The 72089-nt window shown below is 34.0% G+C and overlaps 4 protein-coding genes across 7 annotated transcripts; 2 read left to right on the top strand and 2 right to left on the bottom strand.

Annotated features, from left to right (window-relative positions):
- Positions 1-32568: 32568 nt before the first annotated feature.
- Positions 32569-35019, top strand: LOC108485499 (protein POLAR LOCALIZATION DURING ASYMMETRIC DIVISION AND REDISTRIBUTION-like). 2 transcript variants are annotated; one of them, XM_017789351.2, is made up of 3 exons: positions 32569-32938; positions 33464-33864; positions 34517-35019. In XM_017789351.2, exons 1-3 carry the CDS (start codon positions 32764-32766, stop codon positions 34826-34828), a joined length of 888 nt encoding a protein of 295 aa, XP_017644840.1. In that variant the 5' UTR covers positions 32569-32763; the 3' UTR covers positions 34829-35019. The 2 variants fall into 2 exon arrangements, with proteins under 2 accessions (XP_017644840.1, XP_017644839.1); XM_017789350.2 differs by having other exon boundaries at positions 34514-35019.
- A 1132-nt stretch (positions 35020-36151) lies between these two features.
- LOC108484301 (chorismate mutase 2-like) lies at positions 36152-38714 on the top strand. 3 transcript variants are annotated; one of them, XM_017788038.2, is made up of 6 exons: positions 36152-36441; positions 36528-36756; positions 37742-37828; positions 37923-38066; positions 38146-38238; positions 38375-38714. In XM_017788038.2, the coding sequence occupies exons 2-6, from the start codon at positions 36547-36549 to the stop codon at positions 38603-38605; spliced, it is 765 nt and encodes a 254-aa protein (XP_017643527.1). In that variant the 5' UTR covers positions 36152-36441; positions 36528-36546; the 3' UTR covers positions 38606-38714. The 3 variants fall into 3 exon arrangements, with proteins under 3 accessions (XP_017643527.1, XP_017643526.1, XP_017643525.1); XM_017788037.2 differs by having other exon boundaries at positions 36153-36441; positions 36533-36756; XM_017788036.2 differs by lacking the exon at positions 36152-36441 and having other exon boundaries at positions 36454-36756.
- On the bottom strand, positions 38670-41132 carry LOC108484788 (uncharacterized). Its single transcript, XM_017788690.2, has 7 exons — positions 40914-41132; positions 40623-40827; positions 40259-40461; positions 39759-39924; positions 39503-39683; positions 39268-39432; positions 38670-39205 (listed from the first exon to the last, which is right to left on the bottom strand). Exons 1-7 carry the CDS (start codon positions 41077-41079, stop codon positions 38747-38749), a joined length of 1545 nt encoding a protein of 514 aa, XP_017644179.1. The 5' UTR covers positions 41080-41132; the 3' UTR covers positions 38670-38746.
- A 381-nt stretch (positions 41133-41513) lies between these two features.
- On the bottom strand, positions 41514-46790 carry LOC108486659 (BTB/POZ domain-containing protein NPY1-like). The gene is made up of 4 exons (XM_017790826.2): positions 45796-46790; positions 44202-44271; positions 42673-43839; positions 41514-42367 (listed from the first exon to the last, which is right to left on the bottom strand). The coding sequence occupies exons 1-4, from the start codon at positions 45855-45857 to the stop codon at positions 41840-41842; spliced, it is 1827 nt and encodes a 608-aa protein (XP_017646315.1). The 5' UTR covers positions 45858-46790; the 3' UTR covers positions 41514-41839.
- Positions 46791-72089: the final 25299 nt, after the last annotated feature.

The raw sequence follows: 72089 nt of genomic DNA, 5'->3' as shown, positions 1-72089 counted from the left end.
TATTAAACATTTGAAAACCAACTTTCGATTTTATTAACAAAGGGAGTCGCCACCGATCCTTTTTTATAGGTGTGATCGGACACCTAATAAAATTATTTTAAAATAAAAAGAAGGCCAAATTTAGGTCTACGTGAAAGTCGAGAGAAAATTGGGGTTCGAGTCGATTCTGTGAGGAAGGTATTAGCACCTCACGACGCCCAAAATTGGTATCTCATAAACATCTGTTGACTTGATTTTCAAAATACGAGTTCAATATAATATTTAATCGTGATCCGATTGAAAAATGAGAATTTTAGTTTTCGATTTCTTTTAGAAAGGGTGTCCGTTTTTTAACACAAGCCGATGAATTTCACCCAACATAGCGATGAAATCGATGGCTTAATATTAAATCGGTACATTGCCTTATTTTTGAAATTAATTAAAACATGAGAAAAATATTCCTAAAGTGAGAAATTAAAAATAGATAAAGGACGAAAAAAATGATATCATTAATGAAAAATATTAACATGGAATACTAGAATATTAGAATAACAATAATAATGATATTTACAAAATAAAACAAATCATGTACTAATAATAAAATAGGAAAAATGATATATTTGGTAATAATAATATAAAATAATAATATGTACATAAAAATACATATATATATATGCATATAATAAAAGTATGTAATAATAATAATAATAATATCTACAATAAAAGAAAATATTAAGAAACGTACCTAAAAATATATACATAAAAATTTACAACAATAATATAAAATAATGATATGTGCAAAATATATATATATATATACATATGTACATAAAATATACACTAATATAATAATAGTTATAATAATACTAGCAATAGTAATAATTTGTAATAATAATATATACACAATATGGTATTTAAAATATATATATATGTATATAATAGTATTTAAGAATATATACATAAGAAATATATAACTAATGGCATTAAAAATATATACATAATATATATAAAATACCTAAAAAAGAAGGGGAAAGAAGAGAGGGAGGGGAAAGGAAATCCGCCAAGGGGGCGGTCATTGGTTGATCGTCGGTCACCGCGTCGTCGTCAATCACATGCCACCACCCACAGTGGCGGAAAAGTTAAATTTTTTTTAACAATATATGTATATATAAAGAAAGAAAAAAAACAATACAAAAAAAAAAGAAAAAAAAATTCGAAAGAAGAGGAAAAAAGAAAAAGATGCAACCTTTTTATTGATGTTTCTTTTGTGTTCAAAATTTGAAGGGATTTTTATGTTTTTTTTTCAATCTTTGTAAAATCCCCCCTCCTCTTTTTTTTTACATGATTTTTGAATGGCTTTTTATAGCCATCTTTTACATGATTTTCTTTTTTTTTTTTCTATTTTGTAGGTGGTGGTGGTAGACAATGGGAGGAAAAATGGGGCAAGTGGGAAAGTGGTTAGGTGGCTAGGTTTTTTTATCTTTTTTGTTAGGTTTTCTTTTTCTTCTTTTTTTTTTTTTTGGGTTAGGTTTTTTTTTGGTAGGTTTTCTTTTTCTTTTTTTTTTTTTTTTTTTTTTTTGGGTTAGGTTTTTTTGGTAGGTTTTCTTTTCTTTTTTTTTCTTTGTTTTTTTTTGGGTTAGGTTTTTTTTGGGGGCTTAATGGGCTTTTGAATTGGGTTTGGGTAGATGTAAATGGGTCATGGGTTAAGGGTTTTAGTGGGTTTAGAGGTTTGGTTGGGTTTTCATATAATTGGGCCGGGCAATTTGGGCTTCTACATTGCCCTCTTTGCTCATTGTCGTTACGATAATAGAGCAAAGACTTTCAAGAAGACCAAACTTGCGGTCTTGCTAGGTCTTGACTTGCTTTGGAACTCTTCTTGTTTAGTTAGTCTCTTTTCATCCACCGCATCTTGTAGCTTTGGTTCAATCCACTGCAAATTCGGAGATATGCCTTGTAGCTTCAATCTGCTCCAAAGTAACTTCAAGGATATGAGATTTGTGGCTTCGATCCGCTTCACCGTAACTCGGAAAGATAAGATCTACAATTTCAATATGCTCTTTTATCGCTTCGGTGAGATAAGGTTTTGGTCTTCTCTCTGCGACTCCGAAAGGCAAGATCGATGCCCTCGATCAACTCCACTACAACTTTAAGGAGACAAAATCGGCGTCTTCAATCGACTTCAATCTTTATTCTCTACTCAAGCATGTGATCCCGAGCTCAACTCATTTTTCGCAATATGAATTGACTTTCTAAAAATGTACATTAAAAACAGAATTGAAAATAGCTCAAATAGCGTGAGCCAAGGCTCAACTCACCTCTCGCAATATGAGTTGATTTTTGAAACTTAACTTGAAAAGCGATTTTGAAAATACCTCGATATGTAATCGGAGGTTCAACTCACCTCTCGCAATATGAGTTGATTTTTGAAAAACAGAAATTAAAAGACTCAACTCAACTCTCGTAGAAATTAAAAAGCTCAACTCACATCTCGCAATATGAGTTGAATTTTTTTGAAAAAAAAACAAGAATTGAAAATAGCTCAGTACGTGAGCCAAGGCTCAACTCACTTCTCGCAATATGAGTTGATTTTTGAAAACAAAATTTGAAAAACAGATTTTGAAAATACCTCGACATGTGACCCGAGGCTCAACTCACATCTCGCAATGTGAGTTGATTTTTTTGAAAAATATAAATTGAAAAAATGCCTCAGTGTGTGATCTGAAGCTCAACTCACCTCTCGCAATATGAGTTGATTTTTTCTGAAAGATAGAAATTGAAAATAGCTCAGTGCGTGAACCAAGGCTCAACTTACCTCTCGCAATATGAGTTGATTTTTTTGAAAGGCAGAAATTGAAAAACGAAAATTGAAAATACCTCAGCGTGTGACCTGAGGCTCAACTCGCCTCTCACAATACGAGTTGATTTTTTTGACAACAGAAATTGAAATTACCTCAACAGGTGTCTCGAGGCTCAACTCACCTCTCGCAATATGAGTTGATTTTTTGAAAAACAAAATTGAAAATACCTCAAGATGTCTTGAGGCTCAACTAATTTCTCGCAATATGAGTTGAATTTTGAAAGCGAAATTGAAATTACCTCGGCGTGTCTTGAGGCTCAACTCATTTTGAATGAAATTAAAATTACCTCAACGTGTCTTGAGGCTCAACTCATTTCTCGCAATATGAGTTGAATTTTGAAAATAGAAATTGAAACTACCTCAACGTGTCTTGATGCTCAACTTATTTCTAAATATGAGTTGAATTTTTTTGAAAGATAGAAATTGAAAATACCTCAAAGATGTGAACCGAGGCTCAACTCACTTCTCATAATATGAGCTGATTTTGAAAAAGTAGAAATTAAAAGGTTCAACCCACCTCTCGCAATATGAGTTGATTCTTGAACAACGTAAATTGAAAAGCAAAATTGAAAATACCTCAACGTGACTCGAGGCTCAACTCACCTCTCGCAATATGAGTGATTTTGAAAAAGTAGAAATTAAAAGGTTCAACCCACTTTTCGCAATATGAGTTGATTCTTGAACAACGTAAATTGAAAAGAAATTGAAAATACCTCGGCGTGACTGAGGCTCAACTCACCTCTCGCAATATGAGCTGATTTTGAAAAAGTAGAAATTAAAAGGTTCAACCCACTTCTCGCAATATGAGTTGATTCTTGAACAACGTAAATTGAAAACAGAAATTGAAAATACCCCAGTGTGACTTGAGGCTCAACTCACCTCTCGCAATATGAGCTGAAATTAAAACACAAAAATTGAAAATACCTCAACAGTGCCTCGGCTCAACTCACCTCTAGCAATATGAGTTGATTTTGAAAAACAAAAATTAAAAGGCTTAACTCACCTCTCGCAATATGAGTCAATTTAAAACATAAACTAAAAATACCTCAGCGTGCCCCGAGGCTCAACTCACTTCTCGCAATATGAGTTGATTTAAAACTAAAAATACCTCAGCGTGTCCCGAGGCTCAACTCACTTCTCGCAATATGAGTTGATTTTGAAAACAACAATTAAAAATACCTCAACGTGTCTTGAGGCTCAACTCATCTCTCGCAATATGAGTTGAGTTTTTTTGAAAAACAGAAGTTGAAAACACCTCAGCGTGTGACCCGAGGCTCAACTCACCTCTCACAATATGAGTTGATTTTTGAAAACAGAAATTGAAATTACCTCAGCGTGTCCCGAGGCTCAACTTACCTCTCGCAATATGAGTTGATTTTTTTGAAAAACAGAAATTAAAAGGCTTAACTCACCTCTCGCAACATGAGTCAATTTAAAACTAAAAGTACCTCAACTTGCCCCGAGGCTCAACTCACTTCTCGCAATATGAGTTGATTTTGAAAACAGAATTGAAATTACCTCGGCGTGTCACGAGGCTCAACTCACCTCTCGCAATATGAGTTGATTTTGAAAAAGTAGAAATTAAAAGGTTCTCCCACCTCTCGCAATGTGAGTTGATTCTTGACAAGCGAAATTGAAATTACCTCATCGTGTCACGAGGCTCAACTCACCTCTTGCAATATGAGTTGATTTTTTGAAAGATGAAGTTGAAAACACCTCGGTGTGACCCGAGGCTCAACTCACCTCTCGTAATATGAGTTGATTTTGAAAGCAGAATTGAAATTACCTCAACGTGTCCCGAGGCTCAACTCACCTCTCGCAATATGAGTTGATTTTTTGAATAATGAAATTAAAAGGCTTAACTCACCTCTCGCAACATGAGTTAATTTAAAACTAAAAGTACCTCAACTTGCCCTCGAGGCTCAACTCACTTCTCGCAATATGAGTTGATTTTGAAAGCAGAATTGAAATTACCTCAACGTGTCACGAGGCTCAACTCACCTCTCACAATATGAGCTGATTTTGAAAAAGTAGAAATTAAAAGGTTCAACCCACCTCTCGCAATGTGAGTTGATTCTTGACAAATGAAATTGAAAAGCAGAATTGAAAATACCTCAGTAGCGTGGTGAGGCTCAACTCACCTCTCGCAATATGAGTTGATTTTTTTATGAACAGAATTGAAATTACCTCGTGTCACGAGGCTCAACTCACCTCTCGCAATATGAGTTGATTTTGACGAACAGAAATTGAAAAACAGAAATTGAAAATACCTCTGCGCGTGAGCTGAGGCCCAACTCACCTCTCGCAATATGAGTTGATTTTTTTTTATGAACAGAAATTGAAATTACCTCAGCGTGTCCTGAGGCTCAACTCATCTCTCAAAATATGAGTTTATTTTCCTTGAAAAGCATGAATTAAAAACATCAAAATACCAAAACCGGTCCTTTGGTAGAATTCGGGTGTCTTTTCCTTTGATTCAGTGCGACTCTCATTTAAGATTTCTTGCTCTGTTGGAGTACCTGTATATGCCATGTTTATCATGATATGCACATGTTTGTCTTAAATGCTTTTATGCCTACATGATTATGCAGTGCTCCTTAAGCATGTTTGTCGTATGTCCATTTAGCCACGATTGTTGAGGATCTGTGTTCATTGCTTTGATTCTCGACTTTCTCTTCAGGCCTTATACCTGTCTTCAAGCTTCACAAGTAATCGACGTTTCTCAGATATCACTCTTCTGCCCCCGGTTGAACTTTGTTCTTACTTTGAGACTCTTGTGCTTATCAAATTTTCATCCAGGTAATGCTTAACATTTCTTTTGCTTAGAGTGTGTCATTTCACCATTTATCATGTAAATAAACACATAATGAGATGCATGAAAAAGGTCAGATAGGGACAAAAATGATATTTCATATTCATCTATTTCAAATGTGGCAAACAAAGCAAGTTAAACAATGAGAGTAAAAAATGTCAAAAAGAAAGAAAGGATCGTATTCAACGGATACAAATGCTCTAGATATTCAACACATGAACTCTTCCTCGTTCCTCAATCAAAATTTTTCGAGCGGCTTCTTGTGTAGAAGATTTGAGCTTTCGAAATGCTTCAAATCTTGTAGTCTCACCGTTTGACCCATTGTTAAAACGCCACGCTCTTTAAGCTAGGTTTACCTCATTAGGGCGCCTCTCGGTTTTCATCCTAATCTTTTGTGCTAATCAAGACGCCTTTGCGGGTTTTCGCCTTGATCCTTTTTTTTTTGATGCCCTTTTCGGTTTTCATCTCAAGCATAATATTTCTTCACAAAGATCTCGAGTTCACTTGGATTCAGAGCTCCTTGCCATCCATCTCGGTAAGGATCAAAGGTCCTCCGAAAATGCCTTCTTTACGACGTATGGTCCTTCCCAATTTGGTGCCCATTTTCCTCGCAGTCCTTTTGTATTGGGAGAATCTTCCTCAAGACGAGTTCTCCTTCGTGGAATTCTCTTGGCCATACTTTCTTGTCATGGGCGCGATCATTCTCTTCTGGTACATCCGCCGTGACAAATTACTCTTAGACGTTTTCTTCGATGAGGTTCAACTAATCATATCGAGCTCGAACCCATTCTACTTCTTCTAACTTTAATTCCATTAAGACTCGCAGGAGGGATCTCAACCTCAATAGGTAGCATGACTTCCATTACGTAAGCCGAGAGAAAGGAGTTGCTCCGTAGATGTTCGCACAGATGTGCGATATGCAAACAAAGCAAATGGAAGCTTCTCGTGCCAATCTTTATATGTCTCGCTTATTTTCCCAATGATCCTCTTAATATTTTTATTGGTCGCTTCATGACTCCGTTCATCTTTGGGCGATAGGGCGAGGAGTTATGATGCTTTATTTGGAATCGCTCACACACTTCTTTCATCATCTTATTGTTCGATTCGTGGCACTATCTGAAATGATTCTTTCGAGCAAACCATACCGCAAATGATTTCTTTTTCAAAAACACAAAACTGCAATCCTCGTCACATTGGCAAACGAAGCGGCATCTATCCATTTTGTGAAGTAATCAATGACCACAAAACGAATCGATGTCCATTTGATGCTTTTGGAGAAATTGGCCTATGACATCCATGCCCCACATAGAAAAAGGCCACGGAGAAGTCATGACATGAAGGGGTGAAGGGCTACATGAATTTTATCGCCATAGATTTGACATTTGTGGCATTTTCGCAAAATTGATTCATCATTTTCCATTGTCACCAATAATAACCGAGTCTCATGATCTTTCGGCCATATTGAAACCATTGACATGCGTTTTGCAAATTCCTCATGGACCTCTTCAAGTATTTTTCCGCTTCAACATCATCCACACATCTCAAAAGCATCGATCCTTTCCTCTTTTATACAGATATCCCCATTAAGAACAAATCCATTGCCATTCTTCTAATTGTTCTTTTATCGTTCTCATTCGCTTGTTCGGGATACCTTTGATTCTTAATATATTCTAAGATATCATAGAACCAAGGCCGTCCGTCTACTTCTTTCTCAATGCTACAACAATGTGCGGGACCTCGTATATGCTCATTTTGAGGGCATTATTTCGCTTCTCTACTTGCTTTGAACATTGAAGCCAAAGTGGCGGGGCATCGACCAGTTGGTTCTCTTCTCGTGGAAGTAATGAAAAGCTATTTCTTTGAATTCCTTGATCAATCCACCACTAAATCGCATTGTACTTAATCAATTTTGAGTCCCTCACTTCCCACTCTCCACGGATTTGGTAAATCACTAGGTGAGTCCCCGTACACCTCCAAGATCTTGATGTTTCGTTCGATAGTGCACGAAGCCCCATGATCTGAGCCTCATATTCTCGCGATATTATTGGTACGAAGAAGTTCGGTCTTGCGTTGAACGGATAATGATTCCGTTTGGTGATACCAAGATTGCTCCAATTCCATGCCCTAAAGTATTTGACGACCATCAAAGCACATATTCCATGACTTCTCTTTGATGACTCGATTCCATTTCGTGATGCACATTAAGTCTTCGTCTGGGAAATCAAATTTCAAGGGCTCATATCCTCCGTCGTTCGAGTCGCTAAGAAATCGCCTATTGCGCCCCTTTTATTGACTTCGACTTACATAGGCAATGTCATATTCGATAGGAGGATCGCCATCGTGCCATTCTTCCCGAGAGTGCGGTGATTCCATCATGTATTTTATTGGGTCTAGCTTTGAAATTAGCCATGTCGTATGATACAACATATATTGTCTGTGTCTCCGAGCTACCCAAACCAGAGCGTAATGAAGATTTTTCAATGGATTTAATACTTTACCTCATATTCATGAACTTTTCTTGAGGTAGTAGATCGCATTTTCTTTCTTTCCTGACTCGTCGTGTTACCCTAGTACGCAACCCATTGAATTTTCGAACACGGTCAAATACAATATCAATGGTCTCCCCGGAGTTACCAGTACTAGCACTGGAGGACTAGACAAATATTGCTTTATCTTATCAAAGGCCACCTGACATTCCTCATTCCAATCTCCCGGGTTATGTTTTTGAAGAAGCCGAAAGATTGGGTCGCATTGGTTGGTAAGTTGAGCAATGAATCGGGAGATGTAGTTTAATCTCCCTAAAAATCCTCTAACTTCCTTTTGCGTGCGCGGAGATGGTAACTCTTGAATGGCTTTTATTTTATCTGGATCAACTTGATACCTCTTTCATCGACAATGAAGCTTAGCAACTTCCCGAGGTAGCCCCAAACGTACATTTGGTGGATTGAGCTTTAATGGAACTTTCTCACTGTCGAACAACTTCTTGAGATTCACTACATGCTCTTCTTCTCCTCGGGATTCAAAGAATCATATCGTCGACGTAGACCTCTATTTTTTATGCATCATGTCATGGAATAACGTCACCATAGCCTTCGATATGTTGCCCACATTCTTTAACCCAAATGGCATCACCTTGTAGCGAATGTTCCCCACATTGCTACGAAGGTAGTTTCTCCATATCCTCGGGGCCATCTTGATCCGATTATACCCCGAGAATCCGTCCATGAAAGAAAACAATGAATATTTTGCTTGTGTTATCTACCAACGTATCAATGTGTGGTAAGGAAAATTATCTTTAGGACTTGCTCGATTCAGTCACGATAATCCACGCACATTCGTATTTTTTGTCTTTCTTTGGCACCGGGACTATGTTAGCCACCCATTCGGATATTCGGAGGCTTGTAGGAAACCAAAGATCAAATTGCTTCTTGACTTCCTCTTTATCTTCAACAACATCTCGGGCCTCATTCGTCTTAGCTTTTGTTGAATGGGCTTGCATTCGGCTTTAATGGGAGCTTATAGACCGCTACATCTTCATCCAATCTGGCATGTCCCGATATGACTATGCGAATACATCTTTGTACTCGAGGAGCAAAGCAATCAAATTATGCCGGTGCCCCTCAAATAGAAGTGCCAATCTTCACTTCTTGTTTCCTTTCTTCGAGTTCAGATTTATTGTTTCAACGGATTCTTGATGAGGCAAAATCTGTTTATCCTCTTGTTCCACCATTCTTAGCAAGTCGAGAGACAAGACATAGTCTTGACATTTTCTTCTGACTTCAAATTCTCCTAAACAAACATTTCTCAAAATCGATTTCAGGACTCAGAACGGGTTTGTTCATCTTTGTTGACATCCGAGCACCTGAAAGTTGAATGAAAAAAGAGACTATAGAGGGCATCCAAGTATTGGAACCAACAAACGAAATGTTATGGCATGGCATGAGGCAAATGTAAGGACAAAGCTGAAATGAGAAAATGATTATGAAATTAGTGATAATGCGAAAGATCATGACAAAATGCATCTTCATTGATATTCATTTGAATGATAAAGAGCGAATGCAAGTTTACAAAGGAATTCTATTATATCTAAGGACACAATAGAATGTTAATGTTTGAGCATTACTCAGAATACTTATAAACTACAAGAAGGTTCTCGGCAGTCCAATTATTCAACATGAAACCAGGGGGACAAAGGCGTATCCTTGAGACATCTTTACTTGTGTCAGCTCCTTTGTCAATGAAATTTATACTGATGTTCTGAAAACCCTTTTCGATCATTAACATTGTGCCTTGTGCATTGTCCTGCCTCGGGTATATCATTCCCGCAGACGTAAATGTTCTTGACAAAGGAGGGAATTCCATAGGCTCCCATTCTGGTTTTCGGCCTTTTTCAATCTTTCAGTTTTCTCATTGAATTCAGCCTCCATTACTCTAGCTTGTCGGCGAGTTTTATACGAATGACGTGGTTCCAGTCTTGTGGTATTACAACTGCGAATTATATATTTTATCTTCAGCGACCGAGTATGGGATATGCAATGTATGAATGAATGTATGAATGAATGCATGAATGTCAAATGAATGTCAGTCATGAATGAATATGCAAAAATTTGGTGTTAATTTCAAGATAGCCCCTGTTTAGGCATTTCCTTAATCAAAAGAGTATTACACAATGTTTCGGTCACTCGTATAATTGACTCCTCCATTAGAAACCCGTTTTTGGCAACCAATCTTTAATCAACACCTTCCTAATATGATGCCTATAATGCATGATGAAAAACAATAAAGCAAAGACAAACAAACTTGATTAGTAATCTAATACAGGTAGAAAAACATAGAGAACTTCAACAAATCGAAATACCCGACCTAGTTTATTAAACAGACCCGATCCTCTTATATAGAAAGTGAAAATGCAAAAGGCAAGAGGCATTCCTCCGTGCACTTATTTTGGGGACTACTAAGCGGACAGAGGTTCGGCATGGCTCTAGTTAGGTGGCTCGTATGGTTCATTATATGCGGTTTTGGTTCTAGATAGGTACTCGAATTGCTGCACTATCATCTGCTAAGATTAGCACGAGCCTCGGTCATAGTCTATCACAGCTCACGAGTTCAATTCGAGGATTACATTTACTTATGCCTATGCGGAGGGACAAGTTAACTCACGAAAGCATAAGTCATATGTAACCCAAAGTATTCACTAGCTTTGTATGGAGGGACGAGTTAACTCACGAAGGCGAAGGCGTTTACTTTCACTTAAACGGACGGAGCCCGAGTAGAGAGCTCATGTTATGCAACAAAATGCACGTGCACTGTGTGGGGAGAAACTTGCAAACCTTTACGTTTTATTTAAAAACTAAACCAAACTAAAATCACAAAAATTTAAAGTGAAAAACAACCGGATAAAACAAGTTAGAATATATACAACACGATGCAAATGCATGATTTTTTTGAAAACAAAAATTTGAAGATCACGACTAAATGTTAATTTGAACAAGGAACTTTGAAAATTTTGACAACGCGAGTTTAATTCGACTCGACTCTCAAAAAGGGTCCCAATGAGTCGCCAAATTGTAGCGACGTAAAAAAATTAGTTTCGCTTGGTCGCTAATTGTGGCGATTTATTAAACATTTGAAAACCAACTTTCGATTTTATTAACAAAGGAGTCGCCATCGATCCTTTTTATAGGTGTGATCGGACACCTAATAAAATTATTTTAAAATAAAAAGAAGGCCAAATTTAGGTCTACGTGAAAGTCCAGAGAAAAATTGGGGTTCGAGTCGATTCTGCTGAGGAAGGTATTAGCACCCTCTCGACGCCCAAAATTGGTATCTCATAAACATTTGTTGACTTGATTTTCAAAATACGAGTTCAATATAATATTTAATCGTGATCCGATTGAAAAATGAGAATTTTAGTTTTCGATTTCTTTTTAGAAAGGGTGTCCTGTTTTTTAACACAAGCCGACGAATTTCACCCAACATAGCGATGAAATCGATGGCTTAATATTAAATCGGTACATTGCCTTATTTTTGAAATTAATTAAAACATGAGAAAAATATTCCTAAAGTGAGAAATTAAAAATAGATAAAGGACTAAAAAAAAATGATATCATTAATGAAAAATATTAACATGGAATACTAGAATATTAGAATAACAATAATAATGATATTTACAAAATAAAACAAATCATGTACTAATAATAAAATAGGAAAAATAATATATTTGGTAATAATAATATAAAATAATAATATGTACATAAAAATACATATATATATATGCATATAATAAAAGTATGTAATAATAATAATAATAATATCTACAATAAAAGAAAATATTAGGAACGCATTACTAAAAAATATATACATAAAAATTTACAACAATAATATAAAATAATGATATGTGCAAAAATATATATATATATACATATGTACATAAAATATACACTAATATAATAATAGTTATAATAATACTAGCAATAGTAATAATTTGTAATAATAATATATACACAATATGGTATTTAAAATATATATATATATGTATATAATAGTATTTAAGAATATATACATAAGAAATATATAACTAATGGCATTAAAAATATATACATAATATATATAAAATACCTAAAAAAAGAAGGGGAAAGAAGAGAGAAGGGAGGGAAAAGGAAATCCGCCAAGGGGGCGGTCACGGTTGATCGTCGGTCATGCCGTCGTCGTCAAGATCACGCACCACCGTGGTGTGGTAGGAAAAGTTAAATTTTTTAACAATATATGTATATATAAAGAAAGAAAAAACAATACAAAAAAAAAAAAAAATTCGAAGAAGAGGAAAAAGAAAAGATGCAACCTTTTATTGATGTTTCTTTTGTGTTCAAAATTTGAAGGATTTTATGTTTTTTTTTCAATCTTTGTAAAATCCCCTCCTCTTTTTTTTTACATGATTTTGAATGGCTTTTATAGCCATCTTTACATGATTTTCTTTTTTTTTTTCTATTTTGTAGGTGGTGGTGGTAGACAATGGGAGGAAAAATGGGGCAAGTGGGAAAGTGGTTAGGTGGCTAGGTTTTTTTATCTTTTTTTGTTAGGTTTTTCTTTTTTCTTCTTTTTTTTTTTTTGGGTTAGGTTTTTTTTGGTAGGTTTTTCTTTTTCTTTTTTTTTTCTTTGTTTTTTTTTGGGTTAGGTTTTTTTTTGGTAGGTTTTTCTTTTTCTTTTTTTTTTCTTTGTTTTTTTTTTGGGTTAGGTTTTTTTTGGGGGGGCTTAATGGGCTTTTGAATTGGGTTTGGGTAGATGTAAATGGGTCATGGGTTAAGGGTTTTAGTGGGTTTAGAGGTTTGGTTGGGTTTTCATATAATTGGGCCCGGGCAATTTGGGCTTCTACAGCTTCTGTCAATGATTCTAAAGTAAGCGAGGAGTGGATAATTTGTAACACCCCGAACCCAAGACCATCGCCGGTGTCGGACACGAGGGGTTAACGAGACAAATCCTCTTAAAGTACCGACCAATTTGGCATTTCCGGACAGGTTGGAAAACTGCATCACTGTCGCCTTAAAAATCATATCTCGAGTTTCAAAAATCGGAAACTGATTCCGTAAATTTTCCCTGAATTTAGACTCATATATCCATCCATTGATTTATTTCTAGAATTTTTGGTCGGGCCAATTGGTACAGTTTATTAGTTAAAGTCACCCATATTACAGGGGTCGACTACACTGACCTTCGCACGTTACAACTTGAATATCTCTCTGTACAGGGATTTAATACTGGTGTCGTTTGTTTCTAATGAAACTACACTCAAAATGAAATCTGCACATATAAGGCATGACTTCTAATTCTTTCTGGATAATTTATAGTAAATTTTCAAAGTCGCGACAGGGGACCCAGAAACAGTTCTGGCCCCGTCTCACGAAATCTCGAATATCTCTTAAAATACGCCTCATATGGTCGTTTCGTTTCATCCATATGAAAATAGATTCATCAAGGTTAAATTTCATAATTTATTCACTATTTAATTCTACTTCTACTATTTTTAGTGATTTTTCCATCTCATCTCGCTGCTGCTGGCAGCATCTGTTACTAAAGCAAACAATGACTATTTCATAATTCTTCCATGGCCAACTATTTCATCATACGTAATGCAACTATGGCCACCTTATCAAAATTAAGGTTTCTAAGGCTCGTGACCATAGGTTTTAGAATCACACTCAACCGACCACATAGGCCATTTTCGCATGGCTTAAAGTTTACAACCCACAATTCAACAAAACAAAATAGCCTATACATGCCAAACGTTCTCCTAGTTCAACTACGAAGACAATACCAAAAGATTTCCAGCCGGTGTGATGACTTCAACGACGGTTCCGAAACGCAAACGATACGAGTCCAAGAGACCTAAAATGGGTGACAAGAAAACACCGAGTGAGTTTATAACTCAGAAGTCATAAGCATTCATCAACCAACCATTAATAAAATTATCACAACATGAAACGATAAACAAGGCTAGGTACTCCATCCATATCGAAACTATACTATAATTCCTCGGACCTTTCGGTTCAATCTCATACCAAGTCATACATCCACATTTCATATTCTATACAATAAGATATTTGAGGCATTTTCACACACCAACTCATTTTCACCACAATCATACAATTGCAATCATCACATAGATTTAAAGCTTACCAAGCTCAACCCCGAGCATGAACATATTGCCTATTCGTCATGAGCTCAAGGTACTTACCGATCCGCTGTCCGGATTAACTCGGTAATGTCGCACACTCGAGTGCCAATTGTAATGCAAGAGCATATAGTGAATCCGCACACTTAGTGCTATATACATTTAGCTCGCACACTTAGTGCTATATAATCAAACTCGCACACTTAGTGCTGTACAATTTTAAACCCGCACACTTAGTGCCAATCTTGTCACCGTGTCCATTTATACCCGCACACTTGGTGCCGAGACCAATACCTTATGCATTTTGCTGCCTTTATACATTCAACAATGGCATCATTCCATACACATACATTTTCATTTACACATCAACTCATTTAAACACATTTGCATATATATTATGATCATTCAAATCAACACCAAATATATGCTTAATGACTTACCTCGTGTTGGGTAAAATAATTCCAAGTCGGCTACTCGATGACCTTCGTCTTTCCCTTGCTTGATTCTCCTTCTTTAACTCCTTGAGCTTAATCAATAAATCACTAGTTTAACCATCTTGCTAAACATTCATAATTCAACTACACATGCATATGTATGCTTGTATATTCGCAACCATTCTTACTAATCGCCCATTTGGTCGATTATACACCTAACCGAATATGCACCAAAAACTTGATTCAACATTACCTACATACTCACTTTAATGGCGAATATATATATATATGTACAATGTCAACTAACATCTTTTAATCACCTAATTTCATCTCATGAACATTTAATCAAATTTTCCCAATCTAGCATATATTTTCACATCCATTTGTAACATCATGTACAAACACATATACACATATATCAAAACACAAATTTTTACCTATCATGCAACAAGCATAAATCGCACTTATGAGCATGCCATGGCGAATACATCCCACACCATCCCCTTTCAATTTTTGGTCATGGTTAAACAAAGAAAACTCCATGTCTTACTCAAGAATGCTAAAAGAAATTTCAAGAGTAGTCAATCCATCATTACATGCATCATCAACAAGCTTCACATTTAGCATGCAATGGCTTTAACACAATATCAACCTTGGCCAAATACCATTTCCATGGCATAACAAGGATTTGAACCATGGGCTAACATGAACATCAAGTTAGCAACTAAAACATGCATGAATCTCATGACACAACCTCAAACATACCTTAATCTTGACACAAGTATGACCAAATCTCCTTCTAGTTCTCTTCTAAACCAAGCATGAAGCAAAAATCCTTCCTTTTTCCCTTAGTATTTTCGCCAAGATTTGAGAATGGATGAACAAATTTTCTCCTTTCTTTTCCTCTACTCACGGCAACAAAGGGGGCATCCATGCTCATTTTTTTTTCATTTCTTTATTTTTCTACATAATCCACTAACTAAACATGTTGGAAACATGTTCCCTTGCCCATATTCTTGTCATGGCCGGCCACTCTTCCCTTTTTTGGGCAAATTGACATGCAAAACCACTCTTTTGCATGCATGTACTATTAGACCATTGTAAGATTAGCCTATCACCTTTCAACAATGTTTCATACAAGTCCATTTTAATAAATTCACATAGAAATGATCAAATTAATGCATGAAACTTTCACACATGCATTTACTAACATCATAAACATAAAATATAACTTTTAATTACTTATAAGACTCGGTTTAGTGGTCCCGAAACCACTTTCCGACTAGGGTCAAATTAGGGATGTCACAACTCTCCCCACTTAAGAAATTTTCGTCCCGAAAATCTTACCGTAAATAGGTTTGGGTATCGCTCTTTCATAGAGTCCTCGAGTTCCCAAGTGGCTTCTTCAATTCCGTGTTTATGCCACAACACCTTCACTAATGGGATTTTCTTATTGCGCAACTCTTTTACTTCACGCATCGAATGCGAACCGGTTCCTCTTCATAGCTCAAATTAGGTGAATCTCAATCTCGAGACGGAGCGATTACGTGCGATGGATCGACCTATATCGTCAAGCATCGAGACATGGAAAACGCTAGGATCCTTTCAAGCTCGGGGTAAAATTAATCGGTACGCTACTGGTCCAACTCGTTCGGATACTTCATATGGACCGATGAACCTCGGACTCAATTTTCCCTTACGGCCAAATCTAAGCACCTTTTTCCAGGGTGAGACTTTGAGAAATACCTTGTTTCCAACCTGATATTCAATGTCTTTCCTTTTCAAATCCGCATACGACTTTTGGCGATCTGAAGCAGCCTTCAAACTTTCACGAATTACTCGAACTTTTTGCTCGGCATCCTTAACCAAATCAACCCCGAAGATTTTACCTTCACTAAGTTCAATCCAGAATAGTGGGGTACGGCATTTACGTCCGTATAAAGCCTCGTAAGGCGCCATCTTAATACTTGATTGAAAGCTATTGTTGTAAGCGAATTCAACCAAAGGTAAATACCGTTCCCATGAACCACTAAACTCAAGGATGCAACATCTCAACATATCCTCGAGTATTTGAATTATCCGTTCGGATTGACCATCGGTTTGGGGTGAAAAGCTAAAATGCAGCTTGGTACCCAAAGCCTCTTGCAATTTCTTCCAAAATCGCGATGTAAATCTTGGGTCTCTATCCGACACGATAGAAATAGGCACCCCATGCAATCGAATAATTTGGGAGACGATAATTCGCCAATTTATCAAGCGAAAAATCCGTGCGGACAGAATAAAATGAGCGACTTGGTCGGTCTATCAACAATGACCCAAATCGCATCCTTCTTACTCACGACAATGGCGGTCCGGATACAAAGTCCATGGTGACTCGATCCCATTTCCACTCGGGTATCGTGATCGGTCAAGTAATCCCGATGGCACTTGATGTTCCGCTTTCACTTGTTGACATATCGACACCTTGAAACAAATTCGAAATGTCTCGTTTCATACCGCCACCAAAATTGGCGTTTGGTCATTGTACATTTTAGTACTACCCGGTGGATTGACATTCGACTCATCGTGAGCCTCGTTCAAAATCATCAAACAAGTTCAATTCCTTGAATACATAATCGACCCTTGAACGTCAAGCAATCATGGTCGCTCAATCAAATTCGATTCCTCATTCAAACACATTCGGCTCACTTAGCGACCAATTCAAGGCGTCGACCTTCCGAGATTCAAGTACTTGATGAATCAATAACGGTTTGGTCTCTAATTCGACTACTAGCACCTCATCGGGTGAAACGGATAGATGAGCATCCATCGCTCTCAAAGCAACCAAAGCCTTGTGACTTAAAGCATCGGCCACCACGTTGGCCTTTCCGGTGATAATCAATGATGAGTTCATAGTCTTTCAACAACTCAAGCCAACGCCTTTGTCGCAGGTTTAAATCTCTCGAGTCATCAAATATTTTAGACTCTTGTGGTCCGAATAAATGTGACACCTTTCTCCAAATAAGTAATGCCGCCATATCTTCAAGGCGAACACTATGGTCGCTAGTTCAAGGTCATGGGTCGGATAGTTTCTCTCATGCGGCTTTAGTTGTCTCGACGCGTAAGTCACAACTCGACCTTCTTGCATCAACACACAACCTAACCCAAGCAAGGATGCGTCATCAGATATGACAAACTCTTTACTGGACTCATTGTACTAGTACTGGGGCCTCGGTTAAATGTGTTTTTAGTCGATCGAAACTTTCTTGACAATGCTCCAACCACTCGAACTTAACATCTTTTGAAGTAGTTTTGTCATCGGTGCAGCTATCATCGAAAAACCTTTCACAAATCGTCGATAGTATCCGCAAGCCCCAAAAGCTCCTAACCTCGGTAACATTCCTTGGAGGTTTCCAATCGACTATGGTCGAAATTTTGTTCGGTCCACCGACACCGATGCGGACACCACGTGCCCCAAAAAGCTAACCTCTTTCAACCAAAATTCACATTTATGAACTTTATGTATAATCGCTTATCTCGTAAGATTTGCAACACTAGCCTCGGTGTTCAAAGATGTTCGGCCATCATCTCTCGAATAGACCAAAATGTCATCGATAAATACAACTACGAACCGATCCAAGTATGGCCCAAAATTCTAGAAATAAATCCATGGATGGATATATGAGTCTAAATTCGTGGAAAATTTACGAATCGGTTCCGAGTTTTGAAACTCGAGATATGATTTTTAAGGCGATGAAAGCGCAGCTTTTCCACCGTCCGGAAATGCCAAATTGGTCGGTACTTTAAGAGATTTGTCTCGTTAACCCTCGTGTCCGACACCGGCGATGGTCTCGGGTTCGGGTGTTACAATTTTATTAGTATCGAGCTATGGTTTAGTCGGTTCTAGGACTACCATAGCGCGTGTGAGTGTAGCTATACATGCCAAATTGTTAGTGCTTAATAATGTGATGACTTCGACGGTTGAAATTTTTGTTTTGATTAGCAATGGAACCCGGATAGAGAGACCCTTGGCGGATGACGTTGAAAGTGTAGCGGCTGCTCCGCGCAAGGGACACCGCTGTTGAGCCTCGATCATCCGCGAATAATCAAAATGAAGGGCGAAACAAGCCTTCTTCACCATGATGAATGAGTGGGTCGCGCAATATGCCCGAACCAACTCGGCTGTCCAACCATTCCCGAATTTAAATACTCCGCCCCAAGAGTCCGCAATGCCTCCGATTCTCGATCCTGTGAGGCTAAGCAAACCACCAGAGACTTGATTAGGAAGCGGGGGCGAGGAGTTCAAGGCCATAGTCACCGATGATGCGGAAGAGTGAATTCGCTCGATAACACCATTCGAGTGTTAGATAAACCGTCATGCACACCGATGAATGTCTTAAGTGTGCTATATCCTTGTTGCGAGACTCGACTTACTATTGGTGGAGGACTTTAATTTCCATAGTCCCAAATGAACGAGTTACTTGGGATTTCTTTCAATCCAATTTGAAAGAAATACATTAGTCAACAGTTCATCGATCGAAGCGTAAGGAATTCTTGGAACTCAAGCAAGGCCGGATGATCAGATATCTGAATCTGAACATGAGTTCGTAAGACTTAGTCGGTATGCTCGGAGTGTGTAGGTGATGAGGTTGCTATGTGCAAAAGATTTGAAGAAGGATTGAATGAAGACTTAAAGCTGCTAGTGGGTATTTTGGAGATAAAGGAGTTCGTAACACTAGTCGAACGAGCCTGCAAGGCGGAAGAACTCGGAAAGGAAAAGAAGAAGGCTGAATTTGAAGCAAGAGATTATCGTAAAAGATCGTGAGTAAAGCTCCGTTCTCGGCAATAAAGAAGTTCGTGGAGGACACTAATAAGTCGAGGCGATCATGGAATTTCCATCGAGCCCGACCATTGACGGACTCCGAGCTACTTGGTAGCTAGTGTGGGCAATAATCGTCAAGAGAGACCTGAATGCCCCAATGTGGAAGGCGACACCTAGGTGAATGTTGGGGTAAGTCTGTTAATAGGGCCTGTTATGGATGCGGTTTGAAGGACCACTTCATTAGAGATTGCACGGAGCTAGATGAGAAGAATAAGATGCAAGGTGCAAGACCTAGTGGAACAACGGCTAGAGGTAGGCCCCCGAGAATTTCTGGAGGTAGGGGTGGTAATCAGAGAGGAGCCTCTGATACGGCTGTTCGATCCGAGACCCGTGCTCCTGCAAGAGCATATAGTGAATCCGCACACTTAGTGCTATATACATTCAGCTCGCACACTTAGTGCTATATAATCAAACTCGCACACTTAGTGCTGTACAATTTTAAACCCGCACACTTAGTGCCAATCTTGTCACCGTGTCCATTTATACCCGCACACTTAGTGCCGAGACCAATACCTTATGCATTTTGCTGCCTTTATACATTCAACAATGGCATCATTCCATACACATACATTTCCATTTACACATCAACTCATTTAAACACATTTGTATATATATTATGATCATTCAAATCAACACCAAATATATGCTTAATGACTTACCTCGTGTTGGGTAAAATAGTTCCAAGTCGGCTACTCGATGACCTTCGTCTTTCCCTTGCTTGATTCTCCTTCTTTAACTTCTTGAGCTTAATCAATAAATCACTAGTTTAACCATCTTGCTAAACATTCATAATTCAACTACACATGCATATGTATGCTTGTATATTCGCAAACCATTCTTACTAATCGCCCATTTGGTCGATTATACACCTAACCGAATATGCACCAAAACTTGATTCAACATTACCTACATACTCACTTTAATGGCGAATATATATATATATGTACAATGTCAACTAACATCTTTTAATCACCTAATTTCATCTCATGAACATTTAATCAAATTTTCCCAATCTAGCATATATTTTCACATCCATTTGTAACATCATGTACAAACACATATACACATATATCAAAACACAAATTTTTTACCTATCATGCAACAAGCATAAATCGCACTTATGAGCATGCCATGGCGAATACATCCCACACCATCCCTTTCAATTTTTGGTCATGGTTAAACAAAGAAAACTCCATGTCTTACTCAAGAATGCTAAAAGAAATTTCAAGAGTAGTCAATCCATCATTACATGCATCATCAACAAGCTTCACATTTAGCATGCAATGGCTTTAACACAATATCAACCTTGGCCAAATACCATTTCCATGGCATAACAAGGATTTGAACTATGGGCTAACATGAACATCAAGTTAGCAACTAAAACATGCATGAATCTCATGACACAACCTCAAACATACCTTAATCTTGACACAAGTATGACCAAATCTCCTTCTAGTTCTCTTCTAAACTAAGCATGAAGCAAAAATCCTTCCTTTTTCCCTTAGTATTTTCGGCCAAGATTTGAGAATGGATGAACAAATTTTTCTCCTTTCTTTTTCCTCTACTCACGGCAACAAGGGGGGGCATCCATGCTCTTTTTTTTTTTTCATTTCTTTATTTTTTTCTACATAATCCACTAACTAAACATGTTGGAAACATGTTCCCTTGCCCATATTCTTGTCATGGCGGCCACTCTTCCCTTTTTTGGGCAAATTGACATGTAAAACCACTCTTTTGCATGCATGTACTATTAGACCATTGTAAGATTAGCCTATCACCTTTCAACAATGTTTCATACAAGTCCATTTTAATAAATTCACATAGAAATGATCAAATTAATGCATGAAACTTTCACACATGCATTTACTAACATCATAAACATAAAATATAACTTTTAATTACTTATAAGACTCGGTTTAGTGGTCCCGAAACCACTTTCCGACTAGGGTCAAATTAGGGATGTCACATAATTAATTTAGGCTGTACCTTCCACATGAGCCCCAATCGGGATTGGTTTACAACTTACGAAACAGTGTCTGAAGGTGTTGTTTTGATGGGAAATAATGCTTCGTGTAAAATCACAAGTGTTGGAACAATTAAAGTTAAGATGTTTGATGGAGTTGTCAGAACACTTAGTGACGTACGACATGTTCCAGAATTAAAAAGAAATTTAATTTCGTTGAGTACTCTTGATTTAAAAGAGTATAGATACACAGCTGAAAGTGGGGTTTTAAAGATTTCCAAAGGTTCCCTTGTTGTGATGAAAGGGCAGAGAAAAATTATCAAGTTATATGTTTTGCAGGGTTCTACTGTTACTGGTGATGCAGTTGTCGCTTTCTCTTCCTTGTCAAATGATGATATTACTAAACTTTGGCATATGCGCCTAGGGCATATGAATGAGAATGACATGGTAGAATTGAGAAAAGAGGACTTCTTGATGGGCAAAGAATTTGCAAACTAAATTTCTGTGAGCACTGTGTTTTTGAGAAGCAAAAGATAGTTTGATTCACTAGAGGAATCCATAACAAGAAAGAAACGTTGGAGTATATTCATTCTGATCTGTGGGGGCCATCTAGAATGCCTTCGAGAGGTGGAGCTAATTATATGCTAACCTTTATTGCTGATTTTTCTAGAAAAGTTTGGGCATTCTTCTTGAAGCAGAAAAGCGATGTGTTTTCTGCATTTAAGTCTTGAAAAATTATGATTGAAAAATAGACTGGAAAACAAATAAAATATCTCCGCACAGACAATGGCTTAGAGTTCTGTTCTGATGAGTTTAACAGGTTGTGCAAGTCAGAAGGGATCGTGAGACACTTGACCGTTCGTCATACTCCACAGCAAAACGGTGTTGCAGAACGAATGAACAGAATGATCATGGAGAAGGTTCGATGTATGTTATCAAATCCCAACTTACCGAAGTCGTTTTGGGCAAAAGCAGCCTCTACTGCATGTTTTTTTATCAACTGATCCCCATCCGTTGCCATTGAGAAAAAGACTCCACAAGAAGTATGGTCTGGTAATCCTGCAAATTATTCTGATTTAAAGATCTTTGGGTATCCTGCGTATGCTCATGTTGATAATGGAAAATTGGAATCGAGATCCATTAAATGTGTTTTTCTTGGTTAGAAAGCTGGTGTAAAAGGGTATAAGTTATGGTGTCCTGAAAATAGAAAAGTTGTGATTAGCAAAGATGTTGTTTTTGATGAAACTACTATGCTACCTAACTTATCTCTTAAAAACTCTTCCAATAAAGAAAATCAAAAGCAGGTGGAGCATCAGATTAATACAGAGTCGACTCCTCAAGCCAGTACAAAAATTGATAATAGAGTTGCTTCTTCACTGCAATACTCTATTGCCAAAAATAGAACTAGAAGAGAAATTAAACCTCTAAAGAAGTATGCCAAGGCTGATCTAGTTGCTTATGCTTTAAATGTGGCTGAAGATATAGATGTGAATCAAGAGCCATTTAATTATTCTGATGCGGTTAGCTGTAAAAACTTAGAAAAATGGATGTTTGCTATGCAAGAGGAGATGGAATCACTCCATAAAAACCAAACATGGGATCTTGTGAAACTTCCTAAAGGTAAGAAGATTATTCATTGTAAATGGGTGTTTAAAAAGAAAGAAGGGACTTCAGGAGTTGAAGAACCCAGATATAAAGTAATGCTTGTTGCAAAGGGTTACAGTCAAATTCCAGGAGTGGACTTCAAAGATGTGTTCTCCCTAGTTGTGAAGCATAGTTCGATTCGAGCTTTGCTTGGTATTGTGGCCATGCATGATTTGGAGCTTGAGCAGTTTGATGAAAAAACTGTATTTTTGTATAGAGAACTTGAGGAGGATATTTACATGCAACAACCAGAGGGTTTTATAGTCTCAGAAAAGGAGGACTATGTTTGGTTGCTGAAAAAGTCCCTTTACAGTTTGAAATAGTCACCAAGACAGTGGTACAAGAGGTTTGATTCCTTTATGACTTCTCATGATTTTAAAAGAAATAGTTTTGACAGTTGTGTTTACTTTAAGAAAAATAGTGATGGTTCTTTTGTGTATCTACTTCTTTATGTTGATGACATATTGATAGTAGCAAAAGATAAAGGAGAGATAAGAAAGGTCAAAGCCCAACTAAGTAAAAAATTTGAGATGAAAGATTTAGGACTAGCAAAGAAGATACTTGGAATGAATATTCTCAGAAATAGAAAAGCAAGTAAATTGTACCTAATTCAGAAGGGGTACATTGAGAAAGTTCTTTACAGGTTCAATATGCGGAGTGCTAAGCCTGTTAGTAGTCCTTTAGCAGCCCATTTCAGAATTTCATCGGTTTTGTCTCCACAGTCAGATGATGAGATTGAGTACATGTCACATGTTACATACTCTAGTGCAGTGGGATCTCTCATGTATTCTATGGTTTGTTCACGTCCAGATTTATCATATGCAGTTAGTGCAGTTAGCAGATACATGGCGAATCCCGGTAAAGAACACTGGAAAGCAATTCAGTGGATTTTAAGATACTTACGAGATACTACTGATGTTTGTTTACAATTTGAAAGAACTAAAGATGGAGTCATTGGGTATGTTGATGCTGATTTTGCTAGAGACGTTGATAGAAGAAGATCTCTCACAGGTTATGTCTTTACAATTGGAGGTTGTGCAATCAATTGGAAAGCCACTTTGCAATCTACAGTTGTTTTGTATACCACTGAAGCTGAGTACATAGCGATTACTGAGGCTTGTAAAGAAGCTATTTGGTTGAAGGGACTCTTTAGTAAACTCAATGAAGACCTTCAAATCAGCATGGTATTTTGTGACAGTCAGAGTGCCATCTTTCGTACAAAAGATCAAATGTTTCATGAGAGAACAAAACATATTGATATTTGGTATCATTTTGTTCGTAATATTATTGCTCGTGGTGATATAGTTGTGAGCAAAATTAGTACTCATGAAAATCCTGCAGATATGATAACTAAGTCACTTCCTATAACCAAGTTTGAGCATTGCTTAGACTTGGTTGGTGTTCATTATTGAAGTTAAACTCTTAAAGGGTTTTATGGAAGAGGTGGAGAACTTGTTCGTTGAGAGTTCGCAATGAAGAACTTGTTCATTGAGAATTTGTGTCAAAGTGGAGATTGTTAGAATTAAGTGACGCGAATCCTTATTTAAATAAAATACAGTGGTAAAATAAAATAAAAGAAGAACCCGTATAGAATTACACTTCTTTTATTTTATTTTAGAATAAGGTTTTTTAAACCTTATTAAATTCCATCTATTTGATATTGATTAGAATAAAGTGTTTCAGTCTTACTAGAATATGGCTTTACAAGCTTATAAATAGACATAGTCTATTTCTCTTGTATTAAATTCGAATTCGACATAGTGAATTTTCTTCTCCTCTGCCTGTGATTTTTTCCCGAAAGGGTTTCCACGTAAAAGTCTTTGTGTGTTCTTTATTTTATTTTATTTTATTTTTCATATTTACAATAGTAAAAATTTGATTTTATTATTTTAATAATATATATTTTATAATTTTTAAAGGATTAAATCAAATTTTTATTATTTTAAGGTATTAAAGTATAATTTTATCATTATCAATTTAAAATTTTATAAATTATAAATAGACCTAAATGAAAAAAATACATTTTAAGAAGGATCAAGAACCCTGCCAATTCTTTAGCTCTGCCCTGCATGTTGGCTAAAAAATCTAGCTCATTTAGAAATCCCTATCCATAAAGTTAATAGTTTATGATGTCAAATTACTTACTAATGAATATAAAGTATAAAGAATTTAAATATACAACCTTTTATAATTTGAATAATCAAGTTAGGTGGCTAGTTTATTGGATATGTGAATTTATTTTCCGAGCTTTATTTATGTAAATGTTTTAAAGGTCAAAAGATGATCACTTGAATTTTTGCTTTTGAAAATAAATTATAATAATAATAATTTTTATTTGCATCTGAACAATTTTAAATAAACGTAACTTTCAGATAAAATTTTAATGAAAAATATCATTTTTTGAAAAGTTACAATGTTATAAAAAAAGCATAACTTTTGTTACAAATTATGTATTAAATGTCATTATATAAAATTCAATAATGTCATTTACAATGTTAGAATTAAGTGACCCAAATTCTTATTTAAATAAAATACGATGGAAAATAAAATAAAAGTAAAATCCATATAGAACTAGACTTCTTTTATTTTATTTTAGAATAAGGTTTTAAACCTTATTAAACTCCATCTATTTTATATTGATTAGGATAAGGTGTTTCAATCCTACTAGAATATGGCTTTGCAAGCCTATAAATAGACATAGTCTATTCCTCTTGTATTTGAGTAAAAAATTTTTCGACATAGTGAATTTTCTTCTCTTACGCCTGTGGTTTTTTTTTCCGAAAGGGTTTCCACGTAAAATTTATGTGTTCTTTATTTTTATTTATTTTATTCTATTTTATTTTTCACAAATTGGTATCGAGCTTCCGGTTATTCATCTCGATCACGGTAATGGCGTCTTTGAAGTATGAAATTCATTGTTGGATCGCAACACCGATTTGCGTTGTGGCAAATTAAGATGCAAGCGGTTCTTGCACGATGGATCTAGAGGATGCCTGCTAGGATAGATAAGATGCCTTCGACATTAACAGATGAAGAGAAGAAGCGTAAGGATCGAAAGGCATTAACACAATTACATCTGCATTTGTCCAACGAAATTTTGCAGGATGTGATGAAAGAGAAAACGCATTGCATTATGGAAGAGGCTAGAACAAATATGTATGTCGAAAACTCTAACAAGCAAGTTGCATATGAAGCGGCGTCTTTATGCTCATCGTTTGGAGGAAGGTGCGTCAGACACGAACACTTAACAGTTGTTTAAAGAAATTCTCTCAAACTTGGAGGCCATGGAGGTTCAAGATGATAAGGAAGATCTAGGGTTGATTCTACTTTGTTCGTTGCCCCGTCTTATTCAACCTTTAGAGACACGATTTTATATAGCATGAGTCTCTCACAGTTGATGAGGTTTATGATTCTTTAACCTCGTATGATAAGATGAAGCATCTTGTGGTTAAACCCAACTCTCGGGAGAGGGTCTCATTGTTCGTGGGAGACAAGACCGGAATGTTGATGATGATCGTGGTAGAACACAAGAACGGAATCCTCGTGGTAAATCTAAGGGTAGATCGAAATCTTCAAGCAGAGGTAAAACTTGCAACTTCGCAAGAAGAAAGGGCACATTAAATCGAAAGTGCTATAAGCTACAAAATAAGATTAAAAGGAGGTGCGAATCAAAAGGAAAAGCAACCAAAAAAAAAAATTTGGTGAAGTCGATGTTGTAGAAGACTACAATGATGGTGAACTTCTAGTTGCTTCATCAATAATTCTAAAGTAAGGCGAGGAGTGGATACTTGATTCAGTTGCACCTTCCACATGAGTCCCAATCGGGATTGGTTTACAACTTATGAAACGATGATCTCAAGGTGTTGTTTTGATGGGAAATAATGCTTCATGTAAAATCGCAGTGTTGGAACAATTAAAGTTAAGATGTTTGATGGAGTTGTCGAACACTTAGTGACGTGCGGCATGTTCCGAATTGAAAAGAAATTTAATTTCGTTGAGTACTCTTGATTCAAAAGTGCAGATACACAATGAAAGTGGGGTTTAAAGATTTCAAAGGGTCCCTTGTTGTGATGAAAGGGCAAAGAAAGATTGCCAAGTTATATGTTTTACAGGTTCTCTTCATATCGTGATGCAATTGTCGTTTCCTCTTCCTTGTCGATGATGATATTACTAAACTTTGGCATATGCGCCTAGGGCATATGAGTGAGAATGGCATGGCGTAATTAAGCAAAGAGGACTTCTTAATGGGCAAGGAATTTGCAAACCGAATTTCGTGAGCACCTGTGTTTTGGGAAGCAAAGAGAGTTCGATTCACTAGAGGAATCCATAACACGAAGGAAACGTTGGAGTATATCCATTACGATCGTGGGGGCCGTCGAGTGCCTTCGAGAGGTGGAGCTAATTATATGCTAACCTTTATTGATGATTTTCCGAAAAAGTTTGGGCGTTCTTCCCAAGCGAAAAGCGATGTGTTTTCCACATTTAAGTCTTGGAAAATTATGATTGAAAAAGCAGACGGAAAAGCAGATAAAATACCTCCGCATGCACAATGGCTTAGAGTTACGCTCGATGAGTTTAATAGATTGTGCAAGTCGGAAGGATCATGAGACACTTGACGGTTAGTCATACTCCACGACAAAACGGCGTTGCGAAGCGAATGAACGAACGATCATGGAGAAGGTTCGATGTATGTTGTCAAATGCCAATTTATCAAGTCATTTTGGGCGAAGCGACCTCTCATCGCATGTTTTTGATCAACCGATCTCCATCCGTTGCCATTGAGAAAAGACTCCACAAGAGGTATGGTCCGTAATCCCGCTAATTATTCGATTTAAAGATTTTTGGGTGTCCTGCGTATGCTCATGTTGATAATGGAAAATTGGAACCGAGATCCATTAAATGCGTTTTTCTTGGTTATAAAGGCTGGTGTAAAAGGCTATAAGTTATGGTGTCCTGAAAATAGAAAAGTTGTGATTAGCGAGAGATGTTGTTTTGATGAAACGCTATGCTACCTAACTTATCTCTTAAAGACTCTTCCAATAAAGAAAACCAAAAGCAGGTGGAGCATCAGATTAATACAGAATCAACTCCTCAAGCCAGTACAAAAATTGATAATAGAGTTGCTTCTTCACCGCAATACTCTATCGCCAAAAACAGGACAAGAAGAGAAATTAAACCTCCAAAGAAGTATGCCGAGGTTGATCTAGTTGCTTATGCTTTAAATGTGGTGAAGATATAGATGCGAATCAAGAGCCATTTAATTATTCGAGGCGATTAGTGTGAAGACTCGAGAAAAGTGGATGTTTGCTATGCAAGAGGAGATGGAATCACTCCACAAAAATGTAACATGGGATCTTGTAAAACTTCCTAAAGGTAAAAAGGCATTCGTTGTAAATGGGTATTTAAAAGAAAGAAGGGACTCCGGAGTTGAAGAACCCGGATATAAAGCAAGGCTTGTTGCAAAGGGTTACTGATCAAATTCGAGTGGACTTCACAGATGTGTTCTCTCCGGTTGTTAAGCATAGTTCGATTCGAGCTTTGCTTGGTATTGTTGCCATGCATGATTTGGAGCTTGAGCGTTAGATGTAAAACCTGCATTTTGCATGGAGAACTTGAGGAAGATATTTACATGCAACAACCAGAGGGTTTTATAGTCTCGTAAAAAGAGGACTATGTTTGCTTGTTGAAAAAGTCCCTTTACGGTTTGAAACAATCACCAAGACAAGGGTACAAGAGGTTTGATTCCTTTATGACTTCTCATGATTTCAAAAGAAGTAGTTTTGACAGTTGTGTCTACTTTAAGAAAAAGCGGTGATGGTTCTTTTGTGTATCTACTTCTTTATGTTGATGACATGTTGATAGCAACAAAAGATAAAAGAGAGATAAGAAAGGTTAAAGCCCAACTAAGTGAAGAATTTGAGATGAAAGATTTAGGACCAGAAAGAAGATACTTGGTATGGAGATTCTCGGAGATAGAAAAGCAAGTAAATTGTACCTAAGTCGGAAGGGTACATTGAGAAAGTTCTTTGCGGTTTCAATATGCAGAGTGCTAAGCTTCGTTAGTACTCCTTTAGCGACCATTTCGGACTTTCATCGGCCTTATCTCCTCAATCGATAATGAGATTGAGTACATGTCACATGTTCCATACTCTAGTGCGAGGATCTCTCATGTATGCTATGGTTTGTTCACGCCCGATTTATCATATGCGATCGGTCAGATTAGCGATACATGGCGAATCTCGGTAAAGAACACCGGAAAGCGATTCGATGGATTTTAAGATACTTACGAGGCACTACTAATGTTTGCTTACAGTTTGGAAGAACTAAAGATGGAGTTATAGGGTATGTTGATGCTGATTTTCTTTGGAGACCTTGATAGAAGAAGATCTCTCACGAGTTACGTCTTTACAATCGGAGGTTGTGCAATTAGTTGGAAAGCCACTTTGCAAACTACGATCGCTTTGTCTACCAATCAAGCCGAGTACATGGCGATTCTCGAGGCTTGTAAAGAAGCTATTTGGTTGAAGGGACTATTTAGTGAACTCAATGAAGACCTTCAAATCAAGACAAGATTTTGTGACAATCAGTGCCATCTTTCTTACAAAAGATCAAATGTTTCATGAGAGAACAAAACACATTGATATTCGGTATCATTTTGTTCGTGATATTATTGCTCGTGGTGATATTGTTGTGAGCAAAATTAGCACTCATGAAAATCCTGCAGATATGATGACTAAGTCACTTCCTATAACCAAGTTTGAACATTGCTTAGACTTGGTTGGTGTTCATTGTTGAAGTTAAACCCTTAAGGGTTTTTGGAAGAGGTGAAGAACTTGTTTATTGAAAGTTCGCGATGAAGAACTTGTTCATTGAGAATTTGTGTCAAGGTGGAGATTGTTAGAATTAAGTGACCCAAATTCTTATTTAAATAAAATACGATGGAAAATAAAATAAAAGTAAAATCCATATAGAACTAGACTTCTTTTATTTTATTTTAGAATAAGGTTTTAAACCTTATTAAACTCCATCTATTTTATATTGATTAGATAAGGTGTTTCAATCCTACTAGAATATGGCTTTGCAAGCCTATAAATAGACATAGTCTATTCCTCTTGTATTTGAGTAAAAAATTTTTCGACATAGTGAATTTTCTTCTCTTCGCCGTGGTTTTTTTTTTCCAAAGGGTTTCACGTAAAATTTATGTGTTCTTTATTTTTATTTATTTTATTCTATTTTATTTTTCACATACACTATTCTATATTTTTATTTTTGTTGTTTAAGACTTTGTATTTTAAAAGAAAAATTAAAGCCTTAATGAAGCTTCAAATCTATTTCTTTTCTTGCATTATAAGTTTCTTTTATGTAGTACAATTTTTCTAAATAAAAAAAAAAAAGCTTGCACCAGCAACCAGATTGAGAGATCTTAAAGACCCAAATTTTTTCACATTAAACATTGACCACACTTTGAATCTATTGGTTGAATCTCCATCTTATCTCAATATATTCCGAAAGTCTCTTCTTCATCTCACTTGAAGTAGTCAGCTTATTAGTAATATAAGAGGAAGCCTAGCTAAATAAGTATGTAAGAACCTTCCCTTTAACTGAGCTTGTCCTTTTCATAGGGACGCGTCTTCTCTAATAATATATGTTTCTAATTTAATAAAAGGAATTTTAAGAAAATTGTTCTATGATTTTAAAAGTTATAAAAGCTGTGGCATTGGACCAAAATCTATAACAAAATCATATTTTAAGTATGAAATTGAATTAAAGAAAATATTTAAGTATTAAAGTGGGAAATCAGAAATCGTATATATTTTAAGGGATAAATTAGTTATTTTTTATATATCAATAAAATTGTCAAATATGTTAAATAAATCAATTTTAGAAACTACATAACCAAAAGATTTTGTATGGTTTTAAATATGACAATAAAATAATCATGGTTAGTACAGCATTTATAGAAAATATTAAAAGCACCCATAAAAATAAAAAGCAAATAAATCCAAAATCAGAACTTTCCCTCCAAATCTATCCGCAATTAAAACGCCATGCTCTAATTCTAATTTTGGTCCTTCTATAATTAGTTCTCTCTATAGTAGTCACTCTTTATAACATCTCATTATAAAAGTTAAGAAGCCAACAAACCCCTCAACGAGTTAGCATTGTCCTCGATCAGAGTTTTGTCTTCTAACTCTAACTTCGGGAAATAATATTTTGAAGATTTTTTTTGAAAAAGTCGAAAATCTTTCAACAAATTTTGCTCTCTATAACAACATATTCGCTCAAATTTTAATGGAATTAGTTTTTTTTTTAATATAATGCCTAAAACTATTCATAACCCTTCTCAGCCTTTAAATTGAAGGATAAACATGCTTAAATACACTTGAATTCATGTCATTCTGCACTAACAACAGTGCCGATACTAACCGAATTAAAATTCAGTCCGTAAAGATATTATGTACCAAAAAAAAAGATAATAAATGTTAGCTAAAATGTCAATAAAATATTTAAAATTTACAAGATAAATTTATTAATCTTATTTTATTCATGAAAATAATCTTTAATAAAATGAAATTACATTCATAAATTTTGTTAAAGATATGATATAAATCTTACCGACCAATATTGTTAATATGTTATACTTTTTAACTTAATTTATTTTAAAGCAAATATAACTTAAATATCAAATGTTGTTATATAAGTATAATAATCGTCTCTTTATAAATAATTTAGAGGTGCATGAAACAGTGTTATGTTCAAATTTAATACTTAATTCATATATATTGATTTGTATAATTTAATCTTTTAGTTATATAATAAGTTAAAATATGTTTATAATTTCTGTACTTTTTGAAAATTAGAAATTTAGTTTTTATATTTGTATTTATAGGGATGTAATCTTTTTATTTTTAGATTTTAAAATTTAGTCCTAACTGTTAATATTATTATTATTTTTGTTAAATTTAAGTTAATTATAATATTTTTTAATTACATGACTACTAAGTGAGTATTTTTTTTAAAATGTCACATAAACTAATTTCACAAAAAATAACAATATTAATAATTAAATCTAAATTTTAAAATCTAAAAATAAAAAAATTAAATTCTTGCAAATACAAGTACAACGCTAAATTCTCAATTTTGAAAAATTACAAGCACATTTTAACCTTATATTACAATTTAGTCTAAATAATTAATACTCACGTGACTTTTATTGAAAAAGTTGGTTTATAATAAAAAATCAAATTATTTTTCATATCGAATTAAAATATAAAACTAAATCTAAAATTTGAGAATGATGTAGGGACAAAACTATAATTCTACCATAAATCAGTATATTTGTCATCTCATTAAATTTCTTCACTGTCACACTCTTGAGTCCATTCATTTTCTCCTCCGCTAATATCAATGAGCTCGTTAGCCGAGAAACACATCTGAAAGCCCGACGCCATTGCTGATACTCTTTAAATTTACTCTCCTTTTTCTGCAGATCCAAAATTTTGCCCCTCTTTTACGAATCCGCCAACAGCAAAGCCTTCCTTCTCATGGACGGTTGCAGTGGATTAAACTGCTCCGCGCCGCACCGGATCGCTGCTCGCCTCTTCTCTGCACTTAAGCGTCGGAAGGTGAAGGGGAGGGTGAATGTTGGCCAGAGGAAGGAAGATGATGATGACGTGGCACCACCTAATCACGTAACCCGTCGTCCTGATTCGTCATCAGGTCAAAATTGTCTTGGTGTCATTTTGTTTATTATTTGGCCTTTTGAGTTCCAAATTCTAATGTATATTTTTAGGAATAAATTTTATGCAATTATATATAATTTTGATTTTAGTTAGAGTTTTCATAGATCACAAATATTGTTTATTTACTAATAGATGGTTGAAAGGGTATTCAAATAGGATTAGTTTTAGATCATAACATGGAGAAAGACAACTATACTACAGTGCAAGTAGTTGCTTATATGGAGCCTAACTCAATAAGTGGTTATTTTATGGACAAAATACTATTTATTAAATCTTAAGATGTATGTCAACTAAATCTTAGCTCGGGTAATATCAACTCTGAGTTGATTCGAAATTTTAATACTGAAATTATATTTGTACTTTTACAAATAGAAGAAGTTAAGTATGAACTTAATCGAGCTCAAGCTTGAGTAATTCAATTATGTCTTGAGCTGAACTCAAGCTTAGAGATTGATGTTGGATCAAATTTTAATAATTTTCGGGATTTTTTTTTTTTAATCAGAAAGAAGCGGAAGGGAAGCTAATTACAACGTGGTAATAGGGTGTTTTTTGCTTCGACTGGTTGCTGTGACTGAAAAAGAACTTCAAAAGATGGCAGAACTGAGAATCCAAATGGCGGCTGTTCTTGAAAATGTTAAAGATGAGCTCCGAAACAAAGATTTATTCATAACAGCAAAGCAGATTGAATCAAACAATGGCATTGATGGAGATTTAGAATTGGAGTTTGATGGCGATCTTATATCAAATAAAGTGATATTTGATCAGCCTTTGAAATGTGAATATGTGCCGAAAGAAGAAAAGTATCTGGAAGGAATGGATAGACTTGAAGCAGAACTTGAAGCCGAGTTAGAACGTTTGCAACTCCATTTGGATGCAAGCAAATTGTCCTCAACCCATCCTCAGGTGCGATTAAAACTTGGGAATTTGGCATGTCCTTTTTATTTCATTGTTTTTGGTTTAGGGTTTGATTTAATTATTTTGAATCTTAATTCCAGTTGAATTTGATTTGACCGAATTTGAACCATAATCGAATTGAAATCAAAGATCATCTGAATTTGAAATGACTTGAATTTAAAATGGTCCAAACTTGACATGATTCGAATTAATAATTCCAGTTGAACTTGAATAAGAATTGACTCAATCTGAACGAGTAATCCAAAATGATCTGAACTTGAAATTGATTTAAACTCATGTAAATCCATTTTAAATTGACCCAACTTGAACAAATATCTCTAAATGACCTAAACCTACCATGATTCAAAAAACTATAATGACTTAAGACTTGAAATATCCAAATAAAACAAACTTGAATGACTTGAATTGAAATTATCTAAAACTTTTAAAATCCTAATTGGCCCAACCCAAAATTATCTAAAACCAAAAATGATGTGAATCTTGAATGATCCAAACCTAAAACGCATAAATTAATTCAAACTTGGAATCATCCCATACCTAACTCAATATCTTTAGTTTATGTAGTAGTACTAACAAATATTGAAACCTTACCAATTCCCTGGAGATTTTAAATGTTATATTTTTTTAAAAACTATAGCAGAGTAATGGTAATAGTTCAGCCAGAAGCTACAGTATGAGCTGTGGAGAAGTAATTGACCCCACAATTTACGGTGAAGAAGAAGAGTGTGCGCAGTTGCATTTTGGTGTTCCTCCATACGAACTGGAGAGAAGGTTGCATGAATTGTTGGAATCGAGGCAGGAAGAGCAGATAAGAGAATTAGAAGCTGCTTTGGCAAGTGCAAAGCAAGAACTGGTCGACAAGGAAAGAGAGATTTCATGGTGGAAAGACACTGCACAGCTTATGTCGATTCATGTCCAACAACCTTCACCGTTTGGTTCCAAGCTGAGGTGAGAAAATTTCTTAACTGCTTTTTTTCATGTGTATCATATCAGGTATAGTTGTTTGGTGTTTAAAAATGGATTGTTTGTTATTTTGGCTTTAAAAGCATTTTGGATGGTTGATTAGTTTGCAAGTGAAACAGGGAAATTATTTCACATTGTTAAGGGACATTAGTTTATCAATGAATAGTTATCTACATTAAATTGAAGGCCTTTCATTTGAATTTTAATCTTCTTTTTATTTTTTATTTTTTATAGTTCCCGTTAAAATCACCCTTACTATTTCGAATCTCACCATATGTAATTGTTCACAATGTAGTCTTACCCAAGAGTTGTGTATTGATTTTATTTTATTTGTAATATAATTATACTATATTTGTAGCTGTAAACTCTAAAAGAATGAAAATAAAACTTAAATTGAGATAGGAGGACTAAAAGAGTGCACTCTATTATCATTAATAAGCAGCAAATCCTGATTTAAAGGTTCAGTAATACAATCAGGTTTGGACATTCATGTACTCTAAGCAATAGAAACGACCTGAATAAAGAACAAGCAAATCTAGAAATACAATTCCAACCTCAACTCGTTTTAATTATAAAAGTTTTAACAATTTGATTTTAAATTTGACTTCAACAGTTACTTCAAATTGACTCGATTTGACTTGATCTAAAATAATTTAAACCTAAAACTCAAATGATTAAAAATCTATTGGATACGAACCCGAACCCGTATTAACTCAAATTGAAATGTTGAAATGATAATAGAAGTTTTAAAATCCAAATTATTTAATCATTAATCTAATTCAAAATCAATTTGATTTGTGCAATTAGTTATTTAAACTGTCAACATAATTTTTTGAATCGAATTGATGGTTAAACCGGTTAGACTATTGGTTTTTATTCGATCATTGTTTTTTTAAAAAAAATAAAGAATTAGAAAAATTAAAATTTTGAAAAAATAAAGAAAATATTTAAAAATTTTATAAACACATTTAAATAACAATAATACATTTATTAATTTTTTTTCTTCGGATTTAGGTTGGTGGGTGGGTTTAGGGTTAGCTTGTATTCATTTTCTATTTGTTTAGGTTTGTTTTTTTTTTCATTTGGGCTAGATTTTTCTTGGGGTTTAGGTAAAACAATTTGACCCAAAACATAAAAATTGAGTAGGGTTAAACAAACGTGGATTTGAGTCTAATTCCTCGGAAAGATACGTTTTATAACCAATCACATTGAGTAGCAATTAATAATAATATAAGCGTCCCAGTTCCAGCAAGTTGCAACTTGCAACCACATAACTCTCACGTTATTCCGTTACCCTTTATAAAGGTCCTCAGAACTAATGGGACAAAACAGGATTAGATAGATTAGAAGATTAATGGTGCAATTACGCCACGTCTGAGCCGACAAAACCCTTGAAGTCTGAACACAAAGAAAAGCAACTCTCCCGTGCGCACTACGCACTACGCACTACCCACCATTTCTTTTGGCTTCTTCTTTTCTTTTATATAAACCCCCCTTCCATTCCATTTTATACATTTTGGTGAGTGGTTGTCATTTGCCATAAATTTGAGAGACAGAGAGATCATTTGTCAACGTCTTACTTCCCATCCTTATATCATAAATGTAATAGGTCTTCCATTGTTTTTAATTTTTACCAACATTGATATGTCTGTGGTAATGATGTTAACAACTCTTTTTCTTCTTGCTAGTTCAGCCTGCAAACACGAAATGGCCAGAGCAGAACACAACAACGTGACGCTGGAGATGGTGAGGGATTCATTGATAAGGCAAGAAGACACCATTGTTTACAGTCTGATAGAGAGAGCAAGGTTCCCTTTGAACCCTCCCACCTACGACCCTTCCTACGCTTCCATCCCTGGCTTCAGTGGATCTTTGCTTGAGTTATTCGTTAAACAAACAGAGGCCGTACAAGCTAAGGTAAAAAAACTGAACCTCTCTTCTCTTTCATCTTTCTCCCTTATGTCGTTCATTCTCAGTTAAAACATACCACCTCTCTACTTAAAAAAGTTTTTAATTGAAATTACTGTGATGGCATAGGTGTATTCAAGAGCAAATACAGGAATTAAGTGTTGGGGACATTTAATGGGGGTTGAAGTTGAAAATTTTGTGTTTAAAAGAAATTAAATTATTGAATTTCCATTTTATCAAGGGACTAGAAAGGTTTAATTTTTTATTTTTATTTTTCATTTAACTAAGGGCTAAAAAGATTTAAATTAATTTATTAATTTTACAAAGAGATTTTTTATATTTAGTCAAAAGAGTCAAGACTTACCTGCCCATTTACGTGTGTATTAATAACAAAATTTGACTTGGTTCTGTAAGTGCTTAATGATAATTTTGTGACGAAAAATATTAAAACTTTTTGAACTAAAAATCAAGTTTCAATTATTGTGAGTTGTCTTTGCTTTTTGCTGTTGATGTGATTAAATAATTGCTCATAATATAATCCTCATAACACAAAATGGAAGACAGCATCTTGCATTTAGTGCTTTACTTTATACGTTGTCAGTTCAAGGAAACCTCTTTACGTTACAAGAGATATGATTCTCCAATTTTTAATTATCATCTCTTTGTTTCGTTCTAAAGTTAAACTGTATGAATCATTTCCATTATATCCCGGAGTTGCCTCTTGTTGAAGGAAATTTAAGAGCGCCACAAACGTTAGCCATTTGCTTATGCTAGGGTTTGAATCCCAACTTATAACATAAAGACAATACCGACTTTTTGGGAAGGAGTTAGGCGTCTCCTCAACACCTTTGCTATGTTTTAGAAATGGCTGCATGAACCATCTGAACTATATCTCCCCATAGTCTCTCTGCTTCATCTTAAAAGTTGGCTACATGAATCGTTCTGACTATATCTCGGGAACTGATTAGTTCTAAGTTTAAATGTGTTGTTGCAGGCTGGTAGATATGATAATCCTGAAGAGCATCCATTCTTCCCAGATAATCTACCACCCTCATTGGTGCCACATTACAAGTACCCTGAAGTAATTAATTACCTGTGTTTCTCTTCTCGATTTTTCTGAAAAATCAGAATCCGGTTCAATTATAATCCGGACTAATACCTTCCAAGTCAAACAGGTTTTGCATCGTGCAGCAATGTCTATTAACATAAATAAGCTCATCTGGGACATGTACTTCAACAAACTGCTACCATCGTTTGTCTCTCCGGGCGATGACGGAAACTATGCTTTGACCGCTGCTCGTGATCTCGAGTGTTTACAGGTATTTAACAATCTCTTATGAACGCTGAAGATATAATATTAGAAAAGTGGCTCTAAAAATGCATTGCTAATCCCTTTAGGCTATCTCTAGAAGAATTCACTATGGAAAACTTGTAGCTGAAGTGAAGTTCAGGGACGAACGGAAAGACTATGAACCGGCAATTCGTGCTCAGGTATTTTAGTTTTGTTGTCATAACGGTCAGATTGTTCAGACCTACCGGCTATTAGCTAGTCATTCATTAAGATAGTCCTAAGATGCATATAGAGTTAGTAATATAATAGCTTGGGACAATGTTGTGGTGATTTCAGGATAGATTTACTCTGACAAATTTGTTGACGTTTACAAACGTTGAAGAAGCGGTAAAGAACAGAGTGGCGAAGAAGGCGATGACATTTGGCCAGGAAGTGAAGCTCGGTGATGATGGAGACAAGGGGAAGTACAAGGTTGATCCAGCTATTGTTTCTGGTCTGTATGCAGATTGGGTGATTCCCTTAACAAAGGAAGTCGAAATCGACTACCTCCTCCGTCGCCTCGATTGAAACCATATTAATATCGGTTCTCGATGTTACTTCCGAATAAAGATCATTCATGTGACAAAACTGCTTTCTAATTAATAAAAGTAGTACTCTTTTGATTATGCTTTAAAAATTTATGGTATAAATCTCCAAATGCTAAGAGTATCAACTAGAATCAGCATGACTGTTACTCAACTCCTCGATGGGAGCAGCATATGGCGAATTCCAATCTGCTTCGAATATTTCTTGAAGCTGTGAAACAATGGCAGGATTGTATGTCCCAAAGCTAACTCCGGCTGTCGTATAGAAATAGTCCCATACCAGATTACTGGTACTGATGTGTGCACGAACATCGCTAACTGCGTATTTCCCATGATTGACTCTGGTGTAGCCTGGGTAAATATTTCCGGTACGCTTTCTTTTGTGAATGGCTGGTCCGGTCAAGTTGTAACCTGGCACCTTATGGTACTTTATCTCTACACTCCCTGAACATCTGTTCTGCTTGGAAGAATAGCAGAGGACATTGGTGTAGGGAAGCGACTTCAAGTAGAGCTCAGTTTTTTCAATAAAATTTGCCCAATACGCCACAAGTACCTTCACTTTCGCATGCTTCGAGAATACAACCTACCATGTTTAAACATCATAAGAATAGGGAAAACACAAGCAAAAATCCACTAAAATAGTACCTCTGAGATTGCACTTGAAAGAGATGACCAATAAACTGTTTTCTTTGTATGTTGGGATTGGCCAAGCCATTCCATGGTACTGATCCTTACTGTGCCTCCATCTCCGACAGATTTAATCGTATCGAGCCACCCTTGTTCATCGGGCTGGAACCTGCCAAATGACAGCTGCTGACCACAAGTGGCATCAAAAATCGAATGAAGCATAGAAGACTAAACATAAAAGACAACGACTTACTTCAGGTGGAGCAAAAGACAGATAGCTTGATTGAGGCACTGAACTTATATAACCATATCCTGGAGCATCAATAATCAATTTCAATATTTTAGGGTCTGATAATTTCGGATAGCTTGTCACATAAGGAATCTCCACGAAACGAGGAAGTCGAGGCCTGAGATGAATAAACATGTTAAGCCAGCCCAAAGTAACAAAGGCAGAGTAATGCAGAATATGCAGCGTGTTAAACGTACGTGCATCTCATGTCAGATTCGATTGTGACCAGCAGGGAACTCTTCTTTGAATCTGCCATTTCGGGTCTAATATTGTTGTTGTGAAAGCTGAAACATTAAGATGTGCAAGTCTCCATAGATTATGAAAGTAGACCCCAACCTTTCTTGCTACTTTAGGACAACCGACAAGATAAATTCCGACTTCCTTTATCCGTAACCATAATCAGAACATATTATTGCAACGGGAGATGATCAGCGGAGTGAAGATAAGAATCAACCGAAGGCAAAATCTGCCACATACTATTGCATGATACCGTGTTACTCAGGATTTCTTTTTTTTCTTTTTTTTGCCATCAACTCTCGTGTTAGAAATTACAATGTACAATTGAATAATACGGTTCAACAATCTGAAGTACAAATAGTCATAGACCATGAGCAAGTAGCTAGTTACCCTCGATTGGTTAAGTTAATGAAGGTTCATGATCTTGATGACAAATATGATGAGTCGAAGATGATAAACCAGAACTTTATTATCTTTCATATACCTGAGTAAGTGATTTCCAGTCATTGTTTGCAGATCCTATATAGACATCCCGGTTATCCGATATCCAAACTTTCGCATGGACAACACCTGTGCTGAACCATTTATCAAGTAATAAAGTTGCACTCTTGACATTTGCTCTTCTCGAAGCAAGGCCGGAGGGCTCTTTGGTGTAGTCAGGATACACTCCAGAGTGCTGTATCAACCTGAAATTCGGATCGATTTATAGTACTTCGCAAATGGACCACATTTGTTTCTATGCAATGCAATGAGAGCTAAAAGCATTACATATGCTATATTTCCCTATATAACAGTTAGAAATTTTCATTAAAGAAAAAGGGAAGACATTTTGTCCATAAAACATAACCTGATATCAACATCTCTATCAGCAGCATTTTCCAGGGCTGTATACACAGAAAAGCCTTGATGCGCGCCGAAGCGATGCATATCATCGTTCGAATATCCATAGTCCCCTGACCGGGAATCCTCTGGATGTGCTTTCAATTGCCAATACTGAGCTATTATATCTAATTTGCCAGTTGAATTGTAAGCCAACCATTTAAATACATCACCTATAAACCAAGAAAAAAGGTCAAAAAATGGAAATACAGTTTCATTCATTTCCACTTTGAAGCTTGAAGCAGATAAAGACTGTTACCGGTAGAGAGGACAGCAGGGACCCGAGGGAGATGAGGCATATCTGTAGGGATTGACTGGACCAACCAAGCTTTGCATCGAGGCAACGACTCGGTGAAATATGGCAGTGATAGATGGACCAAGATAAACAACACAAAGGATATGATTATGCTGTACTTAAACTCCATTTTTTCTTTTCCCCTAATCCTTACCTCCTTTGATGTATTTATGTATCAGTTTTTAAGCATGTAGCAGCTTATTCCAAAAGCTTATAGTTTTCATGCAAAATTATTGTGCCTTCAAAGAGAAGCATGTCCGTTGCTAATGGAACTTAAGAACCCTTAAGATCATATAATTTGTATTCATTATCTAGGTTTATCAAGATAAAAAAGACTAACCAAGAGGATTAGATATGGTTATGTGAATGTATTACTGCTTTGAACAGCTTTTTATTTCTTCTACATGAAGTATAATGGTGTGTATGTATATAGTCAGTTGTTGAGAAATTTCAGGAAGCTTACTATTGTCACATTCAAAGTGGTAGCTTTCTGTGATGAAATGCGGAAGGAAATTTCATGGATAGTTTCTTACCATTTCTTGCATTTTCAGGGAAGCCAAACACTTTCATGAACCAAGCATTTTAGTGGTTTAGTTTTACAATGTAAAATCTTGCTCTACCCACTGAACTTGAATGTAAGAAAAATACATCACAAGGAATTCAATTTCAAAAAGTTCAAAGGAAATGTAATCCTCCAATTAACTACATGGATGATCATTAAATTGAATAGGATGTTAGAACGAAAAGCACCTGATCCAATTTTTGAATACTTCACATATGAGAAGAACCTTCATCATCAACTACAACAAAATCCTACAACTTTTTACACTCAACAGTTTGAATCTTTTTCTTCAACTGTTTATGATCTCATTAACCTCAATCATTTCTCTCTAGGATATAGAGTGTCTCCTGTTTCTCGAAGATGAACCGGAAGACTTGGTATCCCCTGGAACCATCGAAGTTGGGCTTTGCGAACTTGCAGAGGTCTCAGAACTTCTGTTATCTGCATGCCCTTTTCCGAAACCCCACAACTTGTCAAACATTCTTCTCGATCGAGATGGAAGTAGCTGGATGCTGCTTTTACTGTTTTTGCTACTCTGCTTGGCCAATTCACATTTTTCCTGAAATGCGTCCTCTTTTATCTTAATCCGACTCATTTGTTTCTCAAGGGAGTTGCAATCTTCAGCTGCAGTCTTCTCCGATTCTTCATCAGTGTTGGTCGTGTAATGGGAAGTATTGCGAAGTGGTTGAACTCCAGCAGCAGACCTAACCTGCTCAAAGAAGAGAACTTGAACTACGACTCGAAGTGGAAGTCTCTCATTCTGGGCAGCATGCATAGATGCATCCATTGTCAATTTCTTGACATCCATCAAGCTGCACAATTTCTTTCTTTCAACCTTCGTCAAGCTCAGATGCTCCTGCAGACATAATAACTTGTTATACATTGTCTAACTGCACTCATGAAAAGGTTTCAGGTTATCATTATTCAATAGTGGCAGGTACTTTTGAAAAACCAACAGTTCGGGTTATGAAGTTATAACGAAAGCTATCAAAGCAGTTAGGATTTATGAAGTAACAGGGTCATAAACTCTCGCAGCTGCAGTACAAATAAACCATCATTGAGCATCAGAAAACATTCTAAAAGGATCTATGCATATGATGAGAAATATGATTCTAGAATTCGAGTAGATGAACAAAATTTGGCACATAGTTGAAAGCCTACCTTTAGGTATGTGTCAATGGCTTTATAAAGTCCATCATGAACTGGTGTAGCAAACTCAGGTACAGACTGAGACAAGTCAATGAAACTGGCAAGGGAAAGATTTGGGTCGCGTGCAATTTCTTCAAGATACTCGTCGATCAGTTTACCAACACTCAACAAGGATCCATGCCCTAGAACAAAATCAGTACATCCCATCTCATTCTTTGCAACATCTAAATCATGACGATGCATCATATACCGTTTCACAATAGACAGAACCATCTCAACATCATATAATGTAGTTTGCGGAGGCCGCGCCGGGATTAATAAATCCTTGACAGAAGCTTCGTACAACTTTAAACTTATCCTCTTTAATAGATCTTCCTTTGCGGAATTATCCACCCCAACAAGAATGGCAACTTTCAACAGCTTCAATAAGAAACTACATGAACAATCAACACCTCTATCCGAAGGCAATAAACATACAATTGTTTCCACAAGTAATTTGTTCCTCCAGGAATGTACATCAGAATCCAAGGAATCAACAGAATCAGGCAACCATCTAACAGCATACGTTTTCAGTGCCTCACAAATGGCAACACCATCCATTCTTCCTTTTGATTTCACAGCAGTCATGACTCGCTTGTAGAGATCAATGTCTAACTCACATATATCTTCAACCCACCAATCTTTTGGAACAGATATGATCTTCTCTCGAAATTTCATACCGTCACCAGCCGTTTTGTCAGACACTGACAACTTCCGGTTATACGTGTAGGACCATGTAATGTTTGCAGGATCCACAGAGGTTTTAGATGCTATAGAATCAATGCATCTTCCAACGATCTTCAGGTTTTCAGACCATGGTAGAACAGACTTGGTGGTTTGTAGAACAATAATGGAATCTTTCCAGCTACGGAATATACTAGAATTAAGAAATACTTCGATTTTAAAAATTAGGTTACCTCGATCAACATCCTCAGTCATCTCTAGGTATTCGGCAGCACAACGTGCAGCCACAACATTGTATGCATTTAAAGTAACAGTCATCCCATAGCAGAATTTTGCACAGATTCCAAATGCTTTTGGCCCACCAGGAAAATCAACCATATTAATTTCATCACAGCACCCTTCACTGGCTTTCAGCACTAGTTTTCGCAAGCGACTGCTCTTAGATAATAGAGGGAACTGCAAAGCCACATAAGAGTGACATCCATAATTAACAATTATAATTTATAGTTAAGAGCCATCTCAGGTAACTTTTGCAAAGTTATAGGAGGCAATAATCACAATATCATATTATGCTACCTTGACAAATTCAACACTTCTACCTATAAAGTGGCACTTATAGCAATGTATCTCTAGAAGAAAAAATTGATTCAATAGTTACTTTAAGTACATTTTAAAACTTCATGCATTTAAATTGGAATCTAGAAGAAGCCATTTGAACATGAACCAAATACCAAAATAAATAAAAAGTTCAGAATCTACAAACACACACACACCCCCCTACAGGAGAAGTTTAAATACTTGGAATGAATTGAGCATACCTTGTGAAGGTAAAATTTAACTTCGCCGACATTAATTGTTACATCTGTTGCCAGATCAGATGTGACATACCTGCATCAAGAGATAGTTTATGTTAACCCCATTCTCCTCCAAAATACACACGCAAAAAGGATATTGCATTGATGAGGAATATAATAGCATGATGATGATGATAACCTTAAACAATGAAGAAGAACAAAGCAAGAGCCCGTTTTGACTCATTGGCTCTGGTAAAAGGGTCATGGTTATAGCTTACTTTTAAAATTAACCTCAAGTTAGTCAAATTAACAGCTATGGTCAATGAACTTGAAACTTAAAACTCTATATGAAACCACATGTTATCTTTCTTAAAACAGCTTTGTGACTTTTAGGTATAAGTATCGCCTTTCTCAAACATGAATAACAGTCGTAATAAACCAGAAACCTGGAAATGGCTTCAAAGCCTCAAAATGCAGTTGTCAAATATTTGAATTTCTCAGACATGTATAACAGTTGCCATTTTTTGCACAAAGAGATTAAGTACAACCCCGACGAAATCTCTTCATAAAAGGACTCTGGCCACAACTTTCTAGAGCTGCATCTGCCTACATTTCATTTAACGACATTGCCAATGCTGACTAAATGGGAAAGTCCAACTCCACAAAGACTACCATCCATAAAATTTCATGTTTTAATCAGTTGTCATCTTAAAATAGAAATTTTCATTGATCAAGACTTATTAATCTCCTAGTCAAAGAATGTAAGCATATCACATAGTGCAAAGTTCAAGTATCAAATCAATTCGGTTACAAGACTAGATCACTCCTACTTACTCTACCTTAGCAACTAAATGATAAAACTCATTCAGTTATAAGAATTTGCTGAGTGGAAGAGGGTTTTTGGACATGTTATCATGAAGAAAAATCCAAGCTCACTCCTCCTTGAGTGGAACATGCTATTGATTACACGAGTAGAGATTCTTACAACCATGATTAAAGGCCTGCTGCTCCCAATATGCCTTTCCCACATTAGGACCACTAACTCATGAAAAAGAGGACAGGTTGAACAGCTGGACCACCTTCAAGGTACCCCATTGTCTTTTTTTTTTACTCTTCAATCCCCCCCCCCAAAAAAAAAAAAACAAAAACAAAGCAATAAAAGAATAATAATTGCAATAAAAACACCCATGTGGTTAATCTGTCACCAAGCTAAAAGAAATTTAAAGGAAAATAATAATAATAAAAAGAGAGAACAATTACTTGTTAAAGTTGTGACTTTTCCGATGGAATGATTAACCGCTAAAAGTTTTCTATTTCTTAAGGTATATTTTAAAAGAACCCCTCAATCAATGCAAAAATCAGTTGACAAAACAAAGATAAATTTTCAAATGCATCAGATAAAATATACATATTTCAGTAGAAAACCAATGAAGGCTAGAGTTAAGCTTACATCTAAGAAACCGTAAGAACAAACCTAGAGTCAAACACCAAACATAGTTAAACATGTCTGGAACAGACACCATGATGGAAAACAAAACCAAATCAAATGGAGATAACAGAAAGCTAAAGAACAATTTAAAACGGGAAAAGAAAATAATGTGAGTGAAACCCATCTTACCGGATGCATTTGCCATCAGCTTGGAAGGCGTCAGGCTTGGAGCCAAGTTTCATAAACTTCATGTTTACTCTTTTTTCTTCAGAAAATATGTTCACAAAAGAGAAAAAGAATAGGATAAAATCCCTTTAAAAAAACACGACAAGCTGACCTAAATTCCTTGTGGCTGTGAAGCTATTAGCCATACCATGTGCCAACGAGAACGTTCCTTTCTTTCCCTGTCTATATCTATCAGCTGAATAAAACCAAACCAAGTAGCAGAGGCAAAGAAATAGCCTCTCTTTTTTTCCAGAGAAAATTTTGGGACTTAAAAATAACTAATTTATGTACTTAAAATTCTGAAGATAACAAGCAAAATCAACACCAAGTAGCCAAGGAGAATATCTAATAACCATTGGACTGAGACAACAACAGAAACATCAACATTCCTATCTTCCTTATCTTCTTCCGGATTGTTCTCATCCCATTTCTCAGCTGCCACATTTTAGGAAGACATTGATGAAGCTTTAATCTTAATTACCAAACAAAGTTCACTAACAAAAACCAATAACCAAAAACCAGAAATACAAGAAGGATCAAAAAACCAAAAAAGACAAGCGAAGGGAAGATTGTAAATTTATGGGTTTATAGAGGGAAAAAAAAGAGAAAGATGGTAGGAGAGAAAAGGCCAAAAGTAAAGAAAGAGTCATATGTGAGAGAATGATGGGCTTGTTAATATTGGATACATCATATCAATAGAATTCTCGCCGCCTTTGCTTTTAAATCAGCTTGATTTGCTGATATCAAAAGATCTTTCTCTTATTCTCTAAATCCTCCTCTGCCTAAAGGCGCATATATCGATGATTCAATCTCTTTCCTTATTGCCCTCCTCTTCTCACTTTTATTATTATACGATGATAAAGACTGATATATGCATAATAATATATACACACTACACACACCTATATGTATATATCTGTGTACGTGATGTATGGTGATCATCTACTCTTTTAGATGCACTTGTTTACCTCATCTAATCCCCTTTAGTTATTACTCTCTTCAAAACCGTTTATGTAAACGTGGTTTAATTGCCGCCAACGTCCCTAAATTATCACTCAAATTTTAAATTAACTCTTCAATTTCAAAATATTTTAGTTGAATTCTTTTGTATAAAGCGTTATATCAATGTAGAGATCAAATGTGAATTCTGATTTTACATATATAAAATTTAAAATACCTAAATTAAATTATAATCATAATCAAGTGTTAGAAAATTTATTTCCTTTTTAATACATCAAATTTAAGTTATTCATTCACTAAGTATGCAATTTTTTTAGACATAAGTATGTAATATCATAAGTATGTAATATTTATAACTTAATCAATATGTTTTAAACATGTTACGTATCAATTTTGTGTTAACATATAACATCCGAGTTAATGGCTACTAGCATGAGCAAAAAAAACTGAGAAACTAAAAATCAATCCAAACTGATTGTATTTCAATAGTTTAGGTTCACAAGTTTAAGAACCATAATTCTTTTTTTTACTATATTTAAAATTATTCATAATTTCTCCCAATCCTTAAACAGAAGGATAAATGTGCTTCAACGCGTTCAAATATACATCCTCCTGCAATGACAACAATGCCAATGTCAATCAAGTTAAGACTCAACTACAATTAATTGAACTGAATCGAGTTCTATATTTTATTTAATTTATAATTAAATTTACTTTTTAAGATTTAAAATAAATCTTTTATATTTAAAATAGTGAAAAATATTATGTTAAAATGTATTTCTTAAAAATATCGTATAAGAGTCCTTGATTATTTTTCATATGCTTGAAAACTTTTATGGAAAACTTTGAAATTTTATTAAAATAAAGTAAAAAATCCAATGCCCAAAAATAAAATGGAAAAATAGTAATCAAATTGAAATATTATGGAGGTTAAAAAATTCATAAAAGAAAATTAACCAAATCTAACTGAACTTTAAATTAACGGAAGGTTTCAATTAATACGATATTAATACTTTAAATATTCAATTTGAACATTATGAAATTTAAGAACCAGTTTAAAATTTGAAGCATAATTGGGGGCGTTTAATAAATTAAACCACAAAATAAATAAATAAAAAATGTCAATGGACAGTGTTACAGAGTGGATTTGAAAGACTTTTTATAATGCCGTAAAAGCACGCAACCTTTTTCTTTTACGGCGTTGCCCTCTCTTTCCTCTTTTATTTACTTTCTCTTGCCACCCTGTGCTTACTCTTACGCGCTTCTTGTTTCGTGCGTGCTTTGCTTTGCTTTTTTTTTTTTTTTGAATTTGACACGTAGCTTGTCGTTTTTACTTTTTTACGCTAGCTTTTTCTTTTTATTATTACTACTATTATTATTATTCTCTTACGCTTCGGTGGATTTTCCTGTGAATAAAGTATTAGCTTGGTCGCTTTGTGTCTCGCAATACATTTTGAACACGTGTAATTAAGACCTTACATAGCATACGTGGCATCATGTAAATGGATAATCCAAGATCTTGTTATCTTCTCTTGTCTTACACTAGCTTGGGAAGAAGTAGCTAGCACCGAAGGTCATCTTAATTGGTATGATTTATTCTGATTTTATATTAATATCAAATAATTTAAATTTCATTTGGATGAAAATTTTGATATATTTTGATCGTTTTGTTGTGTTTCGATCTATTTCAATTTATATTTGTTTGTATCTTTACTTTTGAATGCCATAAATAATAAATTTTAAAAAAGGTAAATATGTTATTTTATCGTTATATTAATTTTGAAGAGATTATACGGGAATTTACCATTTTAGGAGTTAAGGCACTCTACCCTTTAGCCCCGTGCCTTTGCCTTTAGTAATGATCGAAATAAGATTTTTAATATTTAATTAAAGATATTGAAGTTAATAAATTTTAAATTTTTATATGAATATAAATATATATGTAATTAAGATATATCTGTATAAATGAAGAATATTTAAAACTACCAATAAATCTGAAATGATGTATGAATATATATGGAGAATAGTACGTACTAATACAACAACAAAACGATATAACCATTGATAGAATATCTACTACTTTGACTTTGTTTAATTCACGAATTTCAGTTTTAATTTTTTTTAATGTTATTTTGGATTAAGATTAGTCTCAAATTCAAACTCATTTGTATTTACTAATTGAGTTATCAAAATTAAATTATTTTAAGTTTAAATCATTTTCAAATTTAGAATGGTTACTTTTTAATATTGAAATTAGTATGTTTAAATTTATATTCAAATTAACCGAATGGAGTTTTCAAATTAGAATAAAATGGACAAAATTATCTTTAAATTTATAGAGGCGTTTGGTTAGTCGAATCTTAAATTGCAATTTTATAAGAGAATTACAGAACGTAAGATTATGGGTGGAATGTGAGATTATCTTATTCAATTCATTTGGTTGAAATATAAGATTCAGATGTTTGGTTAATGAATATAATATTACATAAAAGTTAATTTTACTATATTGTCCTTGTTATAAAATTTTTGTTTTTACAATTTCACTTCTTTCTATGTTTTTTAGTCTCAAATTTTTATAATGTTAAAATAATTTAATAAATTCATTTTTATTACACCTTTATTTTATCATATTAATTATTTTGTACTAGTAGGAATAGAAAAAAAAACATTTTTAATCAAAAGTTTCATATCCATATTTATATTTATTGTTTGGATAGAAAACATATTTAATGGTTTATACAAATGTGTGATATATATATATATACTTTAAATTGAAAGAAAACAATTAATAGAAATATAAAATAAAATTTGAATAATTGGAAGGTAGGTCATCATCCATTTCAAGCATCCCACCCGGAATTTGCATAAATTTTGAATAAAATTCAAGCATTGAATTTGTAAACTTCTTTATTATTAATATTTAAAAATTGAGGGTAATTTTGTCTTAAAATTCATATTTCGCTTGTGATCTTAAATTACTTAAGAAAGAAATTGTAATAAGATTACACCTTGTATTATAAGGTAGTCATAATGTGAGATTATGGGGATGGTCGAAATGTTAAAATCCAAACACCATAATCTCATTCTAAAGTGTAACATAACAACCCTAAAATCAAATGTTTTGCACTAATCAATTATGAAAGAATAGTTGATATAGAAATTCAATTATAAAAAGGAGTCGCCCAACCTAAAAATTCAATTATAAAAAGATAAAATAAAATGAAAATATATTATTTCAATTAGACTTATTTATTATCTGTTCAAGTTCAAATCTCTACGCAAAATACTGAAGGTTTTAAACAAAAATGCGAAACTCAAAAATTGATATTGTACAACAAAATTAAACTCATTTAAAAAAAGGAAGGTCCACCCAGGCCAACCCATTTTATAATTTTGTAATAGTGTATATAAAATAATACAATAATGTGAAAATATTAAAAAATTGTGTTAACTTGTTAGTTTAACAATAAATAGTTTTTTTATATAATAGAGTCTACTTCTGTAGCACGTTTTCTGCTTTTATAGTAGTTTTTTTTCTATAGCTAAGGATTTTGTTTTGTTCGTTTTAATTACGAGATCTAAGGTGTTTCTTTAAGCAAGAAAGATGGAGGAAGAATTGGTAAATCTTAACACAGTTTATGAGGAAGAAGAGTCATTACATGCCTACGAAAATATAGATGTGGTTGAGGAAGATTATAGTCTATGCCTGGTAGGGTGAGTTTTAACAGACAGTGTGGCCCATTTTTCAACAATGAGAAAAATATTGACAGATTTTTTGCATCCGTTAGGAGGGGTGTCCATTACAAATATTGGGGAAAAAAAGGTTTGTTTTTTTTTTATTAAGGCTTAGATCTGAAGAGAGTACTTGAAAAAAGGTTTTTCAATAGCCATCTCATTGTATTTCATCGATTAGAAAAGGGAGAAGACTCGTTACAAGTCCCTCTAGTATCTACCGAGTTTTAAGTTCAAGTTCATAATTTGTCAATAGGGTTTATGTTAGAGGGAATGGCAAAACAATTTGGAAATTTCACCTGTCAGTTCCTAAAATTTGATGTTGCTTTAGTAACAAAGGGCATTAAAAGATTTATGCGCATAATAATAAAGCTAGATGTTCAACTTCCTTTGAAAAGGAAGAAACAAATAGCCTTAGATAAAAATAAATCAACTGATGCCTTGTTTCAATATGAAAAAAATCACATTATTTTGTTTTCTATGTAGAAAGTTAGGTCACGGTGAAGGCTTTTACCCGATTCGACTGACATTAAGATCATAAGAGGTGGTGTTTGGATGTGACATATCCTTGAAAGCACCATTAAGGAGGGTGCCATTGATGGCAAGCAAGTGGCTACATGACAACAGTGGCAAGCAAGTGGCTACATAACAATAGTGAGGATGACAATAAGGTAGGGATGGATTTGGATGAAGGAAGAGATGAGAGGAGTTTTATGGACATCCAAACTCTTCATTCTTATTTGATGAGGGGAAGGAAAATAGGAAATTATTTAACTTCCTCAACCAAAGTTGATATTCAACTAAACAAGGACTGTCGCAGCTCATCGAATCATGGGTCAGGCTTTGATGGGCATATAGAACTGGGCTTGGACATGGAGGATAGCCTTATTGAGATCATTTACGATAATAAAATATAACACATACATCAGATGATTCCAACTATTTTAGGCAATAATGATTCAATAGAATTGGGAGTATCTAATGAAATATCGATGGTTGCTATTAAGCAAGCCAGTAGTTCGTAATGAAAATATTAAGCTAGAATGTTTGTGACCCGGGGTAGCTACAGGCAATTAAGCATCTCAAAAACAAATTGAGACAAATCTAGCCTTAACTATTGTTTCTTATAGAAACAAAGATTAGTGCGAAATGAATAGAACGAGTATGAAAGAAATGCATATTTGTGGATAACATCGATGCGGAAGCTTTTGGCTCAATAGGAGATTTATCACTGAGTTGGATGAACGAATGTAATGTTAATTTAAGGATTTTCTTTTCATCGCATGTTGATGTTGAAATAAATGAAGGGGATAGGATGGTATCATGGAGGCTCACGGGATTTTATGAATCACCAGTGGAATTTCAAACGGTAGAATCATGGAACCTATTATGGTATTTGAGCAGAAATAATACATTTTCATGGTTAGTAATGAGAGATTTTAATAAAATGATGTATTCGTTTGAGAAAAGAGGGGGAAACCCTCGAGAGGAGAGACAAATGTTAACTTTTCAGTGAGTTTTGGAGGAATCTCATCTTAGTGATTTGGGGTTCTTAGGACAATGGTTTACATAGGAGAGAGGTAGGCTACCGATAAATAATATACGAGAACGACTAGATCGAGGGGTGACAAATTCTAATTGGTGAGACCTATTCTCGAGCTACACGGTTAAATATCTCCCGCATGGTTTTTCCAATCACTGTCCAGTATTGATTGATACAATTGGAAGTAATATAGGTCAGTTGTTAAGGAAATAGTCTCAATTCCATTTTAATGCAAACTGGGTACTTGAAGAAACATTTCAGCATCAAATATAGATTTTTTAAGAGTCAAATAACACAGATGTTCCTATAAAGCTACATGAACTAAGATCTAAGCAAAGTCAATGGGCGATAGAGAATCAAATGGATAGGGATTGCATAAAGTTAACACTAAATGTGCGATTAAGTGAGTTGAATTCAGCAGATCCTGATGACTACATTTTAGTTGAACTAACAGAAGTTAAATTGACGTTAAATATAGAAGCAGATAATGAGAAGATATTCTAGGAGCAGTGAGCAAGAGCAAACTAGCTCTGATTTAGAGAACGAAATATGTTTTTTTTCATAATTTTACATCCTACTGCATGAAAAGAAATACCATCAAGGGGCTGCAGGATAAGAATGAAGGTTGGGTAACTAGAGAAAAGAAAATAGTTGGAATCACGACAAATTATTTTAAAGATTTGTTTAGATCGACATCTATGGGGAATTGCGAACATGTTTTATCTGGGATTCAACCTTACATTTTTGAAAATTTGAATGAGGAATTGATAATTGAGTTTAAAACAAAGGAAATTTTGGAAGCAGTTAATAGTGTGGCTCCTCTAAAAGCATCAGGTAAGGACGACTTTCCGTCATTATTTTTTTAAAAATATTGGCATATCATAGGAAGAAATATATCTCAATATTGCATGGATGTGTTGAATGGAAGGAGAGAAATTGATGCTATCAATTGAACAAATATAGTGTTGATCCCAAATATCAATACGCCAATAAACATAGTTCAATTTTAGACCAATTAATCCTTGCAATGTTATCTATAAGATTATTTCTAAAGTGATTGTTAATAGATTTAGATGGGTACTTAATTTGTGTATTGATGAAACTCAAAGAGCATTTGTACCGGTGAGGCAGATTACAGATAACATACTTATTGCATATGAAATATTGCACTCTTTCAAAAAAAAAGAAGGAAAGTTCTAATGGCTATTTTGCTCTAAAGTTAGACATGACCAAAGGCCTATGACAGAGTGGAATGGAGCTTTCTTGAAAGATAATGCTTCGATTAGGTTTCAACAATGAATGGACTTCTCTAATGATGAATTGCGTAAGTACAATATCTTACTTAGTAATGTTCAACGGAATTCAGGGTAAGGAGTTTAAGCTTACATAGGGTTTGAGGCAAAGGGATTCATTAAGTCCATATTTATTAATAATTTGTGCAAAGAGATTCTTTAGTCTACTTAATATGGCTAGGCAAGATGGATTAATTCATGGCGTAAGAGTGGGGAGAAGTAGTTTATCATTAACACATTTTTTTTTTTTGCAGATGATAGTTGTAACAATCCGATTTTAGCTAAATCAGAACAGTGGTTTTAGAACCACAAATCCAAGGTCAAAAAATTATTTTAATATTATTTTTGGTGTTTATAGGATGTGAATAAGTATATGTAAAAATTTTATGAAATAATTTTAGTGTTTGAATGCTTAATTTGATGAAAGGACTAAATCGCTTAAAATACAAATGTAGTATGCTATAAGTTAAGAATGTCTATTTACTATGGTTTATTAAACCAAAGGTCCTTAAAATGTTATTAGAACATTGATAGTGGGAATGGACATAAATGGACATATATTAGGTGATTTTATAATGGTTTCATTAAGGTTAAATGTGTAATTTAATTTATTAAGGTAATTAAAATAAAACAAAGTTAAAATATCATCTTCATTCATCTTTATTAACTGAAATTGAGAAAATAAAATAAGGTTTTGAAGCTCTCATGCATTCGGCACCTTGGTAGCTAGATTAAGGCATGTTCTTTGTTCGGTTTTTGACGATTTTTACGTGTTTTAGATCGTTGCTTAGTAATCTAGCTAGCTTGTACCCTAATTTCTAAATTTTTTGATGAATTTTTGAGTTTCCATTGATGAGAGCTTGATGCTTTTGAATGTTGATGATGGAAAATGAATAATTGTTGATAGATTAATATGTTTTGTTAAGTGATTTTTAGAGAAAATACAAATTAGGGATTAAATTGTGAAAAGATAAAAATATGGGGTTGAAATGTGAAATAAATGTGAAATATGGATGTCTAAGGGTACTATAGTAATTTTTCCAAGCATGGATTAAATTAAATTGAATGAATTTTGTGTATTTGTTAAGTAATGACTAAATTGTAAAAATGTGGAACTTTAGGGGCTAAAGTGTAAAAATGCACAAATAGGTATTTTTGGATGAAATTGAATGAATAGGTGATTAAATGAGCTAAATTTTAATTCATATAGATCAAGAAAAAAAGAAATCAGATTTAGATTGTGAGAAATCGAAAGTTATCGAGTAGTCGATCCGATCCGTTCATCGTATATACGAGGTTAGTTTATATGCAAATAAATACCCTTAAATTAATTTATAAATGTTCATTTGTTATTTAATTGCTATGAATGTTGAACGAGTAAATACAAGCAAGTATCGATAAAGTTATGTTAACTGAAAGTCCCGTACGAACCCTAGGAATAGTATAGGTATGAATGTCATGACATTAGGATTGCTGAGATGTGATTGTAAGACCATGTCTTGGACATTGGAATTACATTGTGGTTATGTGTAAGACCATGTTTGGGACATTGGCATCATTATATGATTTCGTATAAGACCCTGTCTGGGACAGTGGCATCGATATGTGATAACATGTAAGACCATATCTGGGATATGGCATTGTACGAGCTTTATGTGATTTTCGAGTATCCTTAACAATTCCGAAAGGTTCAACGGGTAAAGTCAAGTCGAGAAAGAATGTGTGAAAGAGTCAGGTAAGTACGAGGTTAATACAAGTATTGAAAAGCAAAGTATTTGATGAATTCATTTATGAAATTGAATACGTATACATTTGTGAAAGCAAAGAATGTTGGTGCGTATGGCCATATGAGTTGGTTTGAATTTGGTGTTTGGTAAGTAATACATGATGTATAAGTTGCCATATGTTTTGGTATGTTTGGTATGGTTATATGGTTGCTCAAGTAGCTAGTTGTCATTTGGTGAGCTAATGCTTGAAAGATGATATGTTATAGCTTGATTTTTGAGATGATGAAATGGTATGTTTTGAAGCATGAAATAGATGATAAGATGATGAAGAAATGCATTTAGACGTTATGTAAGTTTGATGATTTTGACATCTTGATTTGGTATGTTTTGGCTATGGACTTGGGTAGTTAAGAAGATGGTTTATAAATGACATGAAATGTGTATGAAATAGCATGTTTTGGCTGTCTATTAATGTATTGAATTGGTACAAATGTTGTGGTTTAGGTATGCTTTGAAAGGGTGAGAAATGTGGCTTCAAGCAAGCCTATTTCCACTCCATACGGTCGAGCACACAAGCGTGTGGCTCGACCGTGTGTGACACATGGCCTTGGTACATGGCCATGTGTCCCCTGGGGTAGCCTTTCGAATTAAGTCAGTATACCCTACAGGTTTGGCACGGCCTAGACACACGGGCGTGTCTACTAATCGTGTGTGGCACACAGGCTGGCACATGGGTGTATGGTCGGCCATGTGACCCAAGTCAATAACCCCTCCAGTTTTCCTACGGCCATGGCACACGGGCGTGTCTCCGGCCATGTGGTGCAAGTCAGTATGTATGCCCTATTTTCACATGGCCTGTTACACAGGCGTGTCTAGTGGTCGTGTGAGGCACACAACTTATTCACACTGGCGTGTGAACCCTGTATGCATAAAAATTTTATGAGTTTGCAAAAATTTTCAAATGTTATCGGTTTAGTCCCGAACCTCTTTTAAACATGTTTTAAGGTCTCGTAGAGCCTTATAAGGGACAATGTGATTATATTTGATTGAGCTTTATGTGATAATGGATTTATGCTTGAGAAATATATGATTTTAATTGTGATTCGATTGATAATACCTCGTAACCGTAATCCAGCGACGGACATAGGTTAGGGGTGTTACAGTATACTATTTGGCGAAGCAAATGTGGAAGGATCCAATGCCATGAAAGTAGTAGTGTCAGAGTATGAAGGAGTCTCAGGACAATTGGTTAATTTTGATAAATCACTTATTTATTTTAGTGGAAATATATCCTTAGAAATGAGAGAACTAGTTGAGAACGTACCTGGAGTATGAATGTCAAGCAATCCAGAAAAGTATCTTGGATTACCAACAATGGTAGGGCAAAGAAAGAATGATGCATTCATTAATATTAAGGAGAGGTTTATAAAAAAGATAGAAAATTGGAGTATACGTCAACTATCATTAGATGGAAATGAAGGTATTTATTAAGTCGATTTTACAGGCAATTCTGATTTATGCAATGCGGTGCTTTCTTTTACAAGGATTATTATGTTGTGATTTAGAAAAAATAATAAGTAGATTTTGGTCGCATAATGCTAGAATGAATAAATGCATACATTAGTGCCAATGGAGTTCAATGTGTAGATAAAAAATGCAAGGGGGGCGGGATTTAGGGAGTTAACCAAATTCAATGTGGCCCTTTTAACGAAACAGGGCTAGAGATTAATTGCAAAACCAACATGTAACAGACCGTTTTTAGTCAAATCGGAACAATGGTTACGGAACCATAAATTTGAGGTTAAAATATTATTTTATTATTATTATTTTAATGTCTACAGTATGATAGTATGATTGTATGAAAACTTCGTTAAGAAATTTTATCATTTGAGTGCTCAATTTGATAAAAAAAAAACTAAATCGCATAAAGTGCAAAAGTAGTGTTCTAATAGTTAAAAGTGTTTAATAGCTATGGAACCTTAAAGTAGGGGTCCTTATGTTGTAATTAGACCATTGGATATTTGAGTGGACATGTAACACCCCCTAACCCTTATCTGTCCCTGGAACAGGATTACGGGGCATTACCAGTCAATATAGTTCAATTACGAACATTAATTAATATAATTGTTTACACTTATCCTAAATTTGATGTAGTGTCCCTTTAATGGGCCCTCGAAGTCCATTATGAACAGTAAAATCAATTCAAAATTAATTTAAAATCTCTATGAATTTTTCTTAAATTTTAAAAATTTTCCTATCGAACAGTACCCACACGCCCGTGTGGTCTAGGGGACACGCTCGTGTCCTTTACCGTGTAACTCTTTAACTTATTACTTATGAACAAATTAGTTTCACACAGCCAAGACACACGCCGTGTGCCAGGCCATGTGGACTCAAAATGAGTATTACAATTCAAGTTTACCCACTTTGCAAATCATAAACCACAAACAACATAATTTCTAATCTTTTAACTTGCTCAAATTACGATCAAACACATCTAAAACATGTTAAATCGACCATCTTAAGTGTCTAACCAATGTACCTTCATTGGTACCAAAATTTTTATCAACAAAACCTAGCGATAATTTACTAATCAAACCTATTTATAATTATTCCCAAATTTGCATCTCTATACCAAACTTAATTAAGCTATGTGCTCAACCATTATCATTTATAACAACATTTACAATAATTTTCCAAAATGACCACTTTAACATCCTAAGTACATGACATTACCAATAATTAACATAAATCTCCACTTACAGTTTGGGATTGGACTAGGATGCTGATTAACGATCTGAATTTAACTTGTCCTACGCACTGAAACAAACCGTACACTGAGTATGAACTCAGTGGTATTTCTATCATCTGAACACTTAATAGCATAACATACACTTAAAATCATATATTGACCATAAATATTCAATTATTCATTTCATGGATAAATTCCTTATAACTCATTCAATCTTTGTCATCTATTAACCCGATTAGCTTTTCAAAATAAATTCACAAATCATTTAAAACAATAATATTTTCCATTTATATGTCCCACTTACACTTCTGTTAACTATTCAATTTCAGTAAATAATATTCAACTATTATATTTCATTTAGTAACACGTATAATTCAAGCTCAATATCAGTCAATATTTTTCAGTGTCACTCAATTTATCAGTTTCATTTAGTAACATTCAATTATTCAGTAGCAATTAGTTATTCAGTAACAATCATTTGTTCAGTAGCAATTAGTTATTTAGTAACGATCAATTATATAGTATCAGTCATTCAGTACTTTTATTTACCCCTATTAACATGACTTGGACACTGACGGATACACGGATCCAACCATCACACCAGTACAGTACTGCACATAGTGCCTCATCGGCCAAGCCGAAGTAAACAGTAACAGTAAAGTTCGGTACAGAGTACCTCATCGGAATAATTAGAAGTAACAGTAACAGTACGACACACAAGGTGCCTCATCGACTTAAAGCCGAAGTAACAGTGACACTTATAATGCCTCATCGACTCAAGGTCGAAGTATCCCTGAATACTTCCAATCCTATGGCATGCCAACTATACCCGACTTAGCCCGAATACTATTAATAGGGTTTTCAATTTCACTTTCAAATTTTTTTTTTAACCAATGCACATTTCAATTAATCACATATATTCTCAAATCAATACAATTCACTTTACTTTTCAATAACAAATATTTAAATTTCACAATAATTACATATTCATAATTAATTTCATCACATTCCCAATCAATATATTTTTCAAGTATAACATATATCCAATATTCAATTTTCATATCAACCACATATATCCATATAAATTCAATTCAATAACAATTACTAATACTTACCTGAATTTCTTACAATAACATATAAACCGAATATAACAGTTAATAATTAAAATTCGATTAATTACCAATTCAATTTAAATTCACTACCAAGTGCTCAAATATCATATGAATTATAATTTCACAAATACTCAATTCAATATCAAATATACTACAATTACTTTAATTTTCTTACCATAAACATTTAAATTAAAATATAACAATTAATAATTAAATTCAGATTATAGAAATACAAACCATAATTTCCGAGCTAACCCCCGTCGACTTTGCCTTTTTCCTTGTTTAGCTGAGGTTTCCCGCACAATGTTAGCTATGGAAATCAATTAAAAATTATCAATACACTACCATTTAATTTCACATTGAATATTTCAATTTTTATTCAACTTTTGTCTAAATTCCAATTTAGTCACTAAACCGAAACTAACTTTTATTGTTCACATTTAACTCAATACTTTCATTCAATTCCCACTTTAAACTAACTTCAACTCTCTAATTTCACTATAAAACCATAATTTTGAGATTCTTTCAATTTAGTCCCTACTATTCAAAACTTATAATTTTCTTTACAATTTAATCCTTACTTCACTTCTAACTTGAAATTCTATCAATTTAACCCTTAATTCATCATTTTATTCAACATGGACAATATCTAGAAATCTAATAACTTTCAAAACTTCAACTTAGTTTGAACAATATTTGTTCTAAAGCTTTTAAAACATCAAAATTAAATAAAAAGGGCTTGATTGACTTACCAATTAAATTTCCAAACCTTCAAACCTAAATTTTCCCTTTTTCTTTTCTTTCTCCTTTCTTTCTCCCCATTTCGTTCCACATTCTGTTTCTTTCCATTCTTTTTTTTTTTTTATTATTTGCTTTATATATATATAATATATTAATTTATTATACTTACTTAAATAATAAGTAAATAATAATTTAATTTATGAATTTAATTTTAACACATGTCATCACCGTCACCATACACTTGTCTTTTATTTATTTATTTAATCAATATAAAATAATATTAATATAATAATATTTACTTAAATAATAAGTAAATACATACATGTACTACAAATTTATGTATAATATTTATTACACGTATTTTATTTTATCACACACTTGGTATTCACTTTGGCTTATTTACTTATTTAGTCCCTTCAATTTTCTTTATTCTATAATTCAACTTTCATACTTTATTCAATTTAATTCTTATAACTATTTAGCCTCAATTTAAGCTAATTCACCTTATTAAACTCTAATTAATCACTCAATTAACTTCATAAATATTTTTAATAAATATTTACGAATCCATTTTTAGAAAGAGACCCAAAATAAAATTTTCTGATAACCGTAAAACTTGGGTCGTTATAGGACATATATGAACGTATTATTAAGTGTTTTAAAGGATATTCATTATGGTTAAATTAGTAATTAACTTAGTAAAATAATAGAAACATGATATCATCCTTAATTTTCTATCATCTTCCACCGAAAATTGAACTAGGAAACTCCATTGAAGGAGCTTAAGCATTTGGCTATTCAAGTTCTTTGCATGGTATGATTTTTGACTCAGTTTTTAATGATTTCTATGTTTTTAGAATCGTTGTTGCTTAATCTAGCTAGCACAGGGCCTGATTTGCAAAATTGTTAAAGGTTTAGGGTTTTTCCATTGATGAATGTACATGTATTTTGATGTTTGATGATAGAAAATGTATGCTTGTTGTTAGATAAACAACATTTGTAAAGTGATTTTTGGTAAAATTGCCAATTAGGGATTAAATTGTGAAATGTGTAAATTTTGTGGTTAAATTGAGAAATAAATAAAAAATATGGGCTGCTATGGTAATAAGAGAAATTCGTCTACCATGGGCAGGGGCTTAATTGCATGAATTTGTATTTTTATGAGATAATGACTAAATTGTAAAAATGTTGAAATATTAGGGACAAAAGTGTAAAGTTGTCATAATATGATTTTTGGGCTAAATTGAATAGAATGAAAATTAAATAAGCTAAATTTGATTACATATAGATCATGAAAAGCAAAGTTCGGATCTAGATCAGGGGAAAAATAGGGTTTTGGACTAATCGATCTATTTCATCATTTTTACGATCGAGGTAAGTTCGTATGTTAATAAATATTAATATAATAGTGTTTTAAATGCTTTATTATTAAATTATTTGTGAATACGACCTTGTGGACATGTTCGATGACGATTCAACAAATGTGAAATCCCGGTTTAACCTTAGTAATAGATTAGGATACGAATGACATATCATTAGGGGTTATGTGATTTGGGTGTTGGTCCGTACATGTTACCAGTGGCTGATTTCTCCGACATGTGTTGTGAATTCTTGTCAGCTTGTGTGAGCAGCACCGTGTAGCTATGTCATGACGGTTAGTTTGGGTGAGCAGACTCGTTGATAGCTCGAGAGTGAGCATTATATGAGATATGAGATTAAAATAGATTCAACTATGTATTGGCACTTAGAGTGCAAGATTCCTGAGTATCCGATAGTATTCAAAATGTTTCAACAGGTATATCAAGGATATGGATGAGTATGAAATTGATTCGAGCTTGTACATATATGTATGTGAACTCTACAATCATCAAATTAAAGAAGTTGATGGAAATTATGTTTAATCCTTGGTTGAATATACGTGTTAAGTTATGGTCCAAATTTGAATTGCATTATATGATGTTTATGTTATTGAATTATTGATTGTTCAGTTCACTTACTTAGCATACGAGCTTACTAAGTTTTATAGCTTACTTTGTTTACTTTTCCATATTTTATAGTGAATATCGAAGCTAACTCGGATTAGAAGACGTCGGAGATCTCATCACACTATCAAGTTATCACTTTAGTACTTTTGAGCTTTTGTTTTTGGTTGTATGGCATGTATAGAAGTTATGGTCATTTTGGTATATGTTAGTAATAGATTTAGCCATTTGAGTTGGCTTGTAAATGTTAAGTGTTTGGTTTTGTGTATAGCCATGAGAATTGGCTTATTTTGGTATATTTGGTGATGTATATATATGTGCAAATGACCTTTGTTATGCATTTGGTAATTGCTATGTAAATGCTTGTGGTGAACGGTTGTTTGAGAATTGGTATGTTTGTGATTTTAGGCAAAGTGATACATAAATGAAAGTGACCATTTAGGTGAATTGAGAATGTGAATTTGGTATGAAATTGAATAGCATATTATGGTACTTGTGTGCCTTGAAGTTGTTGGTATTGATATAACATGAATTGAATTTGTTTGGATGAGTTTAAATGACATTTGAAGTTGTGGTTATATGCAAATTTGGTTGGTGTAGGTGAATGTATATTGGGTGAGAAAGATGACTTGGTAAATAGCCTATTTTTGTCCACAAGGGCATGTGTCTCAATCGTGTGTGACACACGGGCTAGTGACACAGTCGTGTGTCCCCTGGTGTTTAATTAGAAACTAAGTCAGTATGCTCCATACAGCCAAGTCACATGCCCACCCTACAGGTTTGGCACGACCTAACACACGGCTTGGCACATGGGCGTGTGAGGCCATTTCGAAGGGCACACTGGCTGGTCACACAAGCGTGTGGTTGGCCGTGTGACCCAAGTCAAAGAGTTACACGAGGTCGAACACGAGCTGGGACACGACCATGTGATCCCATTTCGAATGTCCACACGGCTTGTGATACAGGTGTGTCTTTGGCCATGTGAGACACACGATCAGGCCACAAGGGCGTGTGTCCCTTGTATTTTTTAAAATTTTCTAATTGTTCTAAGAATTTCCTGAGTTATTAGTTTAGTCCCGAACCACTTCTAAAGCATGTTTTGGGCCTCGTAAGCTCGTATTTAGGACGTTATATGTGATTGTGAATGGTTTATTTTTGAAATGGAAAAATGTATGAGAAATGTATGTTTAAATGTGTAATAAGTCTGGTAATGCTCCGTCACCCTATTCCGGCGACGGATTTGGGTGAGGAGTGTTACACAACAGTTTTCTAACACGAGTTGTAAAGGTAAAATATTTCCCAATGGGAGATTTTATGAATGCAAGTTTGGGTTTTTTACCCATCTTATACCTAGTGTAATATATAGAGTGCCCAAAGACTACTGAAGTAAGACACAGGTTTGAGAGTTGGCAATGCAACAACAATTAATCTCTGAATGATTCTTGGCTGTCGGACCTAGTTAAGGGAGAGTGCAAGCTTAGAACATCAACATAAATTACACGACTATTTCAGATTTAATAGATACAGACATCGTTACCTGGAAATCTAATGTATTAAGGTAATTATTTGATGAAGAACAAGTAAAAAGGATATTGACACTCCCGCTCTCTAATTCTGCACAGACAGATGAAATGGTGTGGCGTGGAGACAACACTAGAATATATACGACTAAAAAGTGGATTCAAATGGCTTGTGAAGAGGACTTTGGTTTGTTAGGAGACAACTGTATAACACATTCTACAACACTAAAAGCCTTCTATACAAAGTAGTGGAATTTAAAAATTACAAGCAAAATCAGGATTGCAATGTAGGAAATAGCTAATGCATATCTGCCTACTTTAAAATTTTTACAAACAAGAAAGATTGCAGTAGAACGCATTTGTTCTGTCTGCCAATTACTGGAGGAATCGGTAGAGCACTGGTTTCGTGAATGCCCATTCATGTGGCAAATCCTGCAGGGGCTCTGTGTGGCATTCTCAACCACAAATGGAGAGAAAAATTGGAAATTTTGGTTAGCAAAGGAATTTGTAAATAACATTCAATCTATGTGCAAAAAGACAACTATCATCTATCGGGCACTATGGCACAATCGAATCAAAATATACCATGAGGGTGTAAGGAAAAGTATGCATGAATTATTAGCATTTATCAATACTTATATTTTAGAAACAAAGAAATTGGAAGATATAGCAATACCAATGCAAAACCCAAAGGTAAGCAAATGGGAGCCGCCAAATGGTGAAAACGTTAAAGCAAATTTTGATGCCTCATTTTATCAACAATCAAATAGATCAATCTCAAGGATCTTAATTAGAAATAAAGAAGGCCTTGTTATAGCAACGTTTACTCACTCGAATAAACATATGATAGGCTCAACCATGGAGAAAGTGCAAGCATGTTTGCAATCCTTAACCTTTGCAGAAGAATTGAGTTTTAGGAAGATCTTGGTGGAAGGGGATGCCTTAACTATCATTAGGAAAGTAAGGGTCGCTGAGGAGGATAAATTAAACATAAATTTTCTGGTGAAAAAAAATAAAAGAAAAGATTTGAAGATTTGACAACATAGGGTTTCAACACGTACCTCGAAAAGTAAATGAGCAGTACATGGTTTGGCAGAGAAGGAGCGACGATACGACGTCCTCACGTACTAGATCGAAGAGGTCCCAACGAGAGTGGAAGAAATAACAGATCAAGATCGCGTGAACTACAAGGAGAGGGCTGACGGATGAGGTTTCTGATACCAGAGGAACTACGACTATCTAGACTCCGATGAACTCAGACCGACATGAAGGGATCAAGCTGCACACGGGATCATATTTATGATCGAAAGGAGGAAGAAAGGATCTACTCCGACTGCTCACTGATGTACTGATTGAGGATGTGAAATGAAGAGGAAGATGCTTTATTTCCCATAGTTTCATTACTACTTGTTTCATTTTTTGTTTGAAACTTTGTTCTATATTATTTTAGGTTTCGTTTATCTGCCTATTCAACCAATCAGGTTGAGGTAAAAGAAAAGTTGGTTGGTGGGGTATGGGAACTATAATCGACACCCTTTTTCAACAAAGCATCAGTTTATTGTTCAAAAAAAATTGTGTTAAATTGTCTAAATTTAAAATTTTAATAGAAAAATTATCTAAAAAATTAAATATTAAAATAAAAATATAATATATTTTTAAAAATATAATATAAATCCAGGAGTTTAAATTAATTATTTTTAGACTTAGATAAGATTATATACTCATATTTTGGAATGAATGAGCGAGCTAATTTGAAAATGTGATTCACGTAGGTGAGTTGAAACGACATGCAAAGTTCAATTTTAGGTAAAAGGAATTATTTAATTTATTTTAAAACCTTCATGTGATGCATGTGTGTGCTTTGTTTAAAATTATGCGATGTAAAAACATTTATACTTTTCATCTACTTAGATTATGCTATTAGACTATGTAGTTAACCAAAAAAATATCTTTCTACTTTTAAAATTTTAAAATTTCAGTTCTCATCAAATAATAATTATTCAATTCTTTAAATAAAATTTGTCATTTCCAAAATCGGTGTGTCAAACATATTATTAGATATGTAATATCATGTCGGTTTATTATTTTCACATATTACTCACTAAAACTCAAATTAAAGGATTAAAGACTGTCATTTGTGTTAAAGTTAAAATTTTAAAATTCAAAAAGTATAGGACTTAGAATGACCCAATTAAAGAAAATGAACTAAATCTACAACTGTATGAATAGTATAGGACTAATAATTGAATTTAACCAAATAAATTTCATTGATACTATAATTTTGAAAATTTCGGGGAGTCAAATGAACCAATTCAAAAAGTACGGGACTAAAATTATCAAATAAAAATATAATGACTAAATCCATAACTTTTACGAAGTATAGAGACTAATAGTAAAATTTAACCTACTATCTTATTGGCGTTTTAATCTTTTTATTTATAAAAAATTTAAAAATATGGACATTGTGGGATTTGAACCTAAATCATTTGCATTTATAAAATCTTATATTTACCACTTAATCAAAACTTTATTTTAATTTTTTTACATATTTTAATTTTATTATGCACACTTTATTACCTCCATCAATTGTATATCTATTCATACTATTATTCAAGCTATTGACTATGTTAATGTCACGAATCAATCATATTTTTCATTATTTATTGTATATTACTTTTAAACTACTTAATATTTTAAATATATTATTTTTACACATATGAGTGTTATAAAATTTTAATATTTATTAATGTTTAATATTTTCTTCCATGCTATCATCATTTTTTCTTTTTTGCTTCTTATTTGTTTTTCCGTAGGTGGTGTATATAAGCAAAAGCATTTTCTTCTTAATTTCTCCTTTTATTTATAAATTAAATTAAATTAAGAAAAATCATGTCAACCAACAAAAACTAAAACAAATGTACAATTTTAAATTCACATAATAATAAATTGATCTTTAATATGTTAATTTAGCCCTTTTATTTATTTAGTTAAATTTAATCATCAACCTTTCATTAAAAATTAAATTATTTTTTTATCGTGAATATTGACTAAAACATCAAATTTTCTAATGATATTGGCATGACAACCAATATGATAATTTATATATTTTCATAATTGACATGTCATTAAAACCTTAAACAAAAACCTTATTTATTAATAATATTTTTGTTAAATAATTTTGTTTTTCATCTATAAACACACAATTATATTTTAAATGATCAAATTTGTACTGTGATTTATTTTTAATAATATTATATTATTTCAATCCATCAAATATAAGAATAATGTGGAGCAATGTGCAGCCACTTAATTGGATGAATAAATGTAAAAAGAAAGACCAAAGCCCTTTTTACTTATTCGTCCTTTACAGGCACAGCTGCCTCAATTACTACCATACCTTTTATGTCAAATACTTAATGAATGGAGATTAATAAACATTTACAGTAAGTTTGGTTCATTGTAATGAAATAGGGTTGTAATTGAATAGAGCTATAATGGAATAAAACTGTAATAAATAATTCAACTGTTTAGTTGAATGGAATGGAATAGAACTGTAATAGTATTCTTGCGTTTGGTTGAATGAAATGATGTTATAATAGCATAAGAAAAAAAACTAAAATAACCGAATACTCTTAGCGATTTTTTTAAGGTAGATGATTATTGTTATTGTTATTAAATTTTAATAAGATTATTATTGAAAATACTTTAATAAAAATAATAAATAGTTTAACCATATTTTAACATAATTATTATTAAATATAATTTAATAACATTCTTTATATAATTATTATATGAATTAAAAATCAAAATATATAATACTATAAAAATATATATAATCTACTTCATTAATAAATGAACAATACATATTAATAAATAGGATAAGTCTATTTAAAAATATATTTACTTATGTTTAAGTAAATAATTTATCAAGCATTTAGTAGTGTATAATAATAATATCATTTTCAAAGTTTCAAAGTTTGTTGCAACTGAAATTGATCTTTATTTTCAAAGAATTTCATGTTTATTTATATAAATACAATTATCCAAATAAATGTTTATTTGAATACTTACTTCTTTTAACAATAGATATAATTATTCAAATAAGTTTAAGAGGCACAAATTTTATGTAACACCCCACGCTCGAAACCGTCACCGGAGTTAAGCTTGAGGTGTTACTAAACTTATCTTACCTTTTAAACAACTCTAAACCACTTATTTTAATTTTTGGAATAAACAGTTTTTCTCCGTCATGGTTGCTTAAAAATTCATTTCTCGAGTTTCAAAACTCGAAATTAAGATCCCTAAATTTTTCCTGAAACTAGACTCATATATCTATCTACTAATTTTTTTCTAGAATTTTTGACTTAGCCAATTAGTACATTTTATTAGTTAAAGTTACCCCTGTTTTAGAATTCGACTGCACTTGCCTCTACTTACTACGAACCACTTTTCTCTCTGTACAAAAATCATATGACTATACCGTTTGTTTCTATTAAAACTAGATTCAATAAGGATTCTAACTATATAAAGTACACCACCTAATTATTTTTTTAAAATTTATGGTGAATTTCTAAAGTTAGAACAGGGGATCCAGAAATCGCTTTGGCCCTATTTCACCAAAACTCAGATACCCTATAAAATACAAAACTTTTACCTGTTTTGCTTATTCCATATGAAAATAGACACAACGAGCTTTAATTTCATATATTATTCACCATCAACCCATGTCTCTACAATTTCTTGTGATTTTTTAAAATCCCGTTATTTCTGATACTTGAATCTGTTTTTAAGTTACTTTCACATTTTTCTTAGTTTTCATGTGATAGTTACTACTTAATCATACATACTATTAAACATGTATATCATCAGCCACTTTATTAGCTAATCACTAGCAAGTATTTACACATCATTCATTGATCATATCATATCAAAAGAAACCAAGTTCCTATACATGCCACACACAAAACGAAACGTCTAACTATACCAATGTGATTTCTTCGATAGTGTGATCGGGTCTCCGACGTTTCCTTCGATCCCCGAGTGGCTTGATAAAAACTATAAGAAAAAGAAAATAAAGAAAGTAAGCACTAGGCTTAGTAAGCTTACAAGCAAATAAATTACAACATTCAACATAATGAATAATTATACATAATGTCACCTAGCCTCATAAACTTTCTTTACTTCTCATTTTCTACCTTCTTCTTTACTCACTCACCTTCTTTCTTACCTGACCTTTCACTATTCATAAATATAGTCTACCTTCCCTTTTGCTGATAATTCACTGTAATTTAACGTGTACAATGACCCGTTGAACCACTTGGAATACTAAGGATACTAGGGTCGTTCTGCTCATCAATATCCTGCCAATGCCATGTCTTCGACATGGACTTACATGAATTATTCCTGTCTCCAATGCCATATATATATATATATATATAATATGGGCTTACATGGCTCATTCCTGTCTCCAAAGCCCTATAACTGATATGGACTTACATGGCTCATTTCTGTCCTGTCCTGTCCTGTCCTGTCAACCCCAATATCCTAACATTCTTAAGGTTCAAACGGGGCTTCCTAATGCTTTTTCTCTGTCACTTCGCCTTTAATTCGACTTTAAATATTCTCAAAAAAATAAGTATATAAATGCTGGAAATTGACAATAATAATGTAAAATAAAAGAATATTGCATTTATTTACTGTAAACTTAACTCGATACAAAATGTGACTAAACTTTACAATTTAGTCCTTTACTTTTTCTTTTTCCCGATCTACTCCCGAATGTTGCTCTTCTTGATTATGGAGCTTGAAAGCTTGAAACAAACCCTAGCTATGGAGAACCCTTGAAATTTCGTGCTAATGAAGAAGATGATGAATTTTGTGTTATTTTTCCCTTTTTATTTCATTTAATATCCAAATGACCAAATGCCCTTCCTTATTAAACTTTCAAAAATTCCATCCATGTCCTATTTTGTCCATGAACTTAGAAATTGGTCTAATTGTTATTTAAACCCTTCTAATTAATATTCCAAAGCAATTTCATACTAAAAACTTCTAGAATGCAAGTTTTGAAAATTATTCGATTTAGTCCCTAATCTCAACTTAAGCGCTTTATGCATAGAATTTCATCACGAAATTTTCACACAATCATGCAATCATATCATGAACCTCAAAATAATAATAAAATAAATTTTTCTACCTCAGATTTGTGGTTTCGCAACCACTATTCTGTTTAGGCACTATTTCGGGATGTTACATTTTAATAACTAAGAAACATAACTCAATACTTATACTCCTTTTGTTTTATATTTGCCCTTGGCCTTTACATCTATCCAATTCTGGTTATAACGGTAGAATGTAATGAAGAATAACGACTGATGGAAGCAACGCAGAAATCATGCATCCAAAAGAAACAAATTCAGTAACAGGAAAAATAATAACAAAGACAATGAAAATTGAAAAGACCAATTTGATCAAATTAATGCATATGAAAACAGGTTCAAAAATCAGTTGGTCGACAATAGTTGTTGAAAAGAAGAATCATATAACACAACCTCATGTCCTCTGATAAAAAAAAGCCCCATAATAATCCCAGTTTGTAGTATATGAACCAAAAAGCACTTGCCTGCTAACTGTAATGGTAAAATCCTCACTTTCAAAAACAGTTTCCAAAAAGAAGAAATAAAGTAGAAGAATCATATCTTCTGCTGTTTAATATTCTATAAAATTCCTATTAAGTCCTACAACTAAGTTCAAGAGCTTCATAGTGATTGAGTCGAGACTACTTTGTTCAAATGTTTTGTATAAAACTATCCATGCATGCTAAAGTCCACAAACTAGACATCCGGAATTACTGAAGTTATCCACACAAGCATTTAGAATAGAAACGAAGAGAAACATGAAGATCTAAAACCATGAAAAGAGAATCAGAAGTTGCTAGTCCCGTTCATTAATAATTTACTGACAGAAGACTAGATTTGTTCACCTCTTGAATGGTTTGAAAATATGAATGAACTACTAAATCAAGCTATAAGTCAAATAACTTGGATTGTACAAGAGATTATTAACATCTTCATAAAAGGTTAAACCCAAATAAAAAGACTAAGCATACCTAGATTACAATTTGAAACAAATCAATGAATAGATTGAGATCCAAGGCTCAAGTAACAGAAGTTCCCAATGACCAAAGATGTTTATTCAATATTTTCAAGCTCCTTTTATGGCTGACACAAAAGATTTTAGATTACCATAGCTTTCCAATTAAGAAAAATACCATACAAAAAGGCAACTAAAGAACCAATTTGACATCCCAAATCAAAAAGGAAAAGAGAAAAAAAGAAAAAGTGCATTCACTATTTTTCAGCAACAAAATACCGATCAAATTAATGAATAAGTATGCATGATCCAAGTCCAACATTGAATTTAATTAGCATGAGACCTTCAAAAAAGAAATTAGTAATGAGAATATTATCCATTGTATATTCATCATTGTTTATTTAGGATTTGTATTTTGAGGAGTATAAGTCAGTTTATTCTTTATTCAAATCGATGTCTCAACTATTATTTAGACAGATATTTGAATATACATATAAATAAAATAATTTAACAATAGGTTATAAACAAAGAGTAAGTCAAAGAGAGAAATCAATGGCCTCCTGAAAACTTGTATAAAGACTCTGAGCATAACTTTTATGAGTGTTACGACCTTTTCAATTGCAGAAGTGGTTTTGCTTGGAGTCTAGACACTAAAATGTGGACTGCTAAGCCTGAACTATGGAAAGCACTTGCGAAGGTTGGTAAAATGTTCTTGTCCAAGTTATCTGCTTCTTGTGCTTGGTTATTATTGAACTAATTTCCAGTTCGTGCTGTCTTATTTGTCAGTCAAAACCTGATGCAAAAAAAAAATGGATGATTACAAGAATTGCTAATTATAATATGCTTGTGATGCTTTTTGCTAAAGATAGAGAGAAGAGGAAAGGAGCTAAAAGGGGTCAATTGGGCTGCTCAATAGGTGGCCGAGTATTTGATGGTATCCCTTTGCAAGATGTAGTTGGTGCAAGTATGGAGGAAACGGACACGAATGATACTAGTTAGCAACATCATTGAAAGGGAAAAAACGAAAGGCAAGAGTTGAAGTATTTGAAAGGGAGTTTAAAAAGTATAAGGGAAGCAATTAAAGATGTTGCAGAAGCAATCAGGAAGGGGAATATTATAGTCGAGAGAGGAAAACTACGTGTTTACTTAGAGAATGAAATATTTGCAGAATTAGTGAACATAAAGCATATATTTTCCTTATTGCAAACGCTGAGAGCTGAGGAGCGAAAGGAATTTTTATTGCAGATGATGCATAATAGTTCTGGGGATTTGGCATATTAAAATTTATTGGCTAGTTAGGATTCTTTTTTTTTTCATTAGCTTTGAATGGGATGGCAAGCAGGGATAATGTACATAAGATATGATGCTTCATAATTTATGGTGTGTTATAGTAGAGCTATTTGCATTCTTTTTTTTTTGGGTACATTAGTTGATTACTACAGCAGCCATATATTAAAGTGAATGGCATTAATGCCTCAACACAAGCTACAATAATAAGTCAAATCAACAATTCCTTCTATCATCTCCACCTTTCTAACCTATGGCATTATGTTGTATTGCAAAGAACAAACACCTGCATAGAATGTTTAAAAATAAAAGAACACAAGCAATCATGTGTAGAATGTCTAAGGAAATTTTTTGGTGTTACTGTACACTTCCAATACATTATTAATATTAATGAAATAAACAAGTCATTCACTACCTGTGTGTGAGCAAAGAAGGTTTTGTTCCCTTGACTGAAGCCCTTTCCAGTTGATCCAATTTCCATGACCTTTTCCAAGCAATCAAATAAAAAATTGATATTT

Source organism: Gossypium arboreum, chromosome 6 (genome assembly GCF_025698485.1).
Source record: "Gossypium arboreum isolate Shixiya-1 chromosome 6, ASM2569848v2, whole genome shotgun sequence".
Classification (NCBI taxonomy): domain Eukaryota; kingdom Viridiplantae; phylum Streptophyta; class Magnoliopsida; order Malvales; family Malvaceae; genus Gossypium; species Gossypium arboreum.
This window is presented reverse-complemented; position numbering and strand designations above follow the sequence as displayed.

What these genes read in the sequence shown, in the direction of transcription:
- LOC108485499 (XM_017789350.2), top strand. Translation starts at nt 32,764, where the DNA reads ATGGACGGTTGCAGTGGATTAAACTGCTCCGCGCCGCACCGGATCGCT. An exon ending in TCGTCCTGATTCGTCATCAG is followed by an intron (nt 32,939 to 33,463) that starts GTCAAAATTGTC and finishes TTTTTTAATCAG; the next exon opens with AAAGAAGCGGAAGGGAAGCT. An exon ending in TGTCCTCAACCCATCCTCAG is followed by an intron (nt 33,865 to 34,513) that starts GTGCGATTAAAA and finishes TAAAAACTATAG; the next exon opens with CAGAGTAATGGTAATAGTTC.
- LOC108484301 (XM_017788036.2), top strand. Translation starts at nt 36,484, where the DNA reads ATGTCTGTGGTAATGATGTTAACAACTCTTTTTCTTCTTGCTAGTTCA. An exon ending in GTGATCTCGAGTGTTTACAG is followed by an intron (nt 38,067 to 38,145) that starts GTATTTAACAAT and finishes TAATCCCTTTAG; the next exon opens with GCTATCTCTAGAAGAATTCA. An exon ending in AACCGGCAATTCGTGCTCAG is followed by an intron (nt 38,239 to 38,374) that starts GTATTTTAGTTT and finishes TGGTGATTTCAG; the next exon opens with GATAGATTTACTCTGACAAA.
- LOC108486659 (XM_017790826.2), bottom strand. Translation starts at nt 45,857, where the DNA reads ATGAAGTTTATGAAACTTGGCTCCAAGCCTGACGCCTTCCAAGCTGAT. An exon ending in GCTGATGGCAAATGCATCCG is followed by an intron (nt 44,272 to 45,795) that starts GTAAGATGGGTT and finishes CTCTTGATGCAG; the next exon opens with GTATGTCACATCTGATCTGG. An exon ending in TTAAATTTTACCTTCACAAG is followed by an intron (nt 43,840 to 44,201) that starts GTATGCTCAATT and finishes GTGGCTTTGCAG; the next exon opens with TTCCCTCTATTATCTAAGAG.
- LOC108484788 (XM_017788690.2), bottom strand. Translation starts at nt 41,079, where the DNA reads ATGGAGTTTAAGTACAGCATAATCATATCCTTTGTGTTGTTTATCTTG. An exon ending in AGAGTTCCCTGCTGGTCACA is followed by an intron (nt 39,684 to 39,758) that starts ATCGAATCTGAC and finishes TGTTACTTTGGG; the next exon opens with CTGGCTTAACATGTTTATTC. An exon ending in TGTCTTTTGCTCCACCTGAA is followed by an intron (nt 39,433 to 39,502) that starts GTAAGTCGTTGT and finishes TGTGGTCAGCAG; the next exon opens with CTGTCATTTGGCAGGTTCCA.